At 36.6% G+C, this 59,647-nt stretch overlaps 7 protein-coding genes across 7 annotated transcripts; 4 read left to right on the top strand and 3 right to left on the bottom strand.

Annotated features, from left to right (window-relative positions):
* Positions 1-3,321: 3,321 nt before the first annotated feature.
* LOC147869598 (uncharacterized) lies at positions 3,322-5,125 on the bottom strand. Its single transcript, XM_087339305.1, has one exon. The coding sequence runs from the start codon at positions 5,086-5,088 to the stop codon at positions 3,322-3,324; it is 1,767 nt and encodes a 588-aa protein (XP_087195431.1). The 5' UTR covers positions 5,089-5,125.
* A 9,900-nt stretch (positions 5,126-15,025) lies between these two features.
* LOC147869597 (protein translation factor SUI1 homolog) lies at positions 15,026-20,495 on the top strand. Its single transcript, XM_087331110.1, has 5 exons — positions 15,026-15,123; positions 16,027-16,098; positions 19,124-19,329; positions 20,160-20,213; positions 20,301-20,495. The coding sequence occupies exons 2-5, from the start codon at positions 16,062-16,064 to the stop codon at positions 20,343-20,345; spliced, it is 342 nt and encodes a 113-aa protein (XP_087187236.1). The 5' UTR covers positions 15,026-15,123; positions 16,027-16,061; the 3' UTR covers positions 20,346-20,495.
* A 2,127-nt stretch (positions 20,496-22,622) lies between these two features.
* LOC147869596 (large ribosomal subunit protein eL21x/eL21w-like) lies at positions 22,623-24,634 on the top strand. The gene is made up of 2 exons (XM_087331099.1): positions 22,623-22,966; positions 24,171-24,634. The coding sequence occupies exons 1-2, from the start codon at positions 22,730-22,732 to the stop codon at positions 24,426-24,428; spliced, it is 495 nt and encodes a 164-aa protein (XP_087187225.1). The 5' UTR covers positions 22,623-22,729; the 3' UTR covers positions 24,429-24,634.
* Positions 24,635-26,115: 1,481 nt separating this feature from the next.
* Positions 26,116-28,237, top strand: LOC147869595 (NADH-ubiquinone oxidoreductase). The gene is made up of 2 exons (XM_087331085.1): positions 26,116-26,497; positions 27,944-28,237. The coding sequence occupies exon 1, from the start codon at positions 26,192-26,194 to the stop codon at positions 26,441-26,443; it is 252 nt and encodes an 83-aa protein (XP_087187211.1). The 5' UTR covers positions 26,116-26,191; the 3' UTR covers positions 26,444-26,497; positions 27,944-28,237.
* Positions 28,238-31,041: 2,804 nt separating this feature from the next.
* Positions 31,042-39,065, top strand: KAPP (kinase associated protein phosphatase). Its single transcript, XM_087331120.1, has 13 exons — positions 31,042-31,278; positions 31,601-31,974; positions 32,775-32,982; positions 33,303-33,466; positions 33,540-33,707; positions 34,029-34,196; positions 34,282-34,343; positions 35,658-35,793; positions 36,300-36,394; positions 37,094-37,209; positions 37,282-37,411; positions 37,487-37,541; positions 38,677-39,065. The coding sequence occupies exons 2-13, from the start codon at positions 31,861-31,863 to the stop codon at positions 38,845-38,847; spliced, it is 1,587 nt and encodes a 528-aa protein (XP_087187246.1). The 5' UTR covers positions 31,042-31,278; positions 31,601-31,860; the 3' UTR covers positions 38,848-39,065.
* A 1,396-nt stretch (positions 39,066-40,461) lies between these two features.
* On the bottom strand, positions 40,462-44,377 carry LOC147869593 (uncharacterized). Its single transcript, XM_087331073.1, has 2 exons — positions 43,782-44,377; positions 40,462-41,129 (listed from the first exon to the last, which is right to left on the bottom strand). The coding sequence occupies exons 1-2, from the start codon at positions 44,196-44,198 to the stop codon at positions 40,569-40,571; spliced, it is 978 nt and encodes a 325-aa protein (XP_087187199.1). The 5' UTR covers positions 44,199-44,377; the 3' UTR covers positions 40,462-40,568.
* Positions 44,378-51,918: 7,541 nt separating this feature from the next.
* LOC147869592 (uncharacterized) lies at positions 51,919-59,245 on the bottom strand. The gene is made up of 3 exons (XM_087331061.1): positions 59,077-59,245; positions 53,762-53,836; positions 51,919-53,675 (listed from the first exon to the last, which is right to left on the bottom strand). Exons 2-3 carry the CDS (start codon positions 53,784-53,786, stop codon positions 52,465-52,467), a joined length of 1,236 nt encoding a protein of 411 aa, XP_087187187.1. The 5' UTR covers positions 53,787-53,836; positions 59,077-59,245; the 3' UTR covers positions 51,919-52,464.
* Positions 59,246-59,647: the final 402 nt, after the last annotated feature.

Raw genomic sequence — 59,647 nt, 5'->3', positions numbered from 1 at the left:
ATCGATCTTGATGTATCACATCAATTACAAAATATTTATAGAATTAGTACTAACAACAATGTTAATTACTATAACTAACAATAATATAAACACTTATTAAAATGTGTGGTTAGTACATCTCTCCCAATGATTGATTATGTAGAAAATCTAGTAGTAGTTCAATGTTAACATATTATTTTAAGTTTGTGGGGTATATTTATATCCCCTAAAGATAATAGATTCAAAGAGTGATGTAAATAAATAAATAAATGGATAATGTGATGACTAGGTTCCAGAGAATTAGACAATGATAATATGATTGGAGACATACACCAAAGAGAGAAAGAGAGAGTAGGGATGTAGAAATACTATCTTCATATGAGCCAATTCTTCATTTAGATGGGCGACCTCAAGAGCTTGATTGGAGGTTTGTTGGAAATAAGGGATTGACAATGATCTCGACAAATGTTGCTTATCACAAGTTGATTCACAAACATAAATGGTTGGAAGAAAGGGTTATAAAGATATGGGATTTTCATAAGCCCATTACTTGGTCGCTTTGTGTGGTCAAGGCAGGTTGGTGTTCTCGATTGATGTTATGAGCTAAGGTATTTATTTGGAGAGTTCTGGTTGGAGCTTAACCATTGGGGGATGCATTTAAAAAAAAACATTACTAAAGGATCATGTTTCTTTTGTTCGGTGGAAGTATAACATAGAAGGAATCGAATTCTTTCATGCCCGATGGCAAGGATGGTTTGGAGGTGTATCAGTTTAGTGTGGACATCTCTAACTGGAGTAAGCCTATCTTCCTTTAGTTGGGTTTTTGCACATATGGAGAACAATGAACCAATGCCTCATTTCTAAATTATTTTTGAGTTCTTGAGGTATTGGGGGCTATGGTTCAATTAGAATATGTAGAATGCCTTCACTTTTGATTTGCAAGTTGGGGTGAGAAAATATGTTCTAAATTTAAAAGGACTTCTTTTGTAGCAATTGATAGTGATAGAGAAGTCACACAACCTCAACCATGAAGAGAGAGAGAACTCTACAAGGTCACATATCATCATATTCGCCATTTGAATTGGTGTCTAGGGTGGCATTGAGTTTGGAGTCGTAGTAGTCTTTAGATCCCTAGATAGAAGGGTTCTATACTTTGTAGTAAGTTAGTTATGGTGATGTTTTTTATTTCGTAATGAAAGACATTATTTACGAAAAGAAAAAATGAGAGTAGAGATGTGGACAGTGGGACCATTTGATTATAGTGAGATGAGTTGTTATCGACTCTCTTTATCTTGTATCACTATGTGTTGTGTGTGACCTCTTATTGACTTGATAATAGAGAGATAATTAATTGAAGCTTTGATGTGTGACCTCTTATTGACTTGATCATAGAGAGATAATTAATTGAAGTGTGACCTTTTATTGACTTGATCATAGAGAGATACTTAATTGAAGCTTTGATGTGTGTTGGATGTGACCTCTTATTAACTTGACCATAGAGAGATAATTAATTGGGTAATTAATTGAAGTTGTGATGCCATCGTCTAAGCATGGGATTGTAGATAGATGATATCATAATGAGAAAGAAAATTAAAAGACATTCTCATTTTATGAGGAGTCGTATAGAAAAAGAATTGAGAAGTGTTAGTGGATCTGGATTCTCAAGAGGTGGTAAGTGGTTAGGAACATATCTCTTGATTTATTGCCTGGCTCCACAGACAATCATGCATCTTTCTACTTTGCAAGTTTGTTGCATCTTTTTCAACTCTTCATATTTGTGTCCTCCATAATCCATCTATTGGCATATTCTTATTAAGAAATATGTATTAATTAGACAATCACATATAAGAAACATAAGAAATGTCTAGATTGAATAGATATAAACAAATCACCCATGATGTGGTATCTTCCCCTAACCACTTCAAGCCATTTATATATTGTTCAATACATGAAATGATAACATATTTATTCTTGTTAATCTTGAACCTTGAAGCAATAACAATCAAATTCCTATACCTCGTTAGCTTGTTAATGTCATCATGTGGAGCTCCTCGAGACATTATACAAATAATGAGGTTTTATAATGCAAGGCTTCCTTGATCGCAACCTCAATCTTCCAATTCTTGATCCATCGCAATATCATGTGACTTAAAAAGAATAGCATGCATAACAATAGTAAATAGCAACAAACTAAGTAGACATCCTAGACATAATCCGTTGCCTCTCAACACTCCCACTAGTAGAAGGCTTTCCCCATGTTCTAGTACCGTGTGCCAATGTTGACCTCCATGTGGCTCAAAGATGTATGCATGAATTGTATAACTAATCTTTTAAAAGTTTCTCTCCCTCCCCTCAAATTCGTGCTCCACACCACCACATGCTCCGTGCTTCTCGACACTCCATGTGGCTCACAGATGTATGGATGAATTATATAGCTAATCTTTTAAAAGTTTCTCTCCCTCCCCTCAAATTCGTGTTCCACACCACCACATGCTCCTTGCTTCTCGACACTCCCACTACTAGAAGGCTTTCCCCGCTTTTTATAGGGCTCTCTACACCCCCCTACAAATCTTCCCACCTCCCATGTTCTCCGCTTGCCTCACACACTCCCGTTGACTTCTCTTTGACACGCCTTCTGCTCCCTACAAATCTTGACAGCTTTGTCGAACTTGAGTTACTCTCATCCACTTTTGGCACCCTTAATGGCACCTCACTTGGTAAACCTATGAGTGTTCGTATTAGGCAAGGGGGATGTTAAATATCTAACAAACATCTCACCTCCTACACTACAATACAAGTATACACCAAAGAATTAAGCGTGAGAATAAAGAGAAGATGATCACTTCAACAAGGTATAAAGATAGGGTAGCATTACTATAATATATGTATTCTCTCTATGGGAGAATGTGAGCATATGCCCCATTCCCTCATCTCTATACTACAATCACCATGGGACGCTCCACAATTGTATAAGTTTCTTTTTATATATTTATGTTTGGGTTGTTTAATCCAAGACCCAAGTCTCATCTCCACTCGATAATGTGTGTGTGTGTGTGTGTGTGCGCGCGCTTGACATTCAATCACAACAAATTTTTATGTAATTCTAATTTGGACACATGGCAAGGACCATAATGCAATATTACAAATTTTACATACACCAAATTAGTTACAAAACATCCGTGTGAGGGATGTGGGGATATAGAAGTGAAATATGTAGGCAAAAGTATAGAAGAGAAGGACGAGCTTGGATAGTGACCATAATATGCGTGAATGTCATGAAAAGAGAGAATGTTTTTATTTATGGGGGATGAATGTGATGCCAACCAAGCTCACTTGGAAGGTTCAAGAAGCAGGCTGTGATCCCGATTCCCAGCACCAGGCCATTCGCGACATGTTCTTCTTGTTGTTGTTACGAGTTATCTGTTCCAGGTCCCGTATATTCACAGAAGTCCAATCGTATGGTAGAAGGTCCATCTCCTTACGGACCGTGTCCAATAAAGTCACCTCCTTCTTCCACACATACTCCTCTGAGCCATTGGCCGGATCGATCGTCCCCTTCTCCAGTAATGATCTCAGTTTTTCCTTATTCGCTACATCATCCTCTGCTATCGGCCCCGCACTAGACATTGGTGGCCTTAGGAGGTTTAAGAGAACAGATGCCGCATAGATCTTGGTCCTTTGCTTGGGCTTGGAATGTGCCCTAGTAGCCACAGGCACAGGCGCAGGCCCCTCTATGATCCCGAAAAGCGTTTCGCAGAGCTTCTGGTAATGTTGGTCCTTAAACGGTCCCTCTCGTATCCACGCTACAACCTGCCTGCTCCGGCAGCAGCTCTCTAGAGCTCTCAGCTGAAACACCAACGAAGTTCTCCAAGGCTTCACCACGAGCTGCACTAGCTCATCCACGATTGTCTTGCCACTCGATGGATCTACTACCCCTTCCAGAAATGGGTGACGTTTTGGCCGCCTCGGCTGTGACGCGCGGCTATTGGCATTGCCGTGCATCTCGACCGCAGCATGACCATGACCTTTGGCACTCGACACATTCTCTTGGGTTCTGGCGTCTGGGCGTGGCAGTACTTCATAATCCACCCAATTTTCGGCCAGAAACTCCAAGGTGTCAGCTGCAGCCTCGCCCAGCTTCTCCGGGCGTACCAATTTCCTGGCAATCTCCACGAAATAAGCGACCTGCTTCTCCATCCTGGATTCCTTAGCCCAGAACCTGGCCAGGTTCACTGCCACCAGCTGCTTGTACATATCCTCCGAATTCAGGTCCTGGTAGGCCATCTCCACACCACACGGGACGTCGTGGATGTACTTGATCAGACTTTCGTTCCACGCCTGTATGACAATAGGCTTAATCCGGCGCTCGAAATCGGTCCGGAGCTTGGCGAGTGCGAAGGTGAGAGGGTCCATGGAGTATGCGGAGGCTAGATGGCTCTCAATAGCAAGGCGGTAGATGTGGTCATAGAAAGCTACTACGGCGGGATCGAGGGAGGAGGTACGGCGAACCAGATTGAAGAGGCTGACGAGAATGGCGAGTGAGGAGGTAATCATGACAAGGACGTAGAAGCCGACGAGGGAGAGGAACAGGTTGGGGGCAATGGCGTGGATTGATTGGGAGCTCAGGGAGGAGACGAGGAGCGGAAGGATGGCTAGACGGAAGAAGGCAGCGACTAGGACAGCTGCGGCGAAAAAGAAGCCTAGGATCTGCCCAATTTGGTGAAGAAAGGTAGCCCAAGTGTATTGGAGGTCTTTGTGGGCGAAGGTGTTGGGATGGTGGCTGTCCTGGAAGAGGTGGGCGAAGAGGAGGCTCTGGAAGGTGGAAGAGACGGTGAATTGAAGTGCCTGAAGTAGCAATAAGAAGGAGACGAGGTAGAAGTCGGGTTTCTTGAGGGAGGATGCGAAGCCGCCCAGGAGTACGACGGTGGCCCACGTGAGGCTGCAGATGTCCGAGTATCGGGAGAGCTTGTAGATAGCAGCAGCCCACAAGGCCTTCTTCTTCATCTCCAGCATGGGTTTCTCCAGGGCAATGGCTTTCTCGAACTGGTCACCATTGCCGATAGTTGTACTGCCAGAATTGCCACAGAGATTTGGTAACGCGACGACCATGGTGGTGGTGATGTTCTTGTGCGTTTCACACTAACTTCTGCCTAATATGCTTCTTCTCTTAATGTCTCTCCGGTACTCATCACACATCTCATATATATACTACTACTACTACTACTACTACTACACTTTGCATTTAAAGTGCTCCTCCAATACATGTAACGCTACATCATCATACCTTTGTATGTATATCTTTAGTGTCCAACCACCAAAGGGTTTCTCTATACACATGCACATACAGACATAGGGTGGTGGGGATGTCTACTAAGATTCCGGAGATAAGATTGTGTCTTGGGTCATGCGGTCAATACCGTCCTCGTAAAGTGACGCGTTATATGAGATTTAGACACCCAAGTGCATTAATGGCTTTTGTAATAACTTGTCTGACCACTTGAATCTAACCTTGGTACAAGAAAGAAAGAAAGAAAGAAAGGGATTGTAAGTTAGGAAGGGGAGAGCAAGTTGGTTTGGGAGAGATTAGAGGGTAAGAGATTGCAAGAGAATGAGAGGTTAATGGGAGAGCTAGAGACACGAGAGGGATAATGTTAGATAAGGGGAATACTTGATATTATCGCTCATATAAATGGTGATAGTATGGTGCATGCCATTTGTATTTCTAGAAATATTACCTAATGTCCCTTGTCACTCCATATTTTTATATAAAGTTCAAGGAAAATGCCAATCAAGAACCCCTAACCATTATGAGAGTTGTAGTTATAGTCATTTGCTTCTTTGATTTTGAATTGTAAATGGAAAGTACAAAGGTTGTGATGTGACTTTGTTATTAGTGCATCAATTGCGACTATAACTACATTAGTTAGAGTTACTACATATCTACGTACATTTGTGATTAGTGCTTAGATGATTAATAATACTAATCTTGATGTTACCACGTCAATTACAAAAGGTTGATATAACTAGTAGTGGCCATAATATTAATCACTACAATGAACTATAGTATAAATGTTGTTTAAACTATGTTGTTAGTACATCTCTCTCAACAATTGATTATGTAGAAAACATAATTATTATAGCAATTCAATGTTGACATATTATTTTAAGCATGTCGGGTATATCTTCTTTTCCTAAAGGTAAGGAATTCAAAGGGTGAACCGTGAGACCAATCAATAGATAGATAGTGGGATGACTTGGTTCGAGAGAATTATTCAATGACAAAATGATTGGAGACATGCGAGAGAGAGAGAGAGAGAGAGAGAGAGAGAGAGAGAGAGAGAGGAGGGGGGGATGTGGGACCGCTTGATCATAGTGAGATGAGTGGGAGGCTACTCTTTTTATCTTGTGTGTTGTGTGTGACCTCTTATTGTCCGGATCATAGAGACATAATTAATTGAGACCTCAATATCACCGTCTAAGCATGACACTGTAGATGGATAGACAATGATATTATGATAGAAAGTCAACTTTGAGCATTGGGACCCAAAAAAGAAAGTAAAACACATCTCTTATTGTGAGTAGTCGTCCAAAAAAATGAACAAAAAGTGAATCCCAAGTGGTGGCAAGTCTCATAAGGTTACCGAGTCAACAAAACTCTTGAATTATTGCTTGGCTCCACAAACAATCATTCATCTTATACTTTGCGAGTTTGATGCATCTTCTTATCCGTGTTTTGTGTAATCCATCAAGCGGCCTATATTGACTGGCGTGAAATCATGGATCAAGCTTCTTTGATGTATGTAAATGAATATGATGAGCACGAGGCTACTACATGCAAATAGATGTTAATACCCATTGGGGAAGTTTCGAAAGAAATTTCATATTAACATTGATGAAAGGACAAATTGCCTAGAAAGAGATTGGTGATTTTATTTTCATGTCAATCAATTAGCATGTCGATCATGGCTTTATTTACCTTGTAGATATGATTATATTTGGCAATCCTTTTTTGTTTTACATGTCTATTTTTGTAGATCTTTGTTCTAGAATTGGTGGAAAGATTGGATAGCAAATTTTGGATATGTTAATGGATCTTAATGAAGACTATATATAAAGCTAATTGAAAATAATGATGATTGGCTACTGATAAGGTGTCTTTTACATGGCATGCTACCCAATGTTGAGTGGAAGTGTTTCTTGGGCAAGTTATAGTTGGTTGATTGTTTGCAAAGGTATTGACGATGACGAGCTTCCTTTTCATGTTGTCGCTATAACCAAAACATTGCTAGAACCTCCATTTATACAAAATTGGTAATCCTCTTGGGAAAAACTACTACTACAATTAGCTTGCAAAGATTCTTGGCACTTTGTAGTTCTTTTAGAATTCACAACATTCCGCCATATTATCTCAACTTTCATGTTTCCCAACATTATGTAATGTTTGTCTCTCCAATAAAGAATGGCACCATTTGTCTTTGAGGTTATAGACTTAAAAAACATAAATTGAATGAAAGGAACTCTCTAAGTCACCATCTGGTCATACCAGTTCAATAATGTTGCCATGCCAAGTCATATAAGATTACAAGTATGATTTCATGCAAACCAAGAAATACTAGTTTTCCAATTCCTATTCTATAATAATGATTGCATTCAATTCATCATCTTCTCAATAGCCTTCTTTGACAATTGGCAATAATGGGTATTGTAATTGTTTGCATAATCTTAGGGATGCTTGAAACAATTAATATTAGAATCTCTAATACATAAACTTAAAATGAGAGACCTCCACCACGATTGGGTAGTCTAGATGTCGAAAAATCACCCATGATGCACTATTTTCCTTAACCACCCAAGCTCATTTATATATATCCTTCATGTTAATCTTCGACCTTGAAACAACAACAAACGAATTCCCAAATCTCCTTAGCCTTATTAATGTTGTCACATGTAGCTCTTAGAAACATAATATGAATAATCAAGCTTTATGAGCGCAAGGCTTGCATGATGAAACCTCCACAACTTCATATAATACATGATTCACCCAATCATTCCCAAAACACATTTAGAGCATGTTTAACATTATCATCAACATGAACTTCTATATCTAACAATTGTGAAAAATATTCCACACATTTGGCCACAATGATTTGAGAAGTTCTAAGCATTTGTCTAGACTCTCCTACTATCACACCCTTATATATGACATGTGATTTGGTAAATAGCATAGAAAAACTAATGCCATTGACAATTAGTATCCTAAAAATATTATCTTAAAGGGTGCAATCTAGCTTGTTGATAGTCCGAGACTTTAAGCTCATGCAAAGTAGAAGGTAATATCTCTTGAGTTTCCAATAAACTATCACGTGTTGATTTCCAATTTCCCAATGCACTTTTTCCCTCTCTCTCTCTCTCTCTCTCTCTCTCTCTCTCTCTCTCTATATATATATATATATATATATATATATATATATATATATATATATATATATATATATATCCTTCATTCTCTCTTGGTGACCTAGTTTTCCCTTGCTACTAAATATTATAGTGAGAAATTGTATATATGTAGAGAGCATGATAATAATTTATGAGAACTAAGGGAAAGACTTAAAGAAAGATGCAAGATAAAGCTATACTTGTAGTTAGTCAATATATAGGGGTATCTGCATAAAATTATGCAAAACATCTAGAAGAAAGTGTTGGGAGACAAGTCCCTCCGGATGGGAAGGGAGAAGAACAGTGCTGATGAATAAACTCGGCCGAGGCCGAAACCGGATGGTGCAGACCTGGTATGAACCGGATGAGGAGTACCCGGCTACGGAGAGCCGGATGGTGCAGACCTGGTATGAACCAGATGAGGAGTACCCGACTACGGAGAGCCGGATGGTGCAGACCCGGTATGAACCGGATGGGGAGTACCCGGCTACGGAGAGCCGGATGGTGCAGACCCAGTATGAACCGGATGAGGAGACATATTCGTAAATATGTTTCTAAGAGTCCATCGAGGCTATATTTGTAAATAGCCGAAAAGTCATATTAGTATAAATATGACTTAGGGCAAACTTTAAAACTGTGTGTGTTTTTTGTTGTCATTCTTGTTGGTGCAAGAATAGAGAGTGTGCGTAATTGTACAGAGAGAGAGAGAGAGAGAGAGAGAGAGAGAGAGAGAAAGAGAAAGAGGTCATTGCCTCTGTTGTAACCGCTGCCTGTGGCGAAGATCTGTGAGCACGAGGTCGGTGCCTCAGTGAACTCACTGTTGTATATTCTTACATAGTGACAGTTTGCAGCCTGTGGGTTGCCGTGGTTTTTTCCCCTAGTTTGGGGTTTTCCACGTAAACCTCCTGTGTATCTCCCTCTTCTTCTTGTCGTGTTTTATTTCCCGTTTTCTGTGTATGATCCTAAGCTCGGTTGTGGCCGAGCATTGTGTATAGGGAGCGTTGAGTTCCTGTCAGAAAGAAAAAGGAGAAATTAGAAATAAACAAGGAAGAACGAGAGATAATAGGAGATTGAGAATGAGAACTAATGAATATGTAAACCATAAATCTAGAATACAGTAGACATTTGGTTAAGTGCGTGTCCACTTAATCGATGTTCTCATTACAGTTCGATGTTTAAGCCAATGATCACATAAGATGGAAAGAAGATTCTTGTATGTGTTCACCGTTCTTTGTAGTTTTATACTCTGAGTCATTTGTAGTTTTTATTGGTCTATCACGGCCACAGAATCATTTTGTTATGTACGTAGAATTTCTACTAATGAAGAATATGCTTTTGGAAAAAAAAGAAAAAAAAGTGTGTGTCCACTTAAGTGTACCATTATATTAAGTGCGCTTTTTTTAGAGGTCAAAATCCAAATCAAAGATTTTCTTTTTCCTCCCATAAAACGTATGCTCCATTGGTATTAATAAAAGGCCCGGAGGCAGTATACAAATAGTACATAATATTGTTTCATCTCCACAAATATATATTATAAAAAACAAGACCAAATATAAGCTTGGCATTTATCAAGATACTGCTAATTATAATCCATGAATATAACTCTCAACCTTGTCACTAACACCGTTACTAGGTAGAAGACCACATCAAAAAACGAAAACAATCTCCAACCTAGTTGTCCACCTTGGCTGGTAGTTTGAAAACTTCTTGTTCGCCTTTTGTTTCACATGTACTGAAGACCGTACCCAACATATAGACAACATCTACGAGTATCCAGCTTTTTCGATGGTTCAATCCCACAAAGACCAACATCTTTGAAGGAGAGGAGGGCGACCATGTCACCAAATGAACCACATAATAACACCTCCTCAGAAAACTTGTCTTTTACATGATATTTCATGTCCTCTGTCTTCCCAATCATATATGTCAGGTCAGGATTTGTAAGAAGATTCACAATCCCAACCTAAACACTTGCAAACAAATCTGAACTGATTCCAACATTTTTGAATATTGTTGGGGAGAAATAAAACACAACATTGATTCCATAGAGTTGTTGCAAAACAAACATGGTTGCTCCAATTGACCATTTCGGGCTCTTAGAACAGAACTGCATCCCAACTAAGAGCACTGCAGCAGGCAAGATGGATATCCAAAATCAATTCCTCCAACAGCCAGGAACAATTTGTACTGGAAGCCCAATTACTAGGGCACAAAGTATTCCAAGCATGTAGCAATCTGGTAGAGACTACCATATGTTCCATTCCTGTACCTACTCATAATATTCTGCTTCACCCCCCACATCGTCTTCTCTCATCCTTATCCCTCAAAACAATTTTGCTTCTTAAGTCCTCATCAACCATCTCGTCGTTTAATTACCACCAAATTCTTGTATACATAATAACAAAGTGATTATAAAATGTTTCCTCATCCCCTCATATATTTGTTTCAACCCCCACACCATCGTCACTCATCCTCTCGTCATGAATAAACTCTATAAAGACAATAACTACATGACAACAACTAGAAGACTATCCAGTTTGTTGCACTCCCTAAGATGAAACCTAAAATCTTCTTCACTCCGTGCCATGCCACCAAATTCCATCAAGCATCATCCACAACAACCATCTCGCCTTCTCGCTAATCGGCACCAAAATTTGGCTTGTCATGTCCTTGATTTCCTTCCATCAAGCATCATCCACAACAACCATCTCGCCTTCTCGATAATCGGCTCGGCACCAAGTTTTGGCTTGCCATGTCCTTGATTTCCTTCCATCAAGCATCCTGCCATATAGACCGCAAACAAATTACTGTAAAAATTCCCTCACCAACTCATGATAATATGCTTCCTCAACCCCCACACCATCTACACTCATCCTTATCGCTCATAAGAAATTGCTTCTTACATCCACAACAACCACCTCGCCTTCTCGGTAATTAGCACCAAGTTTTGGCTTGCCATGTCCTTGATTTTTACCAACATCACTTATCCTGACAAAAATATCAACAATCATCTATATTATATAATGTTATTTATACTAAAGATGGTGCTGGTGGCGGGAATAACCACCGAGGCGGTACATAGTTCCACTTGACATCTGCGGCTTCATTCAACATAATAGGTATAGATGACCAAACTTTACGAATTCTCATTCTTTTCTTATTAGTTGTGTGACCAAAACCCTTATAACTATCATATTTACCTTTAACTGTATGTACCAATAAGTTCCAAAAGGACTTAACCTGATCCACGATGTGAGTGTTTTCATCATTGTATAGCTTGGAGCACCTAGCTTTCCAAAGAATCCATAAACCCAAAGAGGAGACAATTTGCCAGACGTGACTATGGGAGAAAAACTTGATTCCCTGCAAGGAGGTTGAAGTATAGTATACCTTCAAACTTGTGACACGTAATGTCAACAAATCAAAGAAATTCCATTGTTTCATGAAGAAATTACATCAAACCAAATTGAAATTTGTTCCAAACATTTAGAAAACAACAAAAAGAGGATTTTTAAGTCTTTCTCTACTTCATACCCAAACCATGTAAGGTCATTTGCCTATTTTTAGCTATACGCTTAGAAACAATGGTAGAATTTGTTTCTTGAATAATTCGACGATCACTTGATAAAGCTGATTTTACTTGCTTTGCTTTTTCGGAACTCAAATAAGTTATTGTTGTGATTGAATTGAGCATGAGTTCACTATCAACAATATGTTTCAAGAGTTCAAGAATAATCACATTTTCTTCCTCTCAACAAACTCAAAATTTGAATTGTTTTAATCATATGCAAGTAGTTCATTGGTGTTGGACGCTTGTGTTATAACTTCATCAATCTCTTCAAGGACATTTTGATTAAGTTTTTCTGATTCGTTTGAATCTGCATTTACATATTCTATGATCTCATCTCAAATTTCTTCTACATGTGCATTTTCAAGCAAATTGCAATTACATAACAAACCAACAAGATCATCAATGCATTGTTCTTCCATTTCCCTAACTTCTTAATCAACATCATTAACAGAAAATGGTGGAATAATATATGTCTTTCTATAGCAATTAAAAATTGTCTCCTGCTTGTTCTCATTCCAAGCAGTAACAATGAGCATCGAGCAAATGTGCTGACTTTCCAAAAGATAAACCAATAGAGCCTCTTCTCATACGTTTAGCGACATCTTCCAAACGAATCTTAACATAATCAGGACTATCATGATATGCCAATGATTCCCATATCCATTGGTTGCTTCCAAGATGTGACATTTGCTAGGAAAAAAAGCACTTTGATAGCATCATGCTCAAATGCTTCGACATGACCAGGTGCATTATCAAGGATTAAAAGCACTTTGCGATTAGTTCGAGAACGAACAAAAGGTACAAACACTTGCTCAAACCACTTATTAAAGCAAGGGATATCAATCCAAGCATTTCTTTGCGCTACATAAGGTAATGACCATGAATTTCCAACAATACAAGCAGATTCCATAGTCTTTCCAATCATAGTGATTGGAACTTTTTCAGTTGCAGTTGCATTACAACAAACAACTAAGGTAACTCTATCTAACAATTTTTTCTTACGTCAAATTGTTGTAGGATCTTCACTAGGCAAAAGTATTGTGTATCTTGGAGCTAATCGAAGAAACAAACTAGTTTCAACCATATTGTAGACATTGGTAGGATCATACTCATTAACTATAGCATAAAGCGTTTCCAAAGAAGCCAACCATTTAGGGTCATTTCTATCAACTGCCCCTCCTTCACCATATAAATTAACAGTATTCAAACATTGGCAATGACAAAAATTCCTAAACCAGCCCCAAATTACTTTGAACTCATCATCAGAAATATTCATTTCTACCGCCAATCGTCGAGCCTTCTCCATAATAACGGATGGAGGCAATGCAATTGACAATCGACGAGATGCATCAATCCAAGTAAGTGTTCCTCTCATTCAGGATATTTTCCTTTTGATCCTCTAAAAGTTTTTTCTTGCATTTTTGTTGAACACGCAATTGTATCTCATCCTTATTCTTGATCAAACTTATAATAACGGATTCACTTACACCCAATTGTATACCTATGTTACGAAGAGAAGGAGATGATGGTTGTTCCACTAACTCCAAATTTTGTAGCCTTTGTTCATCATTCAAACGAAGTCCAACACCTCACTTATGGGTTGAATTCATCTCTGTAATATGCAATGCTAATTAGCTAAATTCACCTCAATATTTTGTTCCCCGCCAATCAAGTGTAGATGTACAAAAACCTTTTGAAAGTTTAAACTCTTTGACATTTAATGCATATGCCCTTATTTAAGTCACAAATAGCTTAAAATTCATCGACGAATAAATTGGGTCTTCTCCAATTAAGTTGGAGTATTATCCATCAAGGAGGCACACATGTTAGGATGTGGATACAATCTTGACCTAATTTTGTTGAAACTTTGCTTTAGAGCAAGACCGATTATGTGAACCACAAAATGAATTGAACTTAGATGTTCCAATGTTACCATTAAATAGGTTGGCCATGGGTCTATGAAGAGAAAGCTACTAATCAATTAATAGATTATTATGTGGACTAATATGAAGGGAAAACCATCAATCAATTTTGTGGATTCAAAACCCTACTTATGGATATTTTTCTTACCCTCTTTTAGCCAAATATGTGGATTATTTCTCCTAAACCACATGCCATATCAACTACAATAAAATATATGAATATCAAACTGAAGAAATCATGCACAATTTCCAAACAATTAACACATTTCCATCTAAATTATGCACAAAATTAGAACCTCCCTTATCTTCCTTCTCTCATATTCATTCACAAGTCATAGACACAAAAAACAGACAGAAAATACATACCTAAAGATAAATTTAGGAGCAAGAACGTGGTGTGGTGATTGACATGGATTGGAGTACCGCTAGGAGCAACAATGTACAGAAGAAGAGAGGGTCTTTGTGATGGTTGGTTGGGTTGTGCTTTTTGTGAAAGAGAAGAGAGAATTTTTTTTGGGGAAGAATTTTTTTGACTTACAAAGCCCTAAGTGCGCACTTCTTCCTTGCGTTCAAAGTGCGCACTTAACCGAATGTCTACTGTATGTACCTCATAATTTTTCTTTATTTTCCAAAAACCCAATTGTTACATACACTCAAAACAGATTTCCATTGATGAAGGTGCCTTACGCATTGATCAGTTCGTAAATTCAAGATGGTATAACAATAACTTCAACAATGTATCCAATTAGACTATTGCCAACTATCAGTTCTTGTTGACCATGACATATAAGGACCGAGATACCCATCGATTTAGCACCGATTGCTCTAGATTCGCGGGCATACATAGTTAGGGGCAACAATTGGAAAATACTTCTTATTGTTCGTGGGCTTCCACATGCCTTCATTCTGTTCGTGCAGCTCGGAGATGAGGAATGAAGATTTTGTTCGAGTATAAGTGGTCGTGGTCATGGCTATCCGAAGAGAGGAGTAGCGCGCCGCACGAGTAAGCCGCTCTCTTGGAGGACACCCGGAGAAAATAAGGGAACCGTAGGGTCATTTCCGGAAATTAAGAAAACAAAGGTTTTTATTTCTTTGGAGAGAAGGGGAGGGGTATTTATGTAAATACGTGAAACAATATCTTCCTTCCTTCTTCACCTCCTCCATTCTTCGTCTGTCTTCATTGGAAGGTTGAAAGGGTTTCGTTTGCACAGACAGGTAACGCCATCGTTAGGGTTTTCATTTATTTTTCTGTACTTTTCCTCCTCCTCTCTCTCTCTCTCTCTATCTGTCTCTCTCTAACACACACACACACACACACACACAAGCACTGGATCCATTACTGGCCCTTTTTTTTGTTCTTCTCTACTTCTCCTTCCTGTCACCTGTGGTTTAATCCTTTTGCTGACCGGTCATCGGAATATACGCCATTTCTGTGGTTAAATTTTCCAGCTTTTTTTGGTTTATCTCTAAACGATCGTAATGCCGCACCTTCTGAAGGTACGGCATTTCTAGGTCTAAATCTTTGGTTTTTGTGTTTTCTCTCTGATGATCCTTTTATCGTTTCCTATTCGGAAGGTACGCCATTTCTAGGATTCAACTTTCGTCAGTTTTTTTTTTGCATAAACGTGATCCTGTACTGTTTCTTTCTTTTTATCCCCGTGAATTCGAAAACGATCCTGTTCCCGACTGGTCGTCTGAAGGTAGCTCATTTCCAATGTTTTGTTTCCTTTGCCTCTCTCATATGAGCAGATGCTGTTTCTTCTCATTTTACACGTTCCTGTGATTGATTGTCTTCTTTATAGAAGTACGACATTTCCAGAACATTGCTTTGTGGACTTGTTTTTTCCTCTTCTCTTTGATACAGCCTTGTGATGTGTCGTCTTTTTCCGAATCCATAAGATCCTTTCAAGTTTTCTTCTTCCGAGTGTACGCCATTTCTATTTTTTGTCTGGCAGCCGATCTGCTTTACCGTTTTTGTAATTTCTCTTCTTTTGGTGTTTTCCTTTGCGAATCATCGCAGTTCTTTAACGTTTCTTCTGATTCACAATACGTAATTTGTTAATTTTTTGCGTTGTTTCTCTTATTGTCTCTTAAATTTTTTCTCCAAAATTTGTTCAGGTCTTCGATCTGCAGAGGTTGATCTTGAATCTCTCATGTCGGACTTGGATGTGCAACTTCCTGGTGCCTTCGGTGAGTGCTTCCATCCCTCTCCCTTTCTCTCTTCTCCATGTTCATCATTTACTTGCTTCTCTGCTTCAAAACTGAACTTCATTTTCTATATCAGTTTATAAGATCACTGGAAGTTTACATATTTACTCAGACCGAATAAGCTTGTACTATATATTTTTTGGTACAAAGCTTCTATTTAGTATTTTTTTGTAGTTTTTTCTTTGTCTCAGTCTCGGAGTGAACACTCGTAACATGTTTATTCATTCTGTGAGGTTCTTGTGTTTTCTTTTCTGCTTACAGTTCCCTTTTAGCAAATTTGAACTGTTTTTCTGTATTTCTATCATCAGATAACTGAAGTTCTCTGATTTGGTTCTTAGGATAAGCTTGTATTTTGTAGTGTCAAACATTGTTGCTATCTCGTTCTATTTTGTTGCAGTAGTATTTTATGTTTACTCATCGAATGGCTTCCTAATTTCTTCAGACCAGTGGAACCTTTTTTATCCTAGGGAGGTGAAGTTTGTATTTTGTCAGATCCCTTATTCTTACATATGTCCTTCAATGATTTTTTATTTTACAAGATTGTGTGATGGCTTGTGTTTTCTAATGTAAATTTACATAATTATTTTTGTTACTGTTTTAGGAATCAGATTTTACTGTCAATTTATCTGAGTGAAAGTTCATATGTCTTCAGAGTGTGAATTGTTTGAGGTTAATCGTATTTCTGTAATATATTTCTATCGTAGAGGACTAATTTATGTTTGCAGACATATTTTCTCTATATTTTTTCCTCCGAGAGAAGATATTCAATTGATTAGTGGTTGATGTGATATCTTTTTATATATAGTAGATTGTAAGTTTATATTTTATCTTACATCTGCACAGGTAGGATACGTTTCTGTTTGTTTTGTAGCATTAACCTTTGCCTTAATTCTTTTTCATCTAAATGTTTCCTCTTTTTCATTATCATTAGATTAGAAAATCGTATGTATTGCTTGTAATGGATTCCTCTCTCTGGTATTTTCTTCTAGCGAAATATAACCGGCGTTCTATATTTCGTTTATATTTCTGTAGTATATTCTACTTACAATCTAGTTCATGGGGTGGAAACTTGTATTTCGTCACAGAAGAGAAGCTCGTATTTTGTAATGTTTATTTGATTCTTTTTTGTAGTAGTTCTTTACTTTATCTTTGCCTCTGGTGATTACTTTGCATCTCTTTTTCCCGTTCATATTTTTCTCCATCTTTGCATTGAAAGGGTAGAAGGAAAGAAAGCAATGTTAAATTCTTTTAAGAGGCCAAAGTGATCTATAATACCAAACAAGAGATTACATCTTAGAACGTTTTCTTGTCTTTTTGACAACTACAAATCAAAGTAAATACAACTAAACAGATGGTACTGAAGAATCTACATGTCTAAGAACTTAAGATTTCAAACTTTCATACACTACAACTTTTCCAACATGGACTGCACCAAGATGGAGAGATCTCTGAAGCAAAGCAATCACCTTCAGTGCCAGGTGAAAAAATCAAAGAAAAAGAAAGATGCAAAACACTGTCCAGAGGCATAAAGGAAGTAAAAGAACTTCCATAAAAAGCAACAATGTCAACACTATGCGTTTCTGTATTTCTTGAGATCTGTTGAAGTTTCTATTATTTTCTTCAGCAGAAAGCTTGTGTTTGGCATTGTTTACATCTTTGTTCTCTATTTTTGTAGATTTTGAATCAATTCTATTTCATTTGAGTGAAAGATTGTATTTTCTCTTGCCCCACTATCGTTTTTTCACAGTGATTTTCCAGTATCGAAATGAAGAGTCTATTTTATATTTCACCAGATCATTGTATGTGTTAACCCTCTCCGAGGAAGTTTGTATTTCCTAGATCATGGTGAAACAATTATATGGGAAGAAAGGAAAATACAAAATTCCTGAAGAGTTGTAGCTTTTGTGATATAATTCCATTTTTGATATAGCATCGTTTGTATTTTGTATATTTCATTTCAATGCGTGAAATGGAGCTTCCATTGTATAGAATTATATATATATAGTGGGTTCACAAACCCTTTATTGTGTTCTAGATTTCTATCTACTTGCTATTTGTCTAATTAGATCTGTACTTCAATAACGTATTCACATTAAATCAGAATAAAATCTTTTCTTTATTTTCTTGCTTTTATTTAATTTCGCTATATATGAAATTGTGTGCTTCATTTCGGAGAAAGAAAGTTATTGATTTACATTTAGAGGGTAAGTTTGGCACCTTTATATTGTCATAATTCTTTACCTATATTAGATTTTGCTTTCATTCAGTAAGATTTCTATTTATTGCTTTAACTGTGTCTTGACGGATTTCAGGCACACAGTATCATCTGAGTGATATTTTATATTTCCCTCTTGGAAACTCCTAGTGTCTTAACATATTCCTCTTTGTTGGAATAGATCTGACTTACATTGAGAAATCCTTGATATCAGGTTTAATTTTAATAACTCATAAGTATGTGTGTCCCATGCTTAGCAGCAACCTATACAGAATAATGAAAATATTGAAACAAATCCTAGAGTTTTGGCTACTATTGAAGATGCATTTGAGAATCGTGTCTGATTAGTAATGGGTGGTACAGATAAGTTAATGGTTCTTGAGGAAATCATAAAGTCTGGTCCTTATTTCATGTTGCTGTTAAATCTCTTACCTGATTATTGGTAAATTGTACTGTGCAATGAAAGGTTTCTTTGAACAAAGTCTTAAGAGTCCCTGCTCTACTTCGGTATGCTTGAACGTCTCTCACCCTATTAGTGGCAAGTTATATAGATTACTGAAAGATGGGATGAAATATTTTTATACTTGGCCTTCAGAACACTTGCAAGTTTCTTTTCTCACTAGTGGTCCTGTGATTCTTGTAAGTTTCTAATTTCACTTTAAAGGAAGTATTGCGATCTTGTCCTTAATTTGGGGATGTCTTAAGTCTCTTGTCTAGCTTACTAGATACTTTAGAGTGCTTGCAGGGTTCATTGAAACATTTTAACTCATTTTGTTTTCTACTGTGAAACAGATCCCTTTGCTGAATCCAATGGTGAAGATTCAAGTGCAGGTGCAAAAGATTATGTGCATATTCGCACTCAGCAGAGGAATGGGAGAAAGAGTTTGACCACAGTACAAGGCTTGAAAAAGGAGTTCAACTACAACAAGATTCTCAAGGACTTCAAGAAAGAGTTTTGCTGCAATGGGAGCTTAGTTGAGGATCCAGAACTGGGCCAGGTCTGAGTTTTGTAGTATCTGCAAATATATGTATCAATTGTATGTAGAGAACATCATGCATGTAGAGAGGTCAAATGTGACTAGTGTGACTGAAACCAATGCGAGCAAATAAATCATCCTCAAGTTGGTGACTTAGGGGAGGTGATAAACGGCTCTATATGCTTGGTATTGTGATTGAGAGTCCACATTATGACTGGAATAGAGACCATTCAGATGAAGTTCAGTTGATATTGTTGTACTCAATATTCACTCCTACAAAGTATACTACAGTATAGAATTATATACCTATCTTTCTTAGAGGTCAAATAGGACCAGCGCAAATGAAATAAACATCTTCATGGTGTTTGTGACTTGGGGTGGTCACTGTTGATGTTGGAGCATTGCAATACAAAGTCCACATTGTGACTACAGTAAGGCTTAGGTGTGTGGAAAGCAAGCTCAATTGTGATCATTGCCTATGAGACCATAGGAAATACATCCCAATGAGATCTTATATGATATTTCATAGAAAGAAGTGCAGAAACAGTGCCACGGCTGTTACTTGTCCTAGGGTGAATAGAACAAATATCTTCTTACTGGTATATGTTGATAGAGGAAGCATGAGAAGTTTTCTTGGAAGAACAAGATCTGGCTGATGAGAATACATGTGCTAGGGGATGTACAGAAGAACAAAATCTGATTAATAATAGTTCATATACTTGGAGAAGTATGTGCATGAGTTTTTCTGTGTCCACTTGAGTTTTAATGTATGTGAGTGTGCCACTAGTTTAGTTTATTCTCCGACCTTTTTTCTGTTGAGACTTAGAAATTTTAGAGATATCAAAATGCAGGTGATCCAGCTGCAGGGTGATCAACGAAAGAATGTATCTGAGTTCCTTGTACAGGTTATTTCACTCAATTCATCATCTTTCACAATCTTTTGTTAAGAAAGATAGTATTTAATTTGGTTTTTATACCTCTTGAACTTGCAGGCCGGAGTTGTTAAGAAAGATCACATCAAGATCCATGGCTTCTAGAATATTATATGTAGGTTGTGATGGTGTGTAAACAGACATATTTCCGACTTTTTAAGTGTAATGAACATTAATATCCATAAGATCAAGGTCAAGGAACAGCTTGTGCTTTGATATATGTCTTGTTATAAAAGTAAACGGAGTGATGTTTATTATGGTAATGGTTTATTCTATGTGTTAGCTATTTTATGTAGATTTTTCTCGTGCTCACCTATTGAGGATCACACTCATTTATTTGTCATGTGTTACTTACTAGGAGGTATTATGGTCTTTCATTGCTGTTCTGTCCTTTTGTGTCATCATAAACGATAATTCATTATTTTGTTCATTAATTATAATTACACTTCTACATCGTTTGTCACTATGGGAGAATTATTCTAGTGCATCATTGTGTGTTTTGTGTGGATCATGCTACTTATTAAGGTTATGTGTTTCATTTGGATTATTTTACGTATTATGTTTGGTACACAAGCTTTTGGGATCTATTATAATGTTCCATGTACCAGTACTAGTTTGTTCATGTATCACTGATTTTGGATTGCCACTTTACTCTATTGTTTTTGGTTATACTATGTATGATTTCTACTTGTGACTCGCCTGGCATGTTTGACGGGTGTCAAATAGGTCTCAACCTACAATGGGTGGCATGTAGGTCCATTAGGAAGTTATATATATTTTTAATCAGGTTTGTTGTTCAGATGGGGTTCTGGTTCTAACATGTATTTTAATTATTGAAGCTTAATGAGCACGTCCAGTTTGTGACCTCAAGTGTGACTTAGCATAGCAGTGATGCAGTATTGAAACTTAATGAGCACATCCAGTTTGTGACCTCAAGTGTGGGTTAGCAGTGATGCACGCAATTAGAAAATCTTGCCTTGTCAAATGACATTCTTTGCCATAGAAGAAATTTAAATTTCATATTCACATTGTAATTTAGAAGTTCATCAATAATTTGTGAAGATCAGCTTTGCACGTGCATCAGAAAATCTTGCCTTGTCAAATGACATTCTTTGCCATAGAAGAAATTTAAATTTCATATTCACATTGTAATTTAGAAGTTCATCAATAATTTGTGAAGATCAGCTTTGCACGTGCATCAGAAAATCTTGCCTTGTCAAATGACATTCTTTGCCATAGAAGAAATTTAAATTTCATATTCACATTGTAATTTAGAAGTTCATCAATAATTTGTGAAGATCAGCTTTGCAATCGGATTTAAGGGTTTGCATGATCATTGTAATTGGCGGGAACCTTTAGTTTCAATGTTGATGCAATAAGTTTTTTAGTTGATGAGCGACCTTGCACATTGCTTCTCATCTAAATGATGGTAGAGTGCATTTGCAAGACATTGTTAAAGTGATGAGCAATCTGGATAATGTTGCATGGTTCAACCCTTGCAATCAAATCTAACGAATTGTAATAATGCAATAAATAGGAAATGAATGGATCATACATAACCAATGAAACAAGACAACATTTAACTTGGAAAAAATGGGACTCAATTACAAAGTACTAAAGTGCATATGTTGATGGTTGTATTACCCAGTAGGTTAGATGTCTATGCAACGTCAATCATACACCAACATGCAATTTCATAATAGATCAAGAAGTGCTTGATGGTTGCATTAGGTTTATTATCTAGTATGTTAGTTGACTATGCAATGTCATCATAGACGCCACAATGCAATTTCATATTAGATCAAGAAGGCAAGAGACATGCTACAATGTTGAATTGTAATTGGGTGGAACTTTCCCATTGTGATTGATAGTCAAAATTTTGATTGCTTAGGTTAGGATCATTACCATTACAATATTGATTGTTTCAAATGTAAACATGATGGAGTGAAGGTGTAATGTGTATGCTTCACAACTCGGGGTGTGGCTCTTCAACCCTTTCCTCTTCTCCCTTCCTTTTCACCTGCATTCACCTATCATGTTAGAAGAAGAAGATAAGAAGTAGCAAAAATGCCCTTCTTAAGTGTGGTTCGGGGGACAAGCACCAATCACTAATACTACACCAACATATTGCATTAGTTTTCATAGTCTAGGGATAGTTTGTATCGTGTACAACACTTTAATGTGGTTTAGTGTTAATCATGGATCAGGGTTTTTGCAAAACCCTTTTGAAAAAGAAGACAAGAAGATAAGCATGAACATGTTGTTCTCCACAACTATGAGGGGTATTACTGTAAACATTCAGAAGGGGCATTATTGTAAATAATCCAAATCTTGATCAGGCTTTTTGAGAATGTGCGAAAGCAAGGATTAGGGTTTCCGTAAAACCCTTCCTGTGTATCGGTTTTTCTCTTCATCACCGGGCAACACAAGGATTAGGGTTTCTAACGGAAGAATAGAATACAGGAGTACAGGATTAGGGAAGAGAGAAAATGCCTGCTGGCCATGGCCAGAGATCAAGAACACGCGACCTCTTCGCTCGCCCTTTCAGAAGGAAGGGATACATCCCCCTGACGACCTACCTGAGGACGTATCGTATTGGTGACCATGTAGACATCAAGGTCAATGGCGCTGTCCACAAAGGCATGCCCCATAAGTTCTACCATGGCCGCACAGGTGTTGTCTGGAACGTCACCAAACGTGCCATCGGCGTGGAGATGAACAAGCAGGTAAACGATGAAGAACACAGAAGCGAAAAAAGTGACCTCTACCCCTCCGCATTTCATTGATTCTCTTATTATTATTTTCCTCGTATGTTGTCTCTGTTCCTCAAGTTTTTTTTCTGCGCCAGTGAATTTTCTGCATGCTCGATATATGAACCATGTTCCTTTCTGTTTCTTTGTAATTTCTGGCGAAATGAACAGATAGATTTAGGAAAAGTAACTTCTTTTTATCTCCATTTCATTTCGTGATCATCTCTCCTGACATCAGGTTTGAGATGGACAAACAGATTAAAGTAGAAATAATGAATCTTTGTCGTTTCTTTGTTCTGTGATTCTTGTTTGGGCCTCGGGATGAAGAATCAATCGTAGCGTGAAGAAAAATCTATTCTTTGCTCATTGAGAAAAAAGAAGAAATATTATGTTTATTTACGACTGCACATGAAGTGAACAAACAAGCAAGTTCATGTAAGAAGTATCTAGTTTTTTGCATTGGTTCTTTGTTTATCATCATGGAAATGATCAACGAGAAAGACTTTCAAGGGTTTAAATTGTTATTTGTTTTGAGGCCAAGTTGACCAAACAAGCAAGGTCGTCCAAGAAATAACTATTCTCTTTTGCTCAAGTTTTTTTCTCCTTTCACAAAATTGTGCTTGCTAGATGGATGGTTTTATGCCATCTGGTTTGAGATAAACAAGCAGGAATAGAGAAAGGGAAAATCATCTTTTTGTTATTTTTAGTACTTTATTATTTCTCGTCTGTGTCAAGATGTTAATAGGTTCTTCTTAGTTGGATTGTGTGTTCCCGTCTTAATTGGATTTGAAAATCAAATCAATTACATAGTTATGTATTTTTTTATATACATGAGGCAAAGCCATATCATTCCGAGTTTAGATTTAGATACCAAATTATTCACAGAATTTTGTCATACTGTTATTATGTACATGAGGCAATTATATATCCTTCTTATCCTTGTGATTCTAAATAGTGTCGTCACTGAATAGCTATTTATATGGTCAGCCTTCTTGTGTTTTTACATGATTGTAGTAATGTAGGCAACAAGGCAGGTGGTGCTTCTAATTTCTTGATTGTCAGTAGTATAATTTCTTGCAATTTACTCATGATCAAACCCTCTTTGGAGAGGATAATTGTTTCAATATATCACGTTTGACATGTATTAACTATGCAATCATATATCATTTAATTATTGTAGGTTAACACAAGAATAGTGAAGAAGAGAATCCATGTGCGCATTGAGCATGTCCAGCCGTCTCGTTGCAAAGAGGACCTTTATGAGAGGGTAAAGAGGAATGATCTTCTGAAAGCAGAAGCCAAAGCAAGGGGTGAGAAAATCTCAACTAAACGGCGGCCTGAAGGTCCGAAACCTGGATTTCTTGTGGCTGGAGCAACCTTAGAGACTGTGACGCCTATTCCTTATGACGTTGTGAATGATCTTAAAGGAGGCTACTAGATGCTTTTGACTACATTTTCAGTCTTGAAGTTTTTGTTATAGATGCTCTTAGATTACAAACGAAGGATACTCAGTTTCGAAATTAGATGTAAATGAGTGAAACTTTTAGGATCCTGAACGATGTTATTAATGATTTGAAAAGAGGTTCTTGTAGTTGTCATGCTAATAGAATAATCATTATGTCTATCAAAGTTCTAATTGTACTCCTAAGAGTGTACATCTTTTGATTTTTCTGTTCAATGTAGTGAGGGAATGGAATACTAAATAGATTAATTGGGTTTGATAGTTTCTGGAAGTTCAATCAAGGTATTGTGAATCACTGAATCTTGTTGTTTGAATGCACTCGCAAAGGACATGATCTTATAATTGATGATGTAGAATCTTGAAGCTTCTGAGTGGATGTTAATTAGTGGGTTTTGAAAATGTACTTTACCTTTTATGATTTTACCATATAGTCGTGTTTGCAATAGTGTTTTTGTTTTGCAGCTCCATCTGATTTTATATACCTTATTAATCTTCTTACAATTGCAGATTCATTTTAACATTTGATATCAACTCTAGTTATCTCTATCTTATAGGGAATGAATTGTGCAAAGTCAAGCTATGACTTTCATTGAGTTCTCTTGCTTGTATTCTTAAATTCGTCACTTTCTATCTCTACTAAAACACACAATTATATTAATAAATGTGGGAAAAACTCTACAATCATACCACAAACTATTATAATCCAACATCATGGGTTCCATACCAATTTGTACAACTCTAGGTGTACATGATCTCTCTCTCTCTCTCTCTCTCTCTCTCTCTTCTTCATGAATTATATTTATAAATGTCTACAGAAAACACTACAATGGTACCACAATGGAGTATGGTTACCAGTATATGGGTAGTGGAACACCTTGAATTGCCAATAGACTAGATGAACACTCCACCAAGGAAAGAAAATTTGCCAAAGTAGCACATATTCTCACATTCGCAATGAGAGCAATCACTCTCTTCCACACTCGAAGTTGTAATATTGAAATTGAGAATGGATATTTAAGAACAACCAAGGCTTTTAAGGTGGCCATTTATGGGTATAGTGTGTTTGCCAGATGTTTACAAAATGTTCGGTCAAAAGGAGCTAGGTATGAACATTTTCATTTTCCAAAGCTTGTATAACCTTGAACCAGAGACGATGCAACAAACACATGTGGACCTTCTAGTAAGATAGGTATGAGAGAGATAGAAGGAGATGGGCAAAAGGTTAATGAAGCATCCGAAACAAAAAGAGTTGACAAGAATCTCAAAAGCCATGGGCACGTGGAACAAACATAACACAACAAACACGCGCATTTAGATGCAGAAGAGAGACACAAAGTGATGAGCGACGCAGCGGATGAGATAGATGATACCGAAGATCGACAGAAAGAGATGAGCGAAGTGGATGATGATATAGATTTTAGGGCAAAAAGAGTTTATGAAGGCGGTGAAGACGGCACCATATGTATGTACAGACATATGTCTAAACACATTATATACATACATATATACATACATAGAGAGTACAATACTGAGTATATATGAGAGAGAAGCGTTTGTGAGATGTCCGGGCGGACAAAGGAAGGTAGAAAGTGTGAAAGCCATGCCATGGCTGTGTGAAATGGAGACAAACAGAGAAACCATGTATGTACACGGAACTTGGAAGAGAAGATCGACAGACAGACAGAGACAGTGAAAGAGAAGGAGGCGCAGAGAGAGAGAGAGAGAGGCGATCGATAGCGATGGGATTCATCAGGGAGTTCTTCGGTCACGTGATCCGCCAGAGCATGGAGGACCCCGACGAACGCGACCAGAAGATCAGAGACCACGTGGCCTCCACGAAAGCACAGTGCGAGAAGGTGAAGGAAGGATGGGCTCATCCTGTCAAACCCTATGGCTACTGGACCACTGACAAATACAACTACAAGTATCTCCTCGACCTCAAGATGAGCAATGTTACCGGCCGCCATGATCCTTATGACAAGATGCCTTGAAAGCACAGTAGACAGAAGATCTTTCTTCATCTTTCCGTTCGTCTATCTGATCATGTAAGCCTTCTCTTCCCATCCTTTACCTTTGACTGGGATTTCCTTCCCTTATGCGTACTCTTTTTTACTGTTTTCTTCTCCTTCTTCTTGTGATTTCGTTCCTTTTTCCTGTAGTGTGTGCTCTCAAACGAAAACTGCGGTTTTTACCTTCATCTTCATGTTGTGGAAGATGATGATAAGTTTGCTACTGTTGCTGTTGTTGACAAAATCTCTCTCCAATAAGTGGAGAAATTCGATAACTTCACAGTATTTTTGTAATTAGAGGAACATAAGAAATAGAGATAAAATAGGAGCAATAGAATGTTGCCACAATCCTTGAAACAAAATGTCTTTGTAAATTAGAAAACTTTCCTCTTGTCTTCTTATCATGTAAGGGTTCCTTTTATACGGCTATTCGTTTCTTGTTGTAGTTAAAACAAGTTGATATCGAAATATGTGGAATACACAGTTTCTAAATTTCAACCAAATAGCCTTTTTTGGGAACATTCGAAATCTAATCTTAATAGGAACCAAAATATTCAATATAATACAGTAATTGTATTTGCAAAGCTTTATAAGTAACCAAAGTTTGATTATGACTAATGGTTTCAGTAGCCAGATTTGAAGGTAGGATCTAAATGAATGATACAAGGAAGTAAACCCACGGATTTGTGAATACTATCAATAGATGAGCATTCAGTGTTCTAATATGCATTTAAATCAAATATCGTAAATCAAAGTTATTCTTACTGATTATGTCCATGGCCCAAGCTTTGAGTCAAATTTTTATTGTGACTCTCTTCTTAGTTGAACATATATCGGCAGTCTTCATTTCATCTTGACTACTCTTCAGTTGAAACATCAAAGGTGAATTCCTAGAGCAAAACCTAGATCTAAAATTAGAAAAAGATAAGCTTTTTCATGGTTCATGATCCAATGGAAAACTCTGCAAGCTTTATATTATAAGCCTGCTTTTATATCTGAGGGAATACATCTGTTATGATAATTTCGGAAGTGTAATTATTTGTCGTAAACCATTCGACTGATGTCATTTCAAAGTCACAATGTTCAATCCAACCAGAAACGTATATTCATTTCTACAGTAACTTTTCTTTCATTACTCCATCAAACTATGTTGTGATTTGCCTATCTTTTCAGCATACTTAAATGATTTGTAAGAGCACATAATCATTTGCATATATCCCAACATTACGTAGTCCTACAGAGATAAATTTGGCCTCCATTACTAGATCATTACTATCATCTGGTTTTGCATTTGTTTCATCAAACAAAAGCTTCTTGCAAATACATTTGTGCTCAATTGTTTTACATAATGATTTGTAAATATTGACATGAAAAGTATATGTCATGATTCTTAAGTCATTTCATTTCTTGATACTGTGAATTCTTCTTCAGTAATTATCTTGTTGTTGAATATTGATTTATGGTATTTACTATCTTTTGCAGGTTCCTGATATGATTTGACAGCTAGTTAAGACATCTCATTTCAGAGAAGGAACAACGTGTTTAAAAGCTAAGGCTCAATAAAATATGTTTTCTTATAATGCTCTTAAATACAATTATTTCTCATTAATACAATGTGGGATTTTTTCATATCAGTTTTTCCAGGCATGTCATTTGATGATTATCCATATCATTGTGTATAGATAGATTAGCAACTATTCAGGCTAGAATTTTCTACTGTATTGTTTTCATTTTCATCAATATTTTTTCAAAATCATCTGGTATCATTTTTCGTTCCATATCATATACTGTGTATAATACCTAGGCTTATTGGAAATTATGGGGGATACTTCTTTGTACTCTCCTCCATACATATTTTTCATTTTTCATTTCCCATATTCTGTATTGTGTATAATCCATTAGGCTTACTGCAAATTATGTATATGAGGGATCTTATGTTTTATACACATCACGCTTAAATACGTGTAGCATGCTTGCTTCATTGAACAATTATGCAGAAAGAAGCATAACTCTTTTTCTATTTTGGGGCGCTGCTACTCATATACTCCTTTTTATGGCTCATATGATAATGGACTTGTTCAATGGGTCACGAAGTAGGATAGAACTCAAGAAAAAACAGGCGAGAGTTCTCAATGATGGAAGCAGTAATGGCTGGTTCTATTGGGATATGAATGTTTGCTTGTGATGTGCCAGATTGACAGGATAATTATATCTCAATTATGAACAGAACAAGAAAAGCAAGATTATCTCAGAAATTACGTGACACTTTTGAAGTTCTTGAAATTTGAGATTTTGGATAATACAACATGTTCATCCTTTGAAGGATAGAACAACGGGATGATTTCTCTAGGCATCTTTATTTGTCTTGGAGCGTGGATTAGCTCAGTAAAGCACAAGTTCAATGTGTATCAAATAAGCTAAATATAAATTTGTAACATTGGATGCTATGCATTTAGTCACTTCATCTTGGATTGAGAATCGTGGAATTTATATTTGTTTATATTCATGCTTTTGGGTGGTAGATTTTGGAATAATAGCTTACTGTTTGGAATTTGAAATTTCATAAGAAAGGATTAGTAAAAGCATCCTATATATGTTGTGGTTCTGTCCAGCCAAACATTGTTTTCTGCTACAATTACAACATTCCCTGCAAATAAGTTTGTGGGTCATAAGTGCGAGCAAAACTATTATGTTTTGTTCATCACATGTATGAGAGTTTGCAACAATAGATTACATACTATGAATTCTCACTACTTGCATATACAAAGTTCCTTTTATTACATATTGGTAATAATTCTTCTTAACATCCCTACCTTTCCTCTAATTCCTCTACAAGGGTATGCCCCTCATACTACAATGTTAAATGTGATGGTATTATTACACTTGTATAAAAAAAATTCAATCTTAAGAGAGTATAATACCAAATATTAGATGTGGGCCATTAATTGATTCCCTTCACTTACTAGATATTGGTAGAATACATGATTATAAAAAACATGTATTCTTGCTTGTTTATTGTTTAGAATCCAGATCATAGTCTGTAATATACTTGAATGCATTGGCAAACATTCATTTCCATACGAATGCAAATGAATGTGTATGTTATCAAAACATTCTTATATATATATTTTACACTTTTTACCTTATAATAAATAATGAATACAAAAGTATGGTATTTACCATACTTTGAGGGTGTTTGCCATACTTGAATGATTGTAATGTTCACGAATGCAAATACACGTATGGTTCATACTATGGTTCAGATATGGAGCTGAACCATTCAACTTGATGTGAACACTCTCTTCTTCGAGCACACGAGTTAAAGTTCTCCCTTATAGTAACTACAAGGGATATTTCTTATATTGAATGAAGTGGATGCATCACATGTCCCACACTCTCCCATTGTGATAGACTTTTAAAAGAGCACATATGGACTTTGGAATAAGATCACGTGACTTTATGATTTCATCTTAAATATATGGAAGGAGTTGTGTATATGAAGTGAAACCATATTCAACGTCAACCATATTTGTGCATATGCTTATATGCTCAAGGATATGTTACTAAAGATAAGTTGGAAAATGGCACGACACTAGAATAGAAAGCTTTCATGATTTCTTCGTACAAAGAGAAATGTTTTTTGTTAAGCATATGCTTGACAATGATACTAATAAATATAGTTCAATGAAAAAATGGTTTGATAAGGAATGGCACACTATCGATCACCTTGTCACTCTCCAAATGTTAACGAAAGAAAGTTGTTTGAAAGGTAAGGGACTATATGGTTGCTTCATAAAATTCAAAAAAGCTTTTGATATGGTGCCCTGTTAGAAACCTTGGATATGGATGAAAGAAAGCATTGAACATAATAACGAGTCACTTGAAACCATAGAAAGCTTGAAGTAATTGGGGCATGAGATTGTAGATGGAATGATTGCAATACCTACTACTTAGAAGCGGGAAAGAGTGTTAATGATGAATTAGAGGACATGTAATGGTGGAGAAACTAGCTATTAGGGTTCTCAAGCAATACCTTTGAACACATTGGTATATTCATGGTTCTTGATGTGGTTGAAGTACATGGCAATAACATCACTAACTCTCCTACGAAACGGTTTAAAAAAAAGTCTACAAGTGCTCTCTTATTGATCATGGGTGGAGTAGACAAGCAAGGAATAGCTATCATATATTTTGATCATGGGTCGAGTAGACAAGCAAGGAATAGGTAAGTGCGGGAGGAGAGAGCCCATTGTGAAGGATTGTGAATGAATGAGGACTTAACAAGGTACAATAAACGTTGGGGTTCTAACTTCTAATTACATAAATATGTACATGTAAATTTTTATTTTTATAGGCTTGAACTCAATGAAGAAAGTGGGGGGCTGATTCGGATTCGAACCCAGGAGGATCATTCACCCAAAGTCTCAAACTCAAAATGTTAAGGATGAGAGAGACAGAAGAGAGCGGAGAAATAGCTCTGCATCAGAGACTCAGAGATAGATAGATAGAGAGAGAGAGAGAGAGTGTGTGTGTGTGTGTGAAAAAATATATACACATTCATCATATATGTTTATGTGATCGTCGACAGATGAAAAATCTCTCTTATTTTGACTGAGAATCGAAGGTTAAACAGAGCCCCCCCTTCTCCATCGCCTGTCCAGATTGAAACATAGAGAGGGGAGAGTCAGATTTTCTTCACTGAGCGAGCAGAAACCCATTCTTTTATCCGAGCTACAGCGATGGTGTCTTCTTCTTCTTCTTCTTCTTAAAGAAGCGACATTTGCACGCTGTGTGCTTTATATCTCTGTAAATATCAGGTATTTCTATGCATATTTTGTTTTCAAGTGTGCTCTTTGATAGGAAGAACACGACAAAGTACCCCTAGCTTCTTGGATATTTACCACGACAACCCTCACTTTTTAAAAAATCATCAGAATGTTTGTTGGGCTTCAACCAATTGCTAGTCCATGGTGCTATCTGGTATTTTTTTTGGGTATGCGAGTAAATTAATCCAAAATGGTAGGCGTAGGTTTTGGTTTTTTTCTTTGGTACAGCGACAATTGTGACTTCTTTTTGAACTCTAAGAACATTTACATGCTATATTGCCTTTATTCATGCCTATCTTTCTTTGAATATCAGGTAAAACTGTGGATCCTTTGCTTGCGAGGAAATTTCATGTCTTTTCTGAATTGTTAATCACGTGATCTGAGAGCATTGGGATATGCAAGAGATGTTACGAGACTGGTCGAGGAGGATATTTTAATTTGAAACAAATTCTGTCTGTTTACTGGACGGTTCATCATATAATCTAAGACACATTGGGAAGGATTGTTTTTGGTCGTTTGAATGGTTAGCCACATGATCTGAGAAACATTCAGATATGCAAGAGATGCTGCAAGATGCTCGAGAAAGGGATATTCGCAGGGATCTTTCTTGTTGCCACATTTATTTTATTGCTCACATTTTGGAAATTTTGGCATTGCTGGTCTATACGTCAACTCACAAAGGCACAGGTAAGGCAATCCATAGTTCCATTTTTTGTCCTTATTATTGGGTTTTGACCTTTTGCTTTTCTGTTCATACTTTGTTTTATGTGTACACACATAAGCTGCTCTAGAACAACATTAAGAATATAAAGGCCACATTTACATTTTTATGGCCTTATCAGTGTAGTCTAGATAGCTATGCGATCATATTGGAAGTCAACACCATGGCCAGAAAGAGGCCCATTTTACTGAACGATAACTCATTTGCTTGTGAATGGCTTTGTCCTGCACATGTTTACTATCTTTTATCTGAACAGTAGACTTAAGGTTTATGGAATAAACTATGTGGAAAATCATGGCAATATTCATGAGTGATAAATGGTTAATGGGGTGCTTTGTAAAATCCAACATTTGTGTGTTTGTTTGGGCATTGATTTAAATCCAACTGGGCTCACTTTATGCAAATTATTCTGATGAAGCCTCGACTACAGTCCCTACTTTTTTGTAACAAGGCTTACGAGTATGCAAGGTTACATGAAGCTAAATCATTTGTTACAAAAGTAAGCATATTTTCACAGTTTTTAAATCCAATCAAATGGGTGATTATTTCTTATATGTTTTCTATTCCATCTCTTATTTTTCACACAAGGTGTATGCTAGACGCTCCTAGTTTTAGTACGTATACCTGTAGCCAAACTAATGAGCCACACCATGTGGTTATTTTCTGTGTTGAGAATTAATCTGAAAGAATTGTTTTATTAACTGTAATAACTTGACATTGAATCCTACCACTTAGTTACCTCTAATATCTGATGTTTGGATTCTAGCCAAGTGACATGTCTCAGCCTCTGTGCTCACAAATTGAGGGGGATGATGATGTGGATGAATCTGATTTATTGGCTTTAGAAGCTGGTCAGACTCTAAAAAGGAGAGCATTACCTATCCTTCCACGACAAGATAGTAATAGAAGGATCAAGGTTTCTGAAGTTTTTGAAGCTGGCAGCGTTGATCAAGAGAAAAAGCAACCACAGTTGGGTCAAGGTATACACTCTTGTCTAATTTGCTTGTCTAAAAACCTCTAATAGTGGACGTTCCAGCCACTTGACGAAATCCAGGATACCAGGATATAAGCAATTATGATGACCAAGATTTAAATTTAATATTCCTAGTGCTAGACATATTCAATGGTCTGCAAGTATACACAGGCTCTATTTAATGGAGGTCATTTGTACATAACACTAGGAATATTAATCACACTAGCAACATTACAGCTGGTTTACATATTTCAGTTTTTCCTGTTATTTGTTTTAACTGTTACACAGGATTGCATCTCTTAAATTAATCCATGATTACAGGGAGTACTTTAACTCTGAAGGTTGTCTCTGGACCGTCAATTGGTACTGTCTTTACGAAGGCCCCTGGACAACCCCTCACAATCGGGAGAGTACCCACAAACAATCTGGTCTTGAATGATCCAGAGGTTTCTGGGAAACATGCCTCTATCAAATGGAACTCGAAGGTGAATCTAGACTTAACATTTTTATGCTGTATATCTCAAACTTAACAAGCTTTTGCAAATTTCTCATATCCAGAGTCTAGTATGGGAGCTGATAGATCTTGGTAGTCTAAATGGAACACATGTGAACAATGAGTCTGTGCCCTTTGATCGATCAAGGGGTGAGGCTAAAAGAAAACATAGCATTCCAATAGGATTGGAAACCGGTGACATTTTGTTATTGGGTTCTACATCACAAATACTGGTAAGCTGTCATCTGTTTTTGTAGTCTCTAGTGTATCTTTTGGCCACAGTAAAAAGAAATTAGCATAAAATATTATTTAGTACTACAAATTAACTTTTTGAATAATTGGCTGCTAATTTTCATTTTTACATAGCTTGGTTGCCTTCAGTAAGAGTTATATAGCTAACATAACTACAAAGTTCATGTGTGTTGAGTGACAGTAGGAGACATTCTTGCCACATTTCTTATCAATATAGGAAATATCCATAAAATATCTTTTTACTTTAGCATGTGGATTTAAGATCTGGAAAAGGAAATAAATAACAGCTTTTCTTATTTCAGGTACACACTTGTGATGATGTCAATGGATCAAGGTCTGATATTCCTATCGTGTCTTGTCCATTTGATGTGGGTGTTGCAGCTGATCCCATGGCTCTGCGAAGAGGTGGAAGACGGCTTCCAATGGAGGATGTCTGCATTTATGAGTGGCCCCTAAGGGGTCTTCAAGAGGTCTGCTGTAGTATTGTTAAAGATAAAAATAGGGATCTGATTATCCCTTGCGTCGTTATAATGATTCTCTTTTCTTTGTCCCTAGTTTGGCGTTTTCTGCATTTTTGATGGTCATGGTGGTGGTGATGCTGCCATAGCTGCTAGCCAGTGAGTTCCTCTAATGAAGAAAACCATTTTCTTTTTTATGGTTGTTAATTCACATGGTAATCAAAAGATATAAAGTTAGGCTATTCACCTATTTAATTTGGGGAATTTATTTTTAAGGTTAAAGTTAAAGGAAAACTCCCAAAATCGCCTGTGTTTTTCTTTATTTCTGCAAATGCCCCCAAGAGCGTGTTATTTTCCTGAATGCTATTGAAAAAACACCGAAAGAGCAATTATATGGTCGATTCATCCTGTTATCGAGTTACTTTACAGATTGTGTTCACTGGGGTAGAACTGCCAAGCTTTGAACTGAGAGATGACCCCCAAATGCATATAAAACGCCACACAAATTCTAGTCTAACCCTTAGCACAAATTCCTTCCCACACGCACCATCACATGTGTAAAGTTGGTTTGGTGTAGGCAAGGTGCACACCATGTGTTGACATCATTAGGACAACTTTTATCTGTCTCTTAGGAGTTGACCAAGGGCGTGTGGGAACAAATGAAATCTCTGGGGCATTTGGGAAATAAAAAAACATAAGAAAACCCCTAGAAAAAGATAGTACTTTTTCTTCTGAAAAATTGAATCTGAACTTAAATGTGATTATCTAATTCAACGATAGTACTCTTTCTCTAGAAAAATTAAATTTGATCCTAAAAGGGGTTACATGTCTTTAATTCTAGAAACAATTTCCTAAATATGATGGGCATGTGATAAGCTTCTAAACAAGAGACACTGAAATTAAAAAATAAGTGAAAACATTTCTTAAAAAATAACCTGCCACACCTTTTATGAAATGGGATATGTTGGCACTTTTTAAATTTAGTCACATACATAGACTTGGGCATTGTGAAAGTTGTCAAATCATCAAAGTGGGCTTTCCATATCCAACTTTCCAGTTTTCATTGATTAAGTTTGTTCCCTCATTGCTAATTAATTTCCAATTTCACATTTGAGAAGCAGCTTTGTTGGTTGAAACTTATGTGTGCATCTCTTTTCTCTGGTATTTTGATGAACTTTCTCAAAAACTTGTCCCCCATGTCTCCCCAGAGTTTGGAATGGTTCAAGGATCAAGCAGAATTTCCCAAGTGTTGTCTCTACTTGGAGAGTGGAATGAATTTTTCCTTTTTTTCTTGGTTCATGCGTGTCTAGTACATGTAGTTACGCTCGCCACTAGTTGTGCATCTGGGGTCATAGTTACTTGATAGCTCCTCTGGCCATTTCACTCGTGTCATGAATCTGAATTTGATACTAGAAATCCCTCAATCTTTGACTCAAGAGTGCCGTCGCCTTGATTATTTATGATTTTCTGCAGGATAATGCCACAGAAATTGAGGGATATTCTCGAAGTAGATGCAAAACGGACCGAAGTTCTGTTCAACTTGGATGCTACAGATGTCTTGCGAGCAGCATTTAATGAAACAGAGGCAGCTTTGGATCATCAATATGAGGTTTAGTTGGACCCTTTCTTTTTTGACTGATGAATTTCTTTGATCCATGTAACTTTTATGAACGGGCTAATTGTGATAATCGAAGAGCTGATGTTTATTAGGGCTTAATTGATCTGGAATCTTCTTGGACCAAAACATTATATGCATGTTTCACTCTAGTATGTAAAAATAATGTATTCATATACCACTCTAGTTTTTTGACAACATAATGTTCAAAAGTCATGCTTAATCTGATAATTTGGGTGTATGAGGAATGTGTTTTTAGACGATGTGTCCACTGATATAATTCATGCAGTTGTGGATACCAAGATACATGATTTTCTGTTATTGCACAGGTGAACTCTGTTTCTCTCTTTTTATGAAAACGGTTATTTATTTGCCAACCAGGTTGTTTCATAGAAACTGTTTTTCCATTTATTTCCAAACCAAGGCCTAGGATTTCTTATGCGTTTCTGAACACCATGTTATAAGCTTGAAATTCATTTATTTCATTTGTACGTTGTCAGGGTTGCACTGCCACCGTGCTCTTACTTTGGCTGGGGCCTTCTAGGGTTGTATATGCTCAATGTGCAAATGTTGGTGACTCGGCATGTATATTCAGGTAACTTTCTGTTCCCATAAATTTAAACATTCTTTAGAACAGAATGATGTTAATGTGCTGTCCTGGTCGATTATCTTATAATTATGTTTATTTTACTGTCAACAGTTCTATACAGAATTTTCCATTATGCTAAATAATGTTAAAGCACAATAAATATGATGACCTTAATATAAGATTGCAAAAGTTAATACTGATTGCAGTTTGGGCTGCCAAACTGGGGTTGTTATGCATATCTGTAAGGTTATATCTTTAAAGAAAAGACGGTACATATAGTTGTCATCATAGTAATGCATTACTGTAGAGATAATGAGAATTCTTAAGTATTCTTGCATAAACTAACTGACTGGCATGTGCATAGGGTAGTTGTTAGACTATCACTAATGTAGGGCATTCTTTTTGTTATTACAATGACTACTCACAAAGCTAATTTGTGCAGCTTTATTTACTCTCGAGTTTCATTTCCAGTTGTTTCACGTTGGGGATAATAATAAGAAAAAGTGTTGGCACAAATGGGTCATTCTGGGAAAAGCCAGTTAGGCATGTTATCATCAGTAGAAGTGATAAGCATCAAGGGTAGCCATATTATTGCTACTTAATATATATTTAGTTCAAACTAAATGTAAAGTTAAAGATGGCAGCATTGTTAGATTATCTTTTACTTGAAAACCATTGGAATGGAAACTTTTTTCTGGAATGCAGTATTGAAGGAAGATCTGTTACCATGACTGAAGATCATCGTCTGACAAGCATTTCAGAAAGGTCTCGAATGTTAGAGATGGGGAATCAACTAGGTGAAGGCGAGACACGCCTATGTGGTATGTGTTGTGCATATCAAGTTTTTCGACTGCGTTTGAACTCAATTAATAAATGTATCTTGGCAATAACAGGCATGAATATTGCTCGTGCACTGGGGGATAAATTTTTAAAGCAAGAAGATTCACGATTTTCATCTACACCATTTGTTAGTGAAGTATTAGAAATAACTCAAGAGAGCAGGGCATTAGCGGTCATGGCAAGGTATTTTACTTCTTGGCTATTATTTATTTGTCTCATGTGATACATATCAGTCATTTTTACATGTTTGCCATACAGTGATGGGCTTTGGGATGTACTCAGCCAACGGCGCGTCCTACAGCTGGCCATTGAGGTTTGTCACATTAAAAGAATAGATACCTTTTATTGGATCTTCGTTTTTGCTTCTCACTCATTTAGGCCTAGCATTTCAGAAAATTCTGTTGTTTAGACACTTGAAAGCAGGGTGTTTATTTCTCTATCAGTCATCTAAGGACAGGGGATAGATGCCTGAAATAGTTACAGAAGGTACCTATTGCTACTTTATGAAAGGAAGATGAATGAAGAATTGCTAGAGACTGATGGATACTAGTTCTAGAGGGTCTAGAGGGGTAATTTATATAAGGCTTCCTATTATTTGTTCCACAAGGATCACCTTATTTGTATCCAGAACATGGTGCAAAGAAAGATTTTATTTGCTGCAATGAGGGCTGGAGCTGTGGCATCTCTCAAAGAGCACAAGATTTTCATAAATGCACCAGTGATGGTATACAAAATAGATGAGATAGAGCGGCATGGTGCTCGTTATTTATATTTGTGTTTCTAAGTATGAATTCTAGAAATGTCTTCCATGGGGGATTTGCACTAACAATACCCACCTAGGTCCTATTGAGGCTGACAAATGTGCCTCTTTCTAAACGCATTGACCTGAATGTAGGCACTGCATTGTGAGATTGAACAGGGTTTATGCGGACTGATGAACATCTTTCTAAATGCATTTATGTGAATACTGTAATCACATCAATCATTAAATCAGACACTGCATTGTTGAGATTTAATTTTCTCAAGACTGCCTAATGGGTCTCTTTCTACATGCGTTGACATGAATACAGTAATGACATTGATCATGAAAATTAAGCACTGCAGTTTTGGGGGAAACCAATGGTGATGAAAAGTTTTTCTCTCATATTAGGGCTCCAGTCTAATCTTGGTATGCTAGATGTTTACTTGCACATGCACATGCACCATCTTGGTATTAATTTAGATATCCCTGTAGAATGTAGAGGTTGGATGCACGCCGTTGTCTTCGCTAGAAAACTTACCAACTGAGCTCAAACTGTCATGGCTTTGGAGTTTTTGCTTTTGTGTGCCTTTGCAGGTTCTTTTTAACATATTATATCTAGAAAGAAAAAGAAAAAGTTTGTCTGTTGCTATAGTTTTCCGCGATAAAATGTGGTTAATGGTAAAATTTCTTCTGGTCATGTGTTTAGGCAAGAGAGAATCATCATTACCAAGCCGATGGAGCTGAAATAGGCCCACTGCCAGCTAAATCTATTGCTGAGATGCTTGTCAATAAAGCACGCACATTGCGAACAAAGGACAACACTAGTGTGATTGTTCTTGATTTTGTAAGTAACTCTAGATCCCATGTGAAGGTGTGAAATGGTTTTTTGGAAAAAAAATTGTAGGCATTTTCCCTGTACCATAGATCTCTCAACATGAGGTTTTATTCTTACCATAGCAACCCACTTACCTTCATAAGATGGATCTGCCTTGAAATCAAATCTCATTTATTGAGGCCCTAGTTTTGAAAGACAGCCTGAAATCTTCGGTGAAAAGGAAACGGTTTTGAAGTGATTTTCATTGTAGACAAACTGTTCAGAACAGCAATAATTTTCATGGACTCTTCATAATAGTGGGTACAATATTCAAATACAATCATGAGATATTATTGTTGGAATGGTATTCTACTTACGCTAAAGAAGCATTTATTAATGTAAACATATATCATATGGTGTAATGCATCATTTTCTTTGACAGTAGTGGAATTGAACTAATCATCTTTACCTTGTGGAGGAAAACCGATTCCTACTGGCGACATTTCTTTTATGATTATAATTGTGTATTTTCATTGATATCCTTTACATGTGGAACTTTCTTCAAGTTAAATATCACGTGATGTATATATCTTGTGCTGGGAAGAGTCTTGTTTCTCCAGACTTGTTTGGAAAGTTTTTTGTAAAGATAAATGAATACGAGCTTTATCAGGAGTGTATACCCAAAACATGCTTTTTTGCTTAAAGTGAACAAACGTTGAGGCACTGATAAACATGCACTGAAATATGCACACAAAGATAGGGAACTTGCCAAAATAATGCTCAGGCTATTCATATACAAATTTGTGTATATGACACTTGTTGCTTGGAGTAGCTATCCTGAACAATGTTTGCCAATATCAGGATCAATATAACTGTGGTATAACTAACGGAAAACCTATCAACATAATTGTGTTTGACAAAGATTTACATGCTGGTGCTTGACTTAAATTTGTCTTTGATCGAAACCTTTAATACATACTTTTGCCATTGGATCATCAACATTGGACATCATTTGTAGAATGAATAAATAATGGATTTGGATACATAAAAGCAATGAATGTTTAAGAAGTAAGTGGTGCAAGCCTGGACCTCTTCTAGGATCAAGATGAATGCTGATGTCAGACCTAATTGGTGCCATGTCCACGATGATATAACTTAAACTTTAGTACAATGTGCCCTTTTCATGTGAAATTGAGACGATTAAGGGCCATTTTATGTTGGGAAAAGATACTTGTTTATATCTTGTCTTGTTGGGTCTGAGATTACCATTATACAAAAAGAGAAACTCCAACTAGATCTTCTTGAGGAAAACATGGAGAATGCCCCTCATGTTGAATGTAATAATGTATCTATCCTCATTAATATACATTTTGCCCTAGGTAATGTAATTTATATAAAATTTAATGGTAATCCTTGTAAGTAATACGGTTTCCCCTTGTTTTCTCATACTCTTTATGTTTAGATGAATAAAATAGTAATGGAAATGCTCAGATACTTGCTATCATTCTTGGGCTGGATTATTGGCATTATGCTACTTGTTTGGTTGTTTCAATTGAGCTTCATCACCTGGAAAAATATGTTGTAATATTGTTGAATAATTTCAGCTCATGCGATATGCAACAAAAATCATGCACCATGCGTGAATAATTTTAGCATCAAATACGTTGATCAAGTTGGTGATAAGCAAAAGATATTATTAAAAGTTGTTTTTTTTGGATAGGATACTAGGCTACAATAACAAAGGAGACTATACAAGATGAAGGCCGCCAAGTATAGCATTATTTTTATGTGGATGTTGTAGAGCTGGCAATATGATCAGAGGGCGATGTACCAAGGATGACAGTATTGCAATTAGGGCAAGAATGTGAGGACAACATGACAAACATATTACAAACACCACAAACAACGGTCGTTAATGGCGGCTGAACTTGTGGATCCCCTCGATTTGAGTTCCGATCGTCAAATTGAGACATTGAACTCGGTTTCTCTATATTTTTACGCATGAGGCTCCCTAATAGATCTGTGGTTGCGTGATTTTGAGTAGGGGGCATGGAGAAATTCATGAGATCGCTATGGTGGGTTTGGATGGTCGGAGTGTTTGGGCTTTTAGGTGTTGTGGTATCTTTAGCGCCATTAGCAAGTGCTGATGCCGTAGCTGTCATCTTCGACAGCCATCTTTCTGTACTCGAATTAGATGTGTGCTCATCTTGTTGTATGGTGCTAGCTTTGTCACATGCTCTTTGACTAGATGCCATGGCTTCTGCTAAGCATTTCTGCACCTCAGGGCATTGTATCCTCAAATGCTTTGTCCTGGTCTTCCAATTCACATAGTATGTCTCGCCTGACTGTTAAATTGAAATGAGATTCTGATGGTCAATATCATTTGGTTACTAATCTCAACATATTACCCCAAATTTATAACTTGATTGTTCTAAGTTTAAACAACAAATGCACATTTCAATTTAGGAGTCATCACTCAATTTAAAAGTATTGCAATTATTTAAATGCATTCCATTCTAATGATGGTCAATATCATTGGTTACTAATCTCAACATATTAACCCAAAATTATAACTTGATTATTCTAAGTTTAAACAACAAATGCACGTTTTTAACTTAGGAGTCATCACTAAAAACGTATTGCAATTACTTAAATGCATTCCATTCTAATGATTGTCAATATCATTGGTTACTAATCTCAACATATTAAACCAAAATAATAACTTGATTATTCTAATTTTAAACAAGCAAATGCACATTTTAATTTAGGATTCATCAGTCAATTTAAAAGTATTTGCAATTAGTTTGCATTCCATTCTACTCATAGGAAACTTATAAGTTTATTTTTATATGATTTTCAAAATTGTTAGCATCTCTTTTGGAAAGTACCAAGTGTCTTCTTCTAGTTGGACTCTCGTTGAGCCAAAGAAATGGTTTTGCTTGAACCACAACTTCTTCCCCAAGGAAGTGTTCATCTTGGGATAAGTTTCTAGATGAGCTAATAATGATATTGGAATTGCATGGCCAACTACTGATTTCGTTCGCTTGTTAAGTAGTCTCATGATTTATTTTGGTTTAAAGGCCTAGTGAATTCTATGCTAGCAATCAATGCTCCCTTTGTCACACCTTTCAAGCCTAGGCTTGAACACAAAAAAGTCATTATAAGCAATGTACAATGTGATAAATAAATTGTCTCATCTTTGCACATTTGGTAAATATTTTTGCATTTTGTGAATGAGTTTAACATGGAAACTCATCACACGCAGCTCTCAACGAAATGCTAGAAAAAATAAATCCGAGAGGTTATAAATATACAATGTCACCTACATAAAAGTAAATATTATTGTATACAATTTATTCGTCCCTAGTTCTTTAGATATTACGTTTGAAAAGGATGACTTATAGATTTGTCTCTAGAAGGGCAGCTCCACAGATGATTTATATTTAACAATCGGCAACGGTTCGGTTTGTCAAAACGGAACCGTTAAATTTTTTTGAAACTTGAACTAAACCACGAAACCGTTAAAAAAATTTCAAATTGTTAAAATTGTGGTTTCGTTGTTCGGTTTCAGTTTTCAACTTAGGTCAAAATTCAAAATTTTAAATGTTCATTATTTTAAAATTCAAAATTTTAAAGATTTTCCCAAAATGTGAGAAGAAGGCCTGAAAATAAAAAGATTGTTTAAAAACAAAATTTTAAAATTTTAAAACCTTTTTTTTTTTAAACAAAAAAACGTTGAACCATTTAAACCGCAGTTTCTAACTGTTGAAACCGAACCGAACAGTTCAAACCGTTAAGCCGCGATTTCACGGTACAGTTCAAACCGTTGCCGATTGTTACTTACATTGATGCAAGCAAACTACATGGAAATCTTTATCTTCCAGATGGATTCATTCCCTCAAGGTGAGCACGTAAAAATCGGCATAATTTTTCATCTAAAGGAAGTTTGAAATTAGAGATGTCACATATTGGCACTCTAGAGATGATTAAATTTTTGGGGTGTGTGTGTAAAAAATGTCACATAATCTCAAGTCTATCTCTTCGTTTTTTATCATATACCGTAGTTGTAAGCCAAATTGCTACAAACCCATGCATCCAATTTCAAAACTCACAACTACCTTACTAGATGTCATTGCGGAATATACGGGTTGAATGCATGATCATTCGGTCCTCTTCATTATGATAATTACATGCTAATGTGAGGTCCTTATTCAATACCATAATCACTTTGGAAATACTAATACATATAGAAGGCAAACTTGTTCTAACAACCCAAGCACGTGAGTTTTTCTATAGGAAATAGTTTGGGCCACCATTAAGGACTATAGATTTGGAGATAAACTACCTTGGAAAGACTAAGAAGTGTGAGACTTCGCAAGACTTTTCAATTGAAGCTAACTTCACTTGGGCTTTGAAGAAGAACCATATTTATAGAGATACCAAATTCTCTCTTCTATATTCAAAGTGAACGGCTTACACTAGCCTCATTTACTAATATGTTGTGCGTATATATAGTCCAAACCATTAGTCATGTACCAATTATTACCACCATGTTAAGAATAAGAAATTACTTATCCATAAGTCATAAACACCATATGAGTTTTTCTATAGGAAGTAGTTTGGGCCACCATTAATGACTATAGATTCAGAGATAACCTACCTTGGAAATAGTTGGCCAAGACTTTTCAATTGAAGCTAACTTCACTTGGGCTTTGAAGAAGAACCATATTTATAGAGATACCAAAGTCTCTTTTCTATATTCAAAGTAAACGGCTTACACAAGCCTCATTTACTAAGTTGTGCATATATATAGTCCAAAACCATTAGTCATGTAACAATTATCCCCACCATGTTAAGAATAAGAAATTGCTTATCCATAAGTCATAAACCAATTAAATGAGGAGTTATAAACTAGTTAAAAAAAACTATAAAACTAAAGACAAATTTATAAATTATCAATGAAAGTCTTAAATGTCTTAATATAAATTGTTATGTACCTTGAGATCCATGTATTGTTCCCATCCTGGAGGCAAGCTCGATCCATTGCTAACCTTGACACTAGTGATCAAGGAGTTTACACAATTCTTTGCACTATATTGGCTAGGAGTACGTAAGGTACTCAACCAGTCCCTCTTCCTTTTGGAGCTACAATTCTCATTGCCACCAATATGATTCATGCAACTACGTACTCCATTAATCTCTAGGTTCTCTAAGAAGTTTCCATGACTATTGTTCTCAAACACATCATTGTGATGAGAATTACTCATAACCTTGTAGGCATTAGAACGGCTTGTTACCGTAGGATTCTCTATTAAATTATTATTGTAGCTCTCTTTGGGTTCCATTTCTAGGGTTTTAAGTGAGTATTGTTGGTTGGGAAAGCTAATTGCTACTTGTTGATTATCTAAATACATGATAGATCACTAGCCCCAAGTACTACATTGTATGACTCTAAGAATGATAAATCAACTTCGGTGTGAATGACTTCTCCTTCCAACATTATGTAATGCTCTTTTATAGATGAGGAAAATGAATGCTAACTTATTTTCAAGGTGAACACATCAACTTTACACGTGAATGTACATAGAGCTTTAGATACTCTCCAACATCACGTCAATCTTATATAGTTTATCTTCGGAAGTAAGAGAAACAAGTTCTTTAAACCATACATAACAAACTAATTGTGACACCCCCAAGTCTTTAATGCATCTCTCAGTTGTTGACACTAATAGGCAAAATCTATATTCATTGCATATTATAGAATGACGTGGACATAGACTGTACAAACATGTAAAAAGCACAATCCATACTCTCAAATAAGCCAACATTTAACCATTAGCCATAAATTGCCAATGTTTTATTTTACTTTTGTAGTACACAGTAAGTGCAAATTTATATATGCATATAACTGCAAGTGCATGTTTTTTTGTTTGTGATAAGATGTGTGTGTGTATTTGTATTTGTATTTGTATTTGTATTTATATGTGGTATGCACATAGTTGTACATGTACATGTAACTAAAAGTTATAGTTTTCATGGCAACAGAACAAAACAACATAAATTACAGTAGTTGGAACATCATTGTTATTTACATTTTTGTAGTTGGAGCATCACTATATTTAAAATAAGTCACCAAGACAAGTTTCATGAATGATTTGTGAGCTCTCCATGATGATGATGCTTAAACCAGTAATCAACGAGAAAATGATTTTACATCATTTAGGATACTCAAAGGTCATTCAATATCTTCAAGTATTTATCACTAACAACATAACATCTAGAGGATCAATTAAATATGTAGCACACAATTTTTACATGATATTGCATAAAGGAGGGTGAAATATCTACTAACTAAAAGTACATTGTGACCGTCTATAAAGTGAAAACCTTTTCAGTGGGTTCAATAGCATAGTCGAGATAAAAAAATGACGTTTGGTCGGTTGATTTTAGGAACACAATACCAATTGTATTTTTGGCTTGGCTTCACAACATATATATGCATGAGATAGTTTTTTTTACTATATGCCCGATACGAAACATTATTGAGCATAACTTCCGTGTGCTTACATAACTATCTTAATGGATGCTTGGATTGTTCATTGCTTTACATATATTGAGCATGGGTGTTGCTAGGTAAGGATCTTTAATGAGCACATATGTCGTTCATTCAATTTCACACATTTAATGTGTTATAGCATACAAGTTTTGTACCTTTTTATTAAAGACCGGGACTTCTTTACACTGAGACCATAAAATGCCAATATTTATGACATAGCTCGTGACAACTTCTAATGATGAAGTATACACTTTGCCCATACCAAAGTTTTGTTCTGAAGCGATGAGACACAAGACACAATAAATGTCTATTCATAATATAAAATAAGTGGACCTAATGCCAAATGATGAAATTTTCAAGTTGCCTATGTAAAACTTTGTGCTTTTCCTCACATTTTAGAAATGTCATCAAAATGATTGAGTTACTTGGTTTATTAGTTACAAACTTTTTTCCCCAACATGATAAAGAGTTGAGAAGATCATAATGCTTTTCAACTTTCAAAATCTCATACCCATGGCTTATGGAAGGCAATCAATTGATATGATTTGTGAAAGTGTCATACAAAGAAATGAATTTCCTAACTTGCTCATTGTAAAGTTTTCCAACTTCTCATGTATGAAGGTGCAACATGGTACTCATAGGGTTCCAAGGCTTTGCAATACTAGGTAGCAAGTCGAACCACCATTCCAAGATTTACACCCCCATACATTGCCATCATGGTTATGGTGGACATAACATTGTTCCCATGCTAATGAAAAAGGCACTCTCAATTCATTTTAGGGGGTGACCTAAGGCTACCCTCAGAAACAATCAAAAGCCTTACAAAACAATGACAATTTTGGGCCAAGTAAGAATTGGGGATAGGAAAAAGTAGTAATCATGAAGAATTGTAAGAGAGCACACTTTCTTTTCATGTTATATTAATTGAGAAACAACTTAACATGATGATACACATATTCATATTCCTATGGAAAAGGGAAGAAGCCTTGAAAGCACAACATATGTACCATTGGTAAGGAATGATGTGTCTTTAACACTTGCGGACTTTGTAGAGATTTTCTATTGAAGAATAGAACAACAATCCGCTAGTTGATAATGAAGACAAAACTGTCATGTGAATTATATTAATGACGACTGGAAACATCTAGTAGTACTCTTTGCCTTTCCAAAATAAAGAAAGTAGGTAGCATGAACTTAGTTCAAAAATTGACAGTTCATTAAATGAGTTCCAAAAGAAAACATTTGAGTTGAAATTATCCATCAAATGCCACATAAATTGAAGAAAGACGAAATTATTTGCATTTTCATCCTATCCACAATTTATGTTGATTAATTGAAAGTCACATAGTGCCATGGCTAGTGAGCACTAGTTGTACAAATTTGAGTTGAGTTATAGGGATGGAATAGTGTCGAAACGAATACGATTTTGTTTGTGGATGCCAAGGGGAATGGATAGATGAACAGTCACATGTTAAAGTTTGAGTAATTGGTGTATAAGAAAATAAAGTCTATCTCATGGTTAGGACGAAAGTTTGAGTTCCCATGTGGTTATGCTTAATATTAGAGAGTTTGTAAATCCATTATGGGATTAACAAACAAAAGGGAGAATGGGCAATCAATTTTGAAATTTACAACAAAAAAATATCCAAATTAAAAAAGAAAAACATATGGACACTCCTTTCTCAAAATGTTAACTCTATGAATTAGCTTTGCAAAAAAGGAATGCTGATTTGATCATTCCCAATGACTATAACAATATATTGAGTAACATTCCAAGAAACACGCAGTATTTCACAAAAACTTGTCATGGAAAATGCTGAAGTTTGCTAATAAGTACATCATGATGACTAGCCGTAATGTATTCATATGGTTCATATTCAAGGCATTTCTTGAGGGTTCGTACTATAATCATCAAGAGCTAGTTTAAGAAGATTTGGAGATTGAATTTGCTATAACGCTTCGTCGACCCAAATAGGTGTTCCACTTTATCTTTTGGACAATTATGACATGCTGATTTGCTAATTTAATGAGACGTTTCATAGAATACACACAATCAACTTGTTTGGAAAAAAAACCAACTAGCTAGTGTGTCAATCCTAGAACCTTTTACAACATGCAAAAGGCATACCAATGCCTTGACATTTTGGTCGAGGGAATAAAAACACGACCGTCTCTATATTAAGGTAGTGGACAAGCACAAAAAGATTTTTACTTGCCTATATATGGGGCAAACATCTCATAAAATTCTAGGGTGCAACTTAAAGAGAATAAAGCGGATGGAACACAAGGAAAGCAAATTAATAGCAGAGAGGCAATGGATTAAAATGAGATCGGTTCACCTTTATCGCATTTGAAAAGGATGTCATTCCTTAGATGCTCTTAAAATCCTTTAATACTTCACACTTTTTAGCTAACTTTTAAAGAGAGTGAGAGGCAAAGTACCTTAGAGTCAATCAAAACCATTTATTTACATTGAAAATTAAAGCATTTTACATACATTAAACTTTCAAGATCAATTTCTTGCAATTGTAAGTTAGCTGTGGCGTCAGCCTACTTGGGAAGTGCACCTTGTCATAATGCTCACATTCATCATATTTGAAAATTGGGTGGTTTTCCTAATACTTTCGATATAGCTTTGCAAACATGATCTTTTACTCAAGCAAAAAGCTTCAACATACCCTTGGTTTTTTCTTTTTTCTTTCCTCGTGATGTTGCTTGGTATTGCCCTATTAGCTCAAATGACATATGTAATTGAGAAAAAGGAAATTGACATTATTTAAATAGTGCATAAAATTGTTTGACAAGGGCATTTTGCAAAATATTGATAAATTATGACATTTGCTGGAATCCAAAGGTGTTTCTAGAGTTTTTCCTGCTACTTCTCTTGCCACCCTTAGAACCTTGCTATAGAATAATTGTCATTAAGTTTCAAGGTTAGGAATAAGTGAATGAGAGAACCTTGCTATAGAATAACTATGGTGGTGCAAGCTATAATATTTTAATCTCTATATATCGTCAAAAATATGAGAATTTTGATTGAGTAATGCTCTTATTATCCAACATTTCCATGAAATTCCAAGTTTTGCATTGCATCAAAGGAAGTAACACGACTAAATTCAAATATATTAAAATATTGAAACAATGTGGGGAAATGTTTCAATAAATCTATTTTTTTTAATCAAAAGGCAACAAGCCTTTATCACACATTGCTCTCAACATGTACCAATATGTATGTGGCTAGATTATGTTTGTTCTTTGAGGACTACACTTTGGAAAATGGCGAAAATATAACGTGTCATCTTCTAGGTTGGTTCTGTACAACAAAATTGTGGAATTGAATGAGGTGTTGGTCCTTGGATGAAAGATATAGTCATGCCAATAATGAAAACTGACATGATAAAAAGCAAGAGGAACATCTTTCTACTGCACCAAAGGCATTGCATTATACATGGTGTAACAATGTTCATCCTTGAAAGTGTTTGTGTGACAAGTTCATCGTTGAGGTTGTGATGGATTGGGTTCATCAAAGCCTTTTTTCTTTACATACCATGCCAAGTTCAAACATTAACAGACCGCACACCAAAGCCCGTGAAATTTGAGTGAATATAATGTCTTTAGACCATGCCAAATGGAAATGCCACCACCATATGACATTCTTTTTTCTTAGTGAAACAAAAAGAATTTCCAATTTCTTTTGTTTGTGAAGATTCAAGAATAGGAATCTTTGTTGGAATTCCATAAAATGCTATTCACTTATGATATATTTGTTTTATCTCTCGCTTTTTCTTTTTAAAGGGATTTTTCTTTTTCCTTAATAATATATTTATATTTTTGAAGATAATAATGTATTTTCCGAAAACATGCATCTATCAAGGAGTAGGAAAATGTGTATCTTGTAACTTGATCATGTAACTATAACCATGTTCCACTTGATGTGTTTAGTTTCTCAAATATTGGGACTTAATTTATAAGATAGATCTAGTTTGAGAGTAGAAATGTTATTGCACATTATTGTAATGTATTTTTATCACCTTCGCCACATCAAGCTATGGTGGAGATCTTATGCCCTTGTTGCCCTTCATGTGATAGATTCCCTGATTTTACAACAATGAAATTTGCCACAAAAGAAATCCTTTTAACCTCGTAACGTATTTCTTCAACCCAACTTGCAAAACAAAATTGAAGGCATTTCTTATACTCCAATAGAACCATAGCCCCCAATACTTTAAGTACTCAACAATAACTTTGAAGTTGGGCCCCACTCTACTCTCCACATATTGCATTCCAAACCAATCGTGCTATTAACCAAAAACAAATTGATGCTTACTATTCTCCACATCCATTTAGCAAAAGAAACACATTTCTCTCTGTCTCTCTCTCTCTCTCTCTCTCTCTCTCTCTCTCTCTCTCTCTCTCTCTCATTTGATAATGAAGATGTTATGACATAAATGAGGATAAGGTGCCCAAGAGAGAGCTTAGTTGCGAAAACTTCCTAATCAAAGTTCCTTTTAGCTTAGGGCCTATTGTGATAGTCCATGGAGAACATCGAACAAGAACCCATTTCTCATACTCCACAAACCCCGTACCTAAGGTACTCAAACATAACCATATATGATGAGTACAATGAAGCTCTATCTCTATGAGCGAAAACCCTTTCAAAGGCTAACACAATCAATGAAAATGGTATGCTTATTAGTTTTAAACAAAATCTATTTAGGGAAAACATTGTGTTCGGTAGGTAATGATTTTCCTAGTTAACAAAATTAACAAGCCCATGATTTACGAATGGGCATAAAAGGAATCTATCTCTAGCAACTCTTCAATCATTATATATATATAAAAAACATCCACTACCAAAGACCACATGTTCACCATTGGCCACCAACGAAACAATTTTGCATGAAATGGAAGATGAGATTGTCATCCTAAATCATACGCTTGAGGTCACCACTTTATGAAACAAGTAATGTGCCATGTGCTAGATTCCTTCATCACTCAAAGAGCTCTATATTTAATATAAACTTATAATAGATATCATTGGCGTGCATAATGAAGATCAATTGTTTTGTAATGAATGACCAAAATTTTCGTTAATTCTAGAATTGGGCCAAAAGACTAGGCAATCCAAATATGGTCATACCCACGAGGTATATTAAACCTAGGTTCCATAGTTCTAAAGGCCATGGTCTACTTGCATGACTCTAAAATAGCATTTTGCATTGCCTTGAGTTTAAATTATAAACACTCAAAGTAGAGCAGAAAACAATATATTCTTTAAAAAAAATTGAAAGAATAGTTTTTGTAACCTCAGCTATACATTGGCTTCAAATGGTGCATTTTGGTACTTAGTGATATTGTGCCTATTGTTTAGGTTCACTTTGGTATATATACACACCCCTTTTGCAAGTAGTCGACGATGTTAGGCCTTGTGTTTCTTGATAAATAGATTAATATACTTTTGAAAACAATGATGTCATATTTACACATTGTATTTGTGTTGCTCAAATACTCAGCTGGTGAATCCTTAGACAAGTTTTTTGTCCAACAATTATTTTGATGGTACGATAAATCCATTTGAGGATTTGATGATCCAAGGAATATATTGAGAATTTATCCAAAATCCTATGATCGAATGAATGCTTTTATAAGTCACAACAATCAATTGACAAAACTCCATTTCACCATCTTATCTTTATTGGATACAATGCTAACTCAAAAAGGACATGATGACCAAAGCACTTCTAAATTAAAGATAACAACTGATTTTATTTTTTACTTTATTTTTTCCACTCAAATTTTTTGAGGCCAACTTGAGAGCTACCTCAAACCATATTATAGCGATTCAATTGAGGATCTACCGTAAGCGAACCAATTTGGGAGTTTATTTTTTTGCAGAATGTGACTTACTTTATTCAAATGTTCAATTTGCAAATCATTTGGAATGACCAATTCATGTTGTGATTACTTCTTTGGTTCAATCAACTTATACTTGATAAATATAAATTATTGGTAGGACACGCCATGCCACATTGGCTGCCTTTTCATCAAAATATGATTGGATACATACACATGATTGTACTTTTCTTGACTTAACCCATGGCTCGATTCATAAATGGAACTGTCACGTTTTCTACCAAAGTAAATGTAGATGCACATCACAGGGTTTACGTATCTTGGTAGACTCATATAGTGAAGCAGGTAGTAGCTGCATGAATTGTTGTATTTCCTGAGGGGACCCAAGGTTGGAGACAGGAGTCAACATGGTGCCCTACTCAACACCACTTTTCTGATGTCTTAGTTTCAACAGTACGTACAAGGACTCAAACAAAGATTTAGATCCTTCAAATCACATGCCATGATCTTCTGCCCAATAATGACAAAGTTATACCCTTTCTGATTCTATAGATTAAAGATAGATGGATTCTCATGGTAACGACCATATTGCAAATTAAGCAAGAAAGATTCATAAATTTTGGAAAAGAAAAATCATAGTATGCAAAAATCACATGATAAAAAGTAATGACTACTCAAATTTAGACGTGAAACCCAAAATTAAGAGAATGTTTGCAAACCAAAAGTAAAACATTAATGTGTGACATTATGCTGGATACTATTTGAAGATTTCATCGGTTGCATGTTTACATTCTTCTGGATAAGAGAGATTCTTGACCATTCAAACCTCTCAAGATGGCTTGATAATGCCATTAAAAAGCATGTATATATTGCATGAAGATAAAATCATTTTGGGAAAAAAATATCATAATTTCCGAAGATCCTCGAAGCTTTCCAGTGATTTCAGCTTTCTCGTGTTTTCCGCTGATTCTTCAATTCCAACACCTTATCGGCAAGAAAGCCTTTTTAAGTTCAAATTTCCATATTCCCCCATTCCTCTTCCCCCCTCCCCCTGACCCCCAACTACAAAGAAATGGCTACTATAGACATAAGTAGAGATACTTCCAAAAATCAAGAGTTTTTGAGTCAATTGCCTGTTGCCATTCTCGTGATGTCAACGTGGTAAGTTCTATTAGTAAACTAAAATTAACAGAAAGTAGTGCTAGCATGACATTTTAACATTTTCTTTACCTATATAAAAAGGAAACAACTAAAGAGAAGTAAAGAAAAAATCACATCTTCTTGGCTATGCGGCCGAGCATATCTTTCATCGAATGGAGGACTGAAATCTTCTCATTCTCATATTCTCTCGTCGCCTGGAGCATTTCCTTACCAATACATACAAGTTCCGAGAGCATGGTGTGGACCGTTTTTGTATGGGCTTTTTTTGTGGGTGGAGGGGAAGCTTCTGTTGGCTCTGGCATTGGTTGTGGCTTCTCTATTATAAGAGGTTTCTCAGTAACCCGAGGTCTTTTTTGTTGCTTCTTTGTTATCCCCTCTGAAGCTCTAATACCATCTGGATTTGGATGTAATATAATAGCTCCACTATCTTCACCCTTTACATTTACCTCATTCATGAGAGGAAATGGAGGATGCTTGGATATAGGCACAACCTCCGCATGGAACAAGTGATTATTATTATTATTACTATTATTGATATTGTTACTCATGGCACGAGCCCCCATGTAAAAGTCAATCAAATCATAGAATCGACACTTTTGTGATTCGTCTTTATTAGAGAGGTGCAAATCATCTTTGTATTCTTTATAGACTCTGAGCCACTTTTTCCGGCAAGCTTCCGAATCCTTATCAAATCCAAAGCAACTGTTGGTCATCTCACGCTCAACGATTTGCCACAGGTCTACCCTTTGCCTTTGAGGATTAGTGAATGTTGGGTGCATTCTTCCTCGTATATGAATAAGCTGAGCTACCCACACATCTTTCCATCGGATCTTTTCCTTCGTTTTATTTACATCCCGACCTTCAGGGTCGAGTGATGCTCGTTTTGACCGTTTCTTGGCCTTTGATTTGTCTACCAGTGTTTCTTCATTAAGTGAGATATCCTCTCCTCGTTCGGGTACCAAATGGGCACTCTCTAAAAGAGGAGTAGAGTTAGGTAGAACAGAAGTGGAGGCCGAGGTTGGTTGAATGGTATTACTTCCTTCCACTATCAATGTGCTACTGGTCGGAGCTGAAACTGAAGATAAAATATTCCCAACAGATCCCATAGTTGCTTCAGATGGTGAAACCGAATTGGATGCAACCACAGTTGGAGGAATTGGTTCAGCTTGAGCTTGAGCTTGCGCTTGCGCTTGAATTTGAACTTGTTCAGTTTGAGAACTGTGTGCATCTATTGATGATGGAGGGAGCGGGGTTCCATTATTTGGTTCGGCGATGCTTTCCTCTACTTTTATAGATGCTAGAACTACACTAGAAGCGGCATCTAACAGAGGAAGAAAAATGAGAAAAGATTTTGACTATCCTGAATTATCTGATGAACTCAAGAAGATTAGGGTATGCAGTAAAAACCTGAAGCCATCACATCACCCGACATTTGTCAAACCTTTAGAAGCACGTAGTTCCTCACAACTCTTCAATCTGCAGCTGCATAAACACCTCTAAAATCTTTCTCTCTCTTTATCTCTCTCTCACTCACTCACACACACACACACACATTGAAGAATTGCTTTGCAGAATGTAGGTGTTGAATACATGAACTTCTGGTCTCTGCCAGACAGTATAAAACTGACCTACATCCCTCTGGTCACTCTCTCTCTCTCTCTCTCTCTATGGAAAACAGGTAAAAATTTGCTGTTGCTTCGTAATTTTGAGGACAGTACAAACATGCTATATACAACTGCAGCAATGAAGGTCGCTCTATGAGAATGCTGAGAAGATGTGTGCACAAGAGAAGATTCTCCATGTCATGTTGCTGTGATTGAATCCAAGAGAAGCCCAGACCAACCCCAAGTTGTGAGGAAATCTTGCCTTCTTTCCTCTGCTGCTGTTACAGGCATGACCATATAATATCCCATGGTGAGAATTTACCGTAGTGTTCTATACACGTGGATAAGTGTGGGGGTTAAAAGAGAGTGTAAAGAAGGGGAAGATTACTTTTAATCCTCGGGATTGAGACAACCCATTAGGCCAAGTGTGACCCAAGGCTCCCAGGCAAGTTCACACTTGGGTTGTCTCAATCCTGAGGATTAAAAGTAATCCTCCCCTTCTTTCACTCTCTTTTAACCCTCACACTTATCCACGTGTATAGAATACTACAATAAATTCTCACCACAGGATATTATATGGTCATGCCCGTAACAGCTGCCTCTGGAGCGGCGTAAGTATCCCACTTACTCTGCATACTAGAACCAAGTTATGCCATGGCACTCATTACCAACTAGAGCATATACACTTCTTGACACACCACACGGTGATGGTGGAAACTCTACAAAAGACTTATTTTATAGTCTCTTGAATCATCACAATGCCACATTGCAATGTGCCTGTGGAATATCCTAATCTTATGAGCTCAGTGATGGAGTTCCATCAATTCTTATCATAAGATAAAACAAATACCTGGCCTTTGCAGAATGCTCCCCAAGAAAGCTACCAAATGTAAATCCCACATCACGAAACTCATAAACTGAACTGTGAGCCTGAGAGAAGAGCTATAAACATTGAACCTGTGATTTTTGGTACGTGATCATTCACATCTATATACACAAGTGGGATCATAATTGAACATAGTGGGCATTCTTCTGCCCCATGTCTCCCAATCAACACTGACTCAATGTCTGATAGATGTACTCCAATAAGAGATCGCCACTGAATCTCTTCTCTAAATGGCAATAAATAAAGGATCTGAACGAAGTAAAAAAAAAAACATCTCTGTAAAATGAAGTGTGAGAAGGATGCAATAGGAAAGATGAAATGCCTCTGAAGAGGAATCTAAATTTTGAACTAAATTCTTCCATCGCAAGAGAGTAAGGCAAGTGGAAAGTTTTAAAAACTCCTTAGTCAACAATAGCCCCTGGATGAAGAGGTTGGACAGGATGTACCTACTGTTGCATCTTAGGATCTAAAACCCCAAGCTACCCTATAAGTTGAGAGGAAACACTATTAAGTCATGCAAGGCAGAGTATCCACTCAACCATCAGATCCAAACAAAGGCTTTGGACAAGTGACTGCTTCTATGTAAAGGGTGAAACATATACACTGCCCTGAAACCCAAGCAAAGTAAGACTGTCCAGATAATAGCCATAATGACATTATATACCTGCCGGATCTTGATAGAATCCTTCACGGTAGTGACTTAACATTGTGGAAAAGCCATATGCAGCAACAAGGCTTCCATGAATTCCGAGTTCTCACTGTCATAAGGTTTTTCTCTAGCATGCTCAAAAGCCTTATAATAACAGAAAAAAATTCCAGTATAGAGAAGCAGAAAACCACCATGAATAGCATTTGGAAGATCTGGAATGCAGATAACGGCCCAAAACTCCAAGAAAATTTGTCGAGTAAGTCCAGAAGTCCATCCCTAGGACAAGCCCCAGGGATTGATCCTCCACGCATAAGCAGCATCATTTCAATGAAAGGAAGCAAATGAGAATGGGCAGCATCTGGATACACTATTGGCCAAACATATGAACAGAGTTCATCTAGTGCATGCTTTGTCTCATCTGAGGTCAGTTCCTCCCAGAGAAGCTCTGAATAGAATTAGTGGCAAAATCAAATTCAGTATGTTGAGTATCCTTACTGTCTTGGAAGGATGTCATGTAGAATCCCACCAGACACTGATGAAAGACTGCAACTGAATTGCTATTCATTCTATCTGCCTTTTGAATCCATGACAGGTCAGCTAGTGCAACTCTTTCCCAATCAGCCATTATAGAATTCTGTGATGTTACTTATCTTAATGTGTCAAAAGTTTGGGCGGGCCTGTGAGGTATAATTCATTTTTTTCCATGACACAATGCATGGATCCATATCTATTATCAATTATGAAAACCAGATACAAAGATGTTGATCCTCCTAGGCAGGGATTGTAACATGCCATCAGAAGCATACTGGTTAGTAGGCAAAGCAAGAAATCTAAATAATCAAACCAGTATAACTTATTACACTCAAAGAAAGCAACAGCAATGGTGCAATATGGTGGCAATAGTGCTCCGTTAAAATTACACCAACTCTTCTTTGCCTTTCGAGGCTCGGGCAGGATTTTTTATACAAGGGAAAACGGCGGACTACCTTGACGGTCTATCCCTCATAAAGTAATTATCTTTTCTAAATGTCCTACATTCTCTGATTGCCAAAATGACCTTTCTTGTTCAGATATCAAAATGGCCCATGCTGAATCTTACATTAATTGATCCTAAAAAGTGGGAGGTAGATTTCAAATCACTAGGTGGTAACAGAGGAGAAGTAGGACTGCAAGGAGGAGCTTGCGGATAACAAAGCTGGCATCTAGATAACCACTTCCGCCCCACATTGAACTGTAAAAGAATGTGATGGAAGTGGCAGGCGAGGCCCCCATAGACCTGAATCCAAGGATATCTGGAAATAAGCAGAACGAGATGACAAGATCAGATATTCTTATCAGAATGTTAATCCTATCACCACATGTTGCAATTATACAACAGAAATCGAGGAAAGCCAAGGTAACAGGGAACTGTGGATACTGACAAGGTTCAAAACCCTTCATAATATACTCTGGATACCATGGGTGGAGACCAGTCAGTTCAGAGCCAGAAGCAATGCAGGATTTTGCAAGGAAAATTTTGGCGCATTGGGGTCAGAACCCCTGTCAAGGAGTATGCAACCAGATAAAGACCACCCATGAGGTATGCCACTACATCCAGGCATTGAGGTCACAATCGCTTACAACCAATAATGAATTGAGACCCTTGAACAATAGTGACTTATTATCCATGTGATAACTGCGCTTGAATAAGTGTGGATGGAAATTATGATCAAGTTTGTCACTTCCAGCATTTCATACATGGATCTGAAACAATAGACACGTCAGACATCAATGCCTCCCAAAACTGGAACATCTATCAGATCAATTAAGCACATACGAGATTTTGCTGATTAGTTTCCTTGATCTGGGAATAAACATGTCTTTAGCTGAAAGCATGCTCCTCTGAAGAAGGCAATTGTGCATAATAGAATGTAATCATATCATCTTCTAAACATAAAAAATCAGTACATATCAGTTGCAGCAACAAAGCTTTCATCAGGCATCTTCTAAGTAGAGAACGAGTGGTCTATGACAAAGGAAAGGATAAGCAAACCCTCTTCTTGAGCAAAGGTGATGCAAATCTCTCATTCAGCTGATAGACTGCAAACAAATGCAGCAATAACTGATGATGCATTGGGGAAAACTATATCGATTGTCAATTGATCCACAATCAAATCTCTATATGAGTTCCTTGCATGACCCTTTCGAGGGCTTGCTTTGGCTATCAACTATGACCCATGGCTGCATATTCCAGTTTCCAAAGGCATAAATCCTTTGCGGTTCCAAACTTAAACATGTAGATTACATGAATTTTTCTTTCAAAATAGTCTGCATCGTTTGAACAACCAAATCATGGCTATTGCTCTCCTATATCAGAATAAACTTTTACAATTCCATATGCCACGCATAGAAACAAAAGATTCTATTATTTGTGCTTAACACATAAGGTTCTTCGTTATCTTTAGAAGAAAACCTTTTGGGAAATTTCCAAGAACTACGCCCCAGTCCTGGCTTTTTCCATTGCCCTATTGAGCACAAATAGAGCCTGTGGCTTCTTCTTGTCATTATCCTCAAGAGAAATGGGCAATTTCACTGGATTTCTCCTGCCAAACCCTTTATTCTTTTAAATCCTGACAACTGCCAAGTAAGTAATGCATAACTTCATGAGGAATTTTCCATCATTTGTAATATGCTTCTCATCATTGTGTTTATAGAAAACATTGTTAGTTCCAAAGGCAAATCATAATAGCAAGTGTCCACTTGCTTTGTTCAGGAGACCAAAACTTGGCATTGAATTAATTGAGCTCAGCATAAAACTTGGAGGTTATGACATCTCAAGAAAATGAAATCAACCTCAAAAGAAACAATTTAAGCCAGATTGAATCACACACAGCAAATGGCAACCACGTTTCCCATTGAGTGAAAAAGCAAAAGACTCTATACCTAATATGTTTGAATAAAAATTCATCACCAAGAGCTTAAAATTCTTAAATTCTATCAAAGGCTTACAAAATCCCTAAATTCCATCAAAACCTTAGAAAGAATACTGAATTTCGTTGAGTTTCATCAAAAAATCTAACTAAATACTGACAAAAGTGTAAAGTTCCAAAATCGTATCCAAATCCTAAACCCTAAATTTGATTAAAATCTCTAACAGAAATCCCGAATTGTATTACAATTTCCAAATTTTCAACAAAATCTTAAAATTCCTTACACAGCTGAAAAATTCATCAAAGGGTATGAGAAACCCTGAAATTCTCATTAAAAGCTTTAAAAAACTTGAATTACATTAAAGCCTTAAAAATCTCTTCTCTGCTTCTTCTAAATGAGGATTAAATACAAACAGATCTTATAAAATATGGGGACTGTAGAAGCCATAAAGAGTTTATGAAGCATACATAATTCACTCATTTAGAAAAGAGAAACCAAGCCAGATTGAGCAGATCTGGGAGAATTTTGGTGAATTAGAGCAGTAAAACCAAATAAAAATAGAATGAAATAAATTACAATGGAAATTGAACGAGCTAGTTAGATTTGTTCGTTTAAAAATGAGAGAGAGAGAGAGAGAGAGAGGAGCAGAAGGAAAAGAAGAAGAAGAATTTACCTGTGTAGAGCGAAGTAGACAGAAAGAGGAAAGAGTGGGGGAACAGAGCGCTATGTCTCACATCGTTTCTTCAGCAAATCGAAGGAGGAAGAGTGGCAGAAGTAGTACTCTGCGAGTGTTTCAGAAGACGAAGAAGAAGAAGAAGAAGAAGAAGAAAGAGAGAAAGAAAGAAAAGAGCAAATAAAATAAAGAGATAAATAAGCCCAAATCTTCATTATGGAAAACCCATATCTTCTCTCTCTCTCTCTCTCTCTCTCTCTCTCTCAAACATGTCTCACTTTGATCTTCTCACCCACTCTCTCTCTCTCTCTCTCTCTCTCTCTCTCTCTCTCTCTCTCTCTCTCTCTCTCTCGGGTGAAAACCTCCTCTTCACCTTTGTGCTCTAGAATATTACCCAATACACCGTATAATCTTCACCGTATTGTATTGCATTGGCCGTCAAAGATTGTTAGGCCGTAGGCACCCCGCGCCAGGCCATATGCAGAGCAAAAGTGCTTTAGAAGATTATTGTTGCTTCACATGCATGATGAATGCTACGGTCCTCATGAGGAAGCCCACGTGATATGGTGCA

The sequence above is a fragment of the Azolla caroliniana genome, unplaced genomic scaffold (genome assembly GCF_043228905.1).
Source record: "Azolla caroliniana isolate FFs.n. ecotype wild unplaced genomic scaffold, voAzoCaro1.0.p SCAF_1, whole genome shotgun sequence".
NCBI lineage: Eukaryota > Viridiplantae > Streptophyta > Polypodiopsida > Salviniales > Salviniaceae > Azolla > Azolla caroliniana.
The sequence above is the reverse complement of the archived record's forward strand: the minus strand, read 5'-3'. Positions and strand labels throughout refer to the sequence as shown.

Coding starts and splice junctions, on each gene's coding strand:
- LOC147869593 (XM_087331073.1), bottom strand. CDS start 44,198: ATGTATTTAGATAATCAACAAGTAGCAATTAGCTTTCCCAACCAACAA. Junction 41,130..43,781: donor AACAATACATGGATCTCAAG/GTACATAACAAT, acceptor TCAATTTAACAG/TCAGGCGAGACATACTATGT.
- LOC147869596 (XM_087331099.1), top strand. CDS start 22,730: ATGCCTGCTGGCCATGGCCAGAGATCAAGAACACGCGACCTCTTCGCT. Junction 22,967..24,170: donor GCGTGGAGATGAACAAGCAG/GTAAACGATGAA, acceptor TAATTATTGTAG/GTTAACACAAGAATAGTGAA.
- KAPP (XM_087331120.1), top strand. CDS start 31,861: ATGCTCGAGAAAGGGATATTCGCAGGGATCTTTCTTGTTGCCACATTT. Junction 33,467..33,539: donor CTATCAAATGGAACTCGAAG/GTGAATCTAGAC, acceptor TCTCATATCCAG/AGTCTAGTATGGGAGCTGAT. Junction 34,344..35,657: donor GCTGCCATAGCTGCTAGCCA/GTGAGTTCCTCT, acceptor GATTTTCTGCAG/GATAATGCCACAGAAATTGA.
- LOC147869597 (XM_087331110.1), top strand. CDS start 16,062: ATGTCGGACTTGGATGTGCAACTTCCTGGTGCCTTCG. Junction 19,330..20,159: donor AGGATCCAGAACTGGGCCAG/GTCTGAGTTTTG, acceptor ATCAAAATGCAG/GTGATCCAGCTGCAGGGTGA. Junction 20,214..20,300: donor TATCTGAGTTCCTTGTACAG/GTTATTTCACTC, acceptor TTGAACTTGCAG/GCCGGAGTTGTTAAGAAAGA.
- LOC147869598 (XM_087339305.1), bottom strand. CDS start 5,088: ATGGTCGTCGCGTTACCAAATCTCTGTGGCAATTCTGGCAGTACAACT.
- LOC147869595 (XM_087331085.1), top strand. CDS start 26,192: ATGGGATTCATCAGGGAGTTCTTCGGTCACGTGATCCGCCAGAGCATG.
- LOC147869592 (XM_087331061.1), bottom strand. CDS start 53,786: ATGTCGGGTGATGTGATGGCTTCAG. Junction 53,676..53,761: donor GGGTGATGTGATGGCTTCAG/GTTTTTACTGCA, acceptor TTCCTCTGTTAG/ATGCCGCTTCTAGTGTAGTT.